This window comes from Mauremys mutica, chromosome 14, assembly GCF_020497125.1.
Source record: "Mauremys mutica isolate MM-2020 ecotype Southern chromosome 14, ASM2049712v1, whole genome shotgun sequence".
NCBI lineage: Eukaryota > Metazoa > Chordata > Testudines > Geoemydidae > Mauremys > Mauremys mutica.
Genome location: NC_059085.1, coordinates 4,099,030 through 4,171,118, shown reverse-complemented (window position 1 = coordinate 4,171,118; position 72,089 = coordinate 4,099,030). Strand labels below are relative to the sequence as shown.

The window sequence follows — 72,089 nt, the reverse complement described above, 5'->3', positions numbered from 1 at the left end:
TCTCCTCCATTCATTTCGTTCTTGAGCGAGGCAGCAAATTTCATCCCACTTCATTCCCATGCCTTTCATTTCCTCTTCAATGGTCCTTCACCACGTCCCCAATGGTCTACCTCTCCTCCTTCTTCCTTGTGGTGTCCATCGTAGGGCAATATGAGGGTGTCTATCAGCACCCATTCTCAACACATGCCCCAACCATCTCCATCTTCGTTGTTTGGCTTCATCCACTATGTTGTTAATGCCCGTTAATCGGCTCACTTCAACATTGGTGATACGCTGCGGCCAGTGTATGTTAAGAATTCGCCTAAGACACCTTCCTTCAAAACCCCGAAGCCGACTTTCTATCTTCTTGTTGGTCCTCCATGTTTCCGCCGCATAAAGCAACACAGAGCGGACATTCGACCTGTAGATCTCTACCTTGGTTTTCATTTGCAAGATGGCCGACCTCCAAATGTTCTGAAATGTCTGAGTTATTGAAGACTTCAAATTGTGGTTTGAAGACCTCAAGCTGCAGAGAATCCTCCAGCAAGTGACCCATGCCCCATGCTGCAGAGGAAGGCGAAAAACCTTCAGGGCCTCTGCCAATCTGCCCCGGAGGAAAATTCCTTCCCGACTCCAAATATGGCGATCAGTTAAACCCTGAGCACGTGGGCAAGACTCACCCGCCAGCACCCAGGAAAGAATTCTCTGCAGTAACTCAGATCCCATCCCATCTAACATCTCATCACAGACCAAAATTAATTGCCAAAATTAGGCTATCCCATCATACCATCCCTTCCATAAACTTATCAAGCTTAGTCTTAAAGCCAGATATGTCTTTTGCCCCCACTACTCCCCTTGGAAGGCTGTTCCAGAACTTCACTCCTCTAATGGTTAGAAACCTTCATCTAATTGCAAGTCTAAACTTCCTAGTGTCCAGTTTATACCCATTTGTTCTTGTGTCCACATTGGTACTAAGCTTAAATAATTCCTCTCCCTCCCTAATATTAATCCCTCTGATATATTTATAAAGAGCAAGCATATCCCCCCTCAACCTTCTTTTGGTTAGGCTAAACAAGCCAAGATCTTTCAGTCTCCTTTCATAAGACAGGTTTTCCATTCCTCGGATCATCCTAGTAGCCCGTCTCTGAACCTGTTCCAGTTTGAATTCATCCTCATGGGAGACCAGAACTGCACACAGTATTCCAGATGAGGTCTCACCAGTGCCTTATATAACTGTACTAACACCTCCTTATCTTTACTGGAAATACCTCGCCTGATGCATCTTAAAACTGCATTAGCTTTTTTAACGGCCATATCACATTGGCGGCTCATAGTCATCCTGTGATCAACCAATACTCCGAGGTCCTTCTCCTCCTCTGTTACTTCCAACTGATGTGTCCCCAATTTATAACTAAAATTCTTATTATTAATCCCTAAATGCATGACCTTGCACTTTTCACTATTGAATTTCATCCTGTTACTATTACTCCACTTTACAAGGTCATCCAGATCTTCCTGTATGATATCCCAGTCCTTCTCTGTGTTAGCAATACCTCCCAGCTTTGTGTCATCTGCAAACTTTATTAGCACATTCCCGCTTTTTGTGCCAAGGTCAGTAATAAAAAGGTTAAATAAGATTGGTCCCAAAACTGATCCCTGAGGAACTCCACTAGTAACCTCCTTCCAGCCTGACAGTTCACCCTTCAGTACGACTCGTTGTAGTCTCCCTTTTAAGCAGTTCCTTATCCACCTTTCAATTTTCATATTGATCCCCATCTTTTCCAATTTAACTAATAATTCCCCATGTGGAACCGTGTCAAATGCCTTACTGAAATCGAGGTAAATTAGATCTACTGCATTTCCTTTGTCTAAAAAATCTGTTACCTTCTCAAAGAAGGAGATCAGGTTGGTTTGGCACGATCTACCTTTTGTAAAACCATGTTGTAATTTGTCCCAATTATCGTTGACCTCAATGTCCTTAACTACTTTCTCCTTCAAAATTTTTTCCAAGACCTTACATACTACAGATGTCAAACTAACAGGCCTATAGTTACTCGGATCACTTTTTTTCCCTTTTTTAAAAATAGGAACTACGTTAGCAATTCTCCAGTCGTATGGTACAACCCCTGAGTTTACCGATTCATTAAAAATTCTTGCTAATGTGCTTGCAATTTCATGTGCCAGTTCCTTTAATATTCTTGGATAAAGATTATCTGGGCCCTCCGATTTTGTCCCATTAAGCTGTTCGAGTTTGGCTTCTACCTCGGATGTGGTAATATCTACCTCCATATCCTCACTCCCATTTGTCATTCGTCCATTATCCCTAAGCTCCTCATTAGCCTTATTAAAGACTGAGGCAAAGTATTTATTTAGATATTGGGCCATGCCTAGGCTATCCTTAACCTCCATTCCATCCTCAGTGTTTAGCGGTCCCACTTCTTCTTGCTTTGTTTTCTTCTTATTTATATGGCTATAGAACCTTTTAGTATTGGTTTTAATTCCCTTTGCAAGGTCCAACTCTACATGGCTTTTAGCCTTTCTCACTTCATCCCTACATGTTCTGACCTCAATAAGGTAGCTTTCCTTGCTAATCCCGCCCATCTTCCACTCCTTGTAGGCTTTCTGCTTTTTCTTAATCACCTCTCTGAGATGCTTGCTCATCCAGCTTGGTCTACAACTCCTGCCTATGGTTTTTTCCCCTTTCTTGGGATGCAGGCTTCTGATAGTTTCTGCAGCTTCGATTTAAAGTAATTCCAGGCCTCCTTCACCTTTAGATCCACAAGTTCTTCAGTCCAATCCACTTCCCTAACTAATTTCCTTAATTCTTTAAAGTTAGCCCTTTTGAAGCCAAAAACCCTAGTCCCAGATCTATTTTTGTTTATCCTTCCATCTAGTTTGAACTGAATTAGCTCATGATCACTCGAACCAAGGTTGTCCCCTACAACCATTTCTTCTATGAGGTCCTCACTACTCACCAAAACCAAATCTAAAATGGCATCCCCTCTTGTTGGTTCTTCAACTACTTGGTGAAGAAATCCATCAGCTGTCACATCCAGAAAAATCTGATTCCTATTATTGTTACTAGCACTTGTCCTCCAGTCCATATCTGGGAAGTTAAAGTCTCCCATGATCACACAATTCCCATTAGTGTTTACTTAATTAAAAACATTAAAGAGGTCTCTGTCCATACCCAAATCAGAACCCAGTAGTCTGTAGCACACCCCAAGCACTATCTCAGGGGAGGCTCTAGTAGCTTTCTTTCCCAATGTGATTTTTGCCCAGACAGACTCTGTCTTATCCATTCCATCACTTCTTATTTCTTTACAGTTAACGTCATCATTGATATACAATGCTACTCCACCACCTTTGCCTTTATTTCTGTCTTTCCTAAACAGCACATAGCCTTCAATACCTGTACTCCAGTCATGACTACTATTCCACCATGTTTCTGTTATCCGTATAATATCCGGTTTCACTTCCTGCACCAGTAGCTCTAGTTCCTCCATTTTGTTACCTAGGCTCCTCGCATTAGTGTACAGACATCTTAATTTTTGCCGTTTGGCTTCACTGACATTCTTTACCCGGTTAGGCACAGGCATTCTACCATCAGCATCACCTATTAGACTGGTATCTACACTACCCTTCCTCCTTATGTCAATTCTTCTGCCCACGGCTGTATCCTCTCTTACTTTGTTTTCTTCCCTCTCAAGGTTAAATTCCGGCGTGGAGATTACCTGGATATCTCCCAACCATCTCCCCCAAATTCCTAGTTTAAAGCTCTCTTAATCAGTTGGGCGAGCCTCCATCCTAGAAGTCTATTTTCCTCCTTACTCAGGTGAAGTCCATCCTGAGAGAACAGTCCTCTGTCCATGAATGCTTCCCAGTGGCCGTACATCCCAAAGCCCTCCTTATAGCACCACTGCCTGAGCCATCTGTTGATCGCCATAATCTTGCCACATCTTTGTTGCCCTTCTCTAGGAACCGGCAGAATCCCACTGAAGATCACCTGAGCCTCGATTTCCTTAAGCGTCTCCCTCAGTCTGGCATAGTCTCCCTTGATACGTTCCAGTGAGAATCTAGCCGTATCATTCATTCCTACATGAAGGACAATCAACGGATTCTTTCCCGCTCCAGTCAGGAAGCACTTAAGGAACAATGCATCTTGGAATGCTCCAATCCACATAAGAAGTCTTCCTGGAGACATTCAAGATACCAGGAAATTCCTTATTCACTTTCTCCACACCGGTCATGATTTTATATACCTACCATATTCCCACTAAGGCCTTGGCTACACTTGAGAGTTACAGCGCAAAAAAGCTGCCCACAGCGCTGTAACTCACTCCCCATCCACACTGGCAAGGCACATACAGTGCTGTAGCTCCATGGCTACAGCACTGCAGGTACTCCACCTCCCCGAGAGGAATAACAGCTGCTGCGGAGTGGCTGAGACGCTGGTGCTCCAATGTAAACGGGGAGTAACCTTATTACTCAGTGATTGACCTCCAGAAACTCCCCATAATCCTTTTAAGTGAAGGCTCCTCTCCTTGTTTTGTTGTGATGCCTCTCTTTGTTTTGTTGTGAACTCCGGGAGCCAGGACTGGCTGTAGGTTTTTTGCCAACCCAAGCAAAAAAAATTTTTGGCTGCCCCCGTCCCAGCCCTGGGCTCCGCCCCGCACTACCCTGCCGCCCCAGCACTGGGATTCCGCCTTTCCCCCCACCAGTGCCTTCCCCCCACCTCCCTGCCACCCCAGCCCTGGGCTCCCCCCTTCCCCACCACCAGTGCCCCCCCCACACACCTCTTGCAGCCCCAGCCCTGGGCTCCCCCCCACCTGCACCGTCCTTCCGCCGCAGCCCTGGGTCACTGGTAACTCACTCCCAGGCGGGTCATTCAGCAGGAATTTTGGACGTGCACAAAACAGACAGGATTGGTTCCCATATGGTTACAGAGCTGCAGTAAAGTGGAACAATTTTCAGCTTGTGTGATTGGAGGATATCTGGATGCATATTATAAGACTGTCCTCCATAAATGAGGAAAAGTTGAGGTGCCTTTATTATTCTTTTGTTCTACTCTTTGTTTCTATGGGGAATTTGCCAATGCGATACCACTGTCTTCCTTTTAAACAAACAAACAAAAAAAAAGGCAATGGCTGTTGAAAATACCAATTCCAGTCCTAATAACCACTGGAAAGCATTTCTTGCTCAATTTTATCCTACTTTTTCTACAGCAAGTTACAGTGGAGCAGTATATTTGATTTGGGAGAAATGAAGTAACAGCTGCCCAAACTGAGCTTGAGCACTCCTGAATTTTGAGGTGTTCAAATCTGGAAGGCAGGTGCTGGGTGTGTGTGTAGCGGGGCTGTGGGCTCCACGGGGGAGCATGGCAGCATGTATGCAGCAGTGTGTCTGGTGCTGCGCGGAGCCAGACACGCTGGTCTGAGTGGCACGGTAAGGGGACTGGGGGGTTGGAGAAGGGGTAGGGGGTTCCGGGGGCGGGGGGGCAGTCAAGGGACAGGGAGCAGGGGATGAATGAAAACCACACTGCAGGGGATTGGTCCCACTATTGTGGGGAACTTTCCTGGCTTATACACGACCCCGGTGGAATTGGCCAGCGAAAGGATCTAAATCCTTGCTTCCCCTCCCTTTACCCAGAGGCCTGCCTGATCTCGAGGGCTCCCCTTCCACTCTCCTGTGTGGCAGGATCCTCATAACCCCGACAAGGCTGGGCCCAGGATTCCTGGGGGCTCAACCCCCAACCTCATCATGGTCATTTAGGACAGGGGCTACAGTGTCCCCACTCAAGGGTACTTTCTCCACTCTGGATGTTTCCCTGTCCCACCGATCATTGCATGTAGTTCAGGCAAATACCATTTAATAAACAGCAATCAATTTTTAAAAAAATAAGGAAAAAATGGGAAAGGTTAAAGGAAAACACATAACCTCGCTCTGTGGCATGGGGACACCACAACCAGCAGTCTCTGGAATGTAAGGACAGTCCACAGTATTTTCCACTCCATGCATCTGATGAAGTAGGTTCTAGCCCGTGAAAGCTTATGCCCAAATACATTTGTTAGTCTCTAAGGTGCCACAAGACTCCTCGTTGTTTTTGCTAATACAGACTAACACAGCTACCACTCTGAAAAAAGTTTACAGTCTGTTCCTCACAAGTCCCAGGTCTCCTTCCCAGGCCCTGACTGTGCTTCAGGGGTGCTGCGAGTCAGACGCTTGCTCTTGTGGTGGCCACATGCCTCTTAGCTCTGGATATCAGGGCCCTTCTTCCAGGTGTCTGCCCCTCCCTGTAAGGGTTACAATCCCCTTCCAAGTCTGGCCTGCAAGACCTTTTGGCTGGTGGGGTCTCCCTGCACTGGGCCCTCTGCCCAAGGCCCCCCCCTCGCTTTTCCCAGTGGCTGGGCTCTGGACTGATCCAGCTTCATCTCCACTCTGCCTCAGCTCTGCCACTGCTCTGCCTCCTGTGCAGCTCTCTGGGCTGCTTCTCTGGACTCCCTGGTTCTGGTTGCTGCAGTTCTGCTCCCAGCATGGGTCTGCTCCCTGGGCTGCTTCTTTGGCCCCTCGGCCTGCTGCTGCTCTCTCCTTAGCTCAGCACCACTCTGGCCTAGGTAGCCCCAGCTCACACAGAGGATGGGACCCCACGGCCTCCTGACTCCCTCATTAGCCTGCCTGGCCTGTCAATCAGACTAACCTGGAGCATTGGCCTCTCCCCATTGCCCCTGGGGACTGCTAGTCTCAGGGCCCTGATTTCCTAGCAACCCTTCTCCTTCCTTTTGGTACTGGGTGCTGGCCAACCAAAAACTCCCACTAAGGGTCCCCTTACACCTGTTAACAGTGCGCTACTTGAACCTGTGAACCTGCTTTGGCAGACTCCAGCCTCTATCCCACCTACATGCAAATGGGCGGATAGAAAATATTATGTACCAGCAAAAAACGCTGAGTTTTTATTTTCACATCCTGCCACAAATTCTCTTGTGGTAAATGCAGTACAAGAGAAGGTCGTCAATACCAATCCCGATCCTCGCATCCTGACTGAGATTGGAAGCGATTGGATCTCTTGGGCAGAAAATCGTATTTGTCTGCTACCCTCCAGTTTCAAATTTCCAACTACGAGGTCCTCATGGCCAAATACAATTATATAAACTATCCTACGCTGGAGGAGCTTTGCCAGGACCTGCCAGAGGCAAAAGAGGAACATTTCCTGCCCCTGATAGCGAAAGATCACCTAAGAGCCCACACGGTCTTGCAGGCCTCCATGGCCGCACATGTCAGGATTCCCTAAGAAGATGCAAATTACAGTCGAGGATCTCCCATTCGAGGGACAAAATCTCTTCTCCGAGCACACTGACAACAATTTATTAAAGGACTCCTGAGCCACTCTGAAGTCCCTCAACATAGACATACCACAGCCAAAGAGGAGATCAGGGAAATATCAGCTTCCCACATGCTCTTGACCTCAACCATACTACCCACAATGGCAGTATGATAACCAGTGTCATTGACCCAGACCTCCCAACAGGCGTAGACAATCACCTGCACAAAGAGCACCATCCCAAACACCTTCCAATAAACATCAATTTTGAAAGTGTGGTCAAGGTCCCAAGAACCTCCCACCTGCTCCAGTCATCCCTACCATCTGTAACACCACCACAACATCAACAGTTTGGCAACTGACTAGCTCCATTTTTAACATCTTTGATGCTCATCACTTTGGACAAATGGGTCCTTGAAATAGTAAAGGAAGGATACTCCATCCCCTTCCTAGCTATACTATCCCACCACCCCTCTCCCCGTTCCTCTTCAGGGACCCCTCTCATGAGTTCATACTAGAGTGGGAGGTACAACATCTTCTACAACAGGGGTAGGCAACCTTTGGCACACGAGCTGATTTTCGGTGGCACTCACGCTGCCCAGATCCTGGCCACCGGTCTGGGGGGGCTCTACATTTTAATTTAATTTTAAATGAAGCTTCTTAAACATTTTTAAAACCTTATTTACTTTACATACAACAATGGTTTAGTTATATATTATAGACTTATAGAAAGAGACCATCTAAAAATGTTAAAATGTATTACTGGCACGCAAAACCTTAAATTAAAGTGAATAAATGAAAACTCGGCACACCACTTCTGAAAGGTTGCTGACCCTGTTCTACAACTAGAAGCCATAGAACGAGTCCCTTTACAACACAGAGGATGTGGTTTCTATCCCCCACACTTCCTGGTTCAGAAGAAGTCTGGCGGTTGGTGACTCATCCTGGATCTCCGCAATCTCAACAAGTTTGTCAAACTACAACAATTCAAGATGGTCACCATCTCCACCATCATCCCAGCACTGGAACAGGGGGATTGATTCTTGGCTTTTGACCTACAGGATGTATACTTCCATAACACCATACATAACACCACAGACGCTTCCTACAATTCATTGTCAGCTACGACCACTACCAATACAGGGTACTACCCTTCAGACTATCCACAGCTCCACGTTTTTTTTCAAGGTCTTCCCAGTGGTCGTTGCCTTCCTAAGAAAACAATGCATCATCATCTTTCTGTACCTGAATGATTGTCTTCTCAAAGCCCCATCCAAGGCTAAAGTGCTCCAAGTTGTCCATACAGCTGTGACCAGAATCCCAGGGGAACCAGCTGAGGTCACTCAATTAGGGTGAACTGCAAAGAATAGGGCAGGCAATCCCCAAAGCTGGTGGATTTTCCAATACTTAGATTTACCAAACCAGCACAAAACAGCTTCTGTTATACCTCACTGGTTACTCAGAAGTCAACAACACAGTTCTCTTAAAGTAACCCAGCCTCAACCCTCCACCTAGTCACCCAAGTCAGATTTGATGAGAATTAATGAATATCTTATTCATTCTGTTTCCAAAGGATCAAACAAATTACCTCCCCGGCTAATGAATATTCCAGATCTTACCCAAATACATGCTTATAGCCAATACTTATTAACTAAACTAAAATTTATTGGAAAAGAAAAGAGAAAGAGATTAAAAGAACAGTATACATACAGATATGAGTCAATCCTGAGATTCAGATTCATAGCAGATATGGTGAGCTTTGTAGATGCACAGAGTTCTTTCAGAAATAGTTCAAAGGTTATAGTCCAATGTTTATATTTCAGGGCAGTCCAGTCAGAACTGGGATCTCAGTCTTGTGGCTTAGGCTTCCCCTGCATAAAACCTCAAGCAGATCTGAGATGATGGGATCAGGACCCAAGGATCTCTTATACAATTCCAGGCCTTCTTTGACAGGTTGAAGTCTTTAGGTGAACAATAAATAATCAGGGCAACTTTGAAGTAGGTCCATCACTGGTAATTAGCTACATGAATTAACACAAGGCATCCGAGGGTGCTAAAGGAGTTGGTGGATGTGATTGCAGAGCCATTGGCCACTATCTTTGAAAACTCATGGAGAACGGGGGAGGTCCCGGATGACTGGAAAAAGGCTAATGTAGTGCCCATCTTTAAAAAAGGGAAGAAGAAGGATCCGGGGAACTACAGGCCGGTCAGCCTCACCTCAGTCCTTGGAAAAATCATGGAGCAGGTCCTCAAGGAATCAATTCTGAAGCACTTAGAGGAGAGGAAAGTGATCAGGAACAGTCAGCATGGATTCACCAAGGGCAAGTCATGCCTGACTAACCTAATTGCCTTCTATGAGGAGATAACAAGCTCTGTGGATGAGGGGAAAGCAGTGGATGTGTTATTCCTTGACTTTAGCAAAGCTTTTGATACGGTCTCCTATAGTATTCTTAAAGAAGTATGGGCTGGATGAATGGACTATAAAGTGGATAGAAATCTGGCTAGATCGTCTGGCTCAACAAGTAGTGATCAATGGCTCCATGTCTAGTTGGCAGCCGGTTTCAAGTGGAGTGCCCCAAGGGTTGGTCCTGGGGCCGGTTTTGTTCAATCTCTTCATTAATGATCTGGAGGATGGCGTGGAGTGCACTCTCAGCAAGTTTGCAGATGACGCTAAACTTGGAGGAGTGGTAGATACGCTGGAGGGTAGGAATAGGATACAGAGGGACCTAGACTAATTAGAGGATTGGGCCAAAAGAAACCTGATGAGGTTCAACAAGGACAAGTGCAGAGTCCTGCACTTAGGACGGAAGAATCCCATGCACTGTTACAGACTAGGGACCGAACAGCTAGGAAGCAGTTCTGCAGAAAAGGACCTAGGGGTTACAGTGGACGAGAAGCTGGATATGATGTCAACAGTGTGCCCTTGTTGCCAAGAAGGCTCACGGCATTTTGGGCTGTATAAGTAGGGGCATTGCCAGCAGATCGAGGGATGTGATCATTCCCCTCTATTTGGCACTGGTGAGGCCTCATCTGGAGTACTGTGTCCAGTTTTGGGCTCCACAGTACAAGAAGGATGTGGAAAAATTGGAAAGAGTACAGCGGAAGGCAACAAAAATGATTAGAGGTCTTGAGCACATTACTTTTGAGGAGAGGCTGAGGGAACTGGGATTGTTTAGTCTGCAGAAGAGAAGAATGAGGGGGGATTTGATAGCTGCTTTCAACTACCTGAAAGAGGGTTCCAAAAAGGATGGATCTCGACTGTTCTCAGTGGTACCAGATGACAGAACAAGGAGCAATGGTCTCAAGTTGCAGTGGGGGAGGTTTAGGCTGGATATTAGGAAAAACTTTTTCACTCAGAGAGTGGTGAAGCACTGGAATGGGTTACCTAGGGAGGTGGTGGAATCTCCTTCCTTAGAGGTTTTTAAGGTCAGGCTTGACAAAACCCTGGTTGGGATGATTTAGTTGGGGATTGGTCCTGCTTTGAGCAGGGGGTTGGACTAGATGACCTCCTGAGGTCCCTTCCAACTCTGATATTCTATGATTCTATGATTCTAAGGCAATTGCCTGATTTTCCACCATTTGCAAATGATTTGCTATACATTTCAAAAAGAGATGAATACAGTGATATCCTAGGTTTACAGTTCACTTAAATGCTAAGATGGTCTTTTGATCTCTGAATTCACACAATACAGCATAGACAGAAGTAGTATAAGGGCCCTACTGGAAATCAAACTGTAACCCCACCCCTTGACCCCTTAAGCCCCACCCCTTGACCACTTATTCCCTTCCACCTGTCACCGGAAGTCCTGCCCCATGGGGGTATTACTTCCGGGGTCAAGGCGGCCACATGACCGGAAGCAAGGTGTGTCATGTGCCCTCTCTAAGAACTCCTTCCCCACTCTCTACCAATCAGGATGTGTTTTGTCCTGAAAGGACCGCCCGAGAGGAGATTTTGACCAATCAGGGTGACTTCCAGGGCAAGTGTGACCCATCTGGAAGTGGGCCGTGTGACCCCTCTAAGAACTCCTCCCGCTGCCCTCTACCAATTAGAATGGGTTTTGCCCCAATAGCACCATCCCAATAGGAGATTTTGACCAATCATGGAGAGTTCCAGGGCGGAGTGACCTGTCCGGAAGTGGGTCGTGTGACCCCTCTAAGAACTCCTCCCAAGGCCCTCTGCCAATTAGAGTGCAGCACCATTACCCCATAAGTCCCAGCACCGGACAGAGGAAGCCATCTCTTACCAAGGACACATGTTTTAGAAATCATGAAAAGGCTGCTGAGAGGAAATATGGACTCTTTCACCACCCCCGTGAGAACTTCGGACTTTGTTTTAGCCCCGAGGGTCTTTGACCATCTGCGGAGAAAGCGCTACATCAGCGACAGTTCTGAGGAGGAGGAGGACTCTTTGACTCATCTGTTGATGGATACGTTGGAACCAGACCCCGAAACTCTTGTGATGCACTCCGATGAGTGTAACGGCCTCTCATTGTCCACCCTCTTAGAGGTGGAAGGAGATCACGGCTTGGGGGAGTCACCGGCGGACAAGGTAAACAGAAAAGACAGCACTCAGGTAAATGAATGATTAAGAAGCGATGGTCGAGGAGGGTAAGGTAATGGGGCTAGGAACCAGGGCTTGTGTAAATTAAAAACAAGCAGTGGGGTGCTTACACTTTTTCTTTTCCGAAAATCTCTCAACAGCTCAACGATGCCTTTCTAGAGGCCTTTGAGAACTTACACATCAGTAGACCTGTGGGAGTAAATATATTGTGCATCAGCTGTTTATACTCAAGTGTGAGACACAGATTTCAAGTCAAAAAGGACAAAATGGAAGAATGAACTAGCTCAGACTCCCTTATGGTAGGGGTCGTGGCGTCCATTTTTACAGGTGACTGTAAAAGGTCATGTTAAACCAGGCGATTAATAAAACGTATTTAAATGTAAATATGAATGTGTCCCCTTTCATACTCATGGTAGTAAAAGATGGTACCAGTAACAGTCATGTCTACACAGACGGCTTTGTTAAAGAAAATATATTACACCCCTGGGGAAGTTGGGAGCTTTGGCGGGATGAACCCTCTTTTTCAAATGGCCAGAAAGCATAGTAAAACTTTAAATAGAAGACAGGTAACAGCTTGGCTTTCAGACCAGGATGCTTACACTTTACACAAACCGGCTCGAATATGTTTTAAAAGAAACAAGACCATTGTTTCAGATGTGGATGCGCAATGGCAGGTATATTTGGTGGATATGCACTGGTTCTCCAAACTCAACAGCAGTTTTAAGTACATCTTAACAGTGATAGACATTCTATCCAAATATGCCTGGGGCTTAGGCCTAAAAGACAAGATGAGTGGTAAGGTATTCAAGGCCTTTAAAACTATTTTCAGCGAAGGTCGCGTGCCTCAAAAATTACAAACTGATCGGGGAAAAGAATTTTTAAACAAACCTTTAAGCAGATTGTTAAAGTGGCATGGAGTTCACCATTTTGTTACTAATAATGAAGTCAAAGCAGGGGTTGTGGAACAATTTAACAGAACTTTAAAAACTAGGATGTGGAGATATTTTACAGCCCACAACACCTTTTGCTACATTGACGTGTTACCTGATTTTATAAAGAGTTACAACCAAATCTTTCACAGAACTATACGTACCAGACCCACTGATGTTAACCCTTCAAATTCTCTGAAGGTATGGAAAACAGTTTACGGAGATGGTTTTAAAGTAAAACCAGTTGTTGCCCCTTTTAGAAAAGGTGACCATGTGAGACTATCTAAAACCAAAGGCACTTTTGAAAAAGGTTATGAACAGACATTTACCAGTGAGGTATTCATAGTGGATGAAGCCTTAACCAGAGGCCAGAGACCTGTATACCGATTAAAAGATTATGAGGGTGAGGCAGTTACTGGATCTTTTTACCCTGAAGAATTACAAAAAGTAAACCCCAAATGAGACAGGATTTACAGGATTGAAAAAGTTCCAGCGGAGAAAGGAAAAGGGAGAAAAAAGCAGCTACTGATGAAATGGTTGGGGTGGCCTGATAAGTTTAACAGCTGGGTGGAAGCTTCTCAACTCTGTAACATTTAGACACGAACCAAAAACCTCCTACAAAGACAGAGAGAGAGAGAGAGAAAAATGAGTTTTATATTACTTTGCCCAGCAATGCTAGCTCTGCAGTTTTTCCCAAAAACACCATCTCAAACTTTACAATATGGCTAATTAAGCCCTTGCATCTCCTGGGTGCCTGGGAGGTGGGGTTGGTGAAAATACAATACCCGAACAGCTGGAATACTATCAACGAAGACACCCCTTTCGAAATCACCTTTGGAGATATGATGTGGAATTTCATCCTACGACTAGGTTATTTCTTGAGCATACCCGAATTACTGGAGCATATGAACAGCACCATGGCTCGTCATCCCGACCGCCTGAGGTGGTCATGAACTACGACCCGGTGGGTAGAAAAGTTAGACTTAAATCTACCAATTTTATGTATATGTTTTTTACTGGCAGGGAGCTAGCTAACATTCTGGGTCTGGGCCTCAGACGCAACATCCAAAAATTCGCCTTCTTGGCATACATCACAGGGGGTTTTAATAACTTGTATCTGTACACGGATATTGTAGAACACCAGTTTTTGGGGGACTTTTCTGTTCCCCTGTTACGCTGCATCCCTGTCCAAGGAAGGAACAACGAGTTTGTTACCATCACCTACGATAAACCTCATTAGGTCCCTGTCAGTAAACACCACATCGACACCATCACCATTGAAATAAAGACAGATCAGAACAGACACGTCTCATTTCGCTTCAGCAAGGTGATCGTCAAGCTGCATCCACATCCGTGGAGAGAGCGAGGTGTCTAAAAAGCAAAACACTATTATGGCGATCCTAAAAAATTATGGCGCCCCCCACCATCTACAGGAACTATTACAAAGCCCAGGCTGGATACGCCCTTTCTGGATATCATGGGGCCCCTGTGATGTACGGGGCTGGTGTGGGTGGAATATTTCGTAGCCTCTTTCGAAAAGCCATCCCGCTTTTGAGGAGAGGGCTAGAGATTATTAAACCCCACTTAAAAACCGCCACTCAAAACATAGCTAAAGACATGATAGGTTATGTTTCCTGGGCTGTTCTGGAGAAGGTGGGGAATACAGCTTCACAGGAAGGATCGAGGCTGATGTACATTAAAAGGAGGAAGAGAAAGAGAAATACGTCATACTCACGACGCACAGGTCCCCCAAAACCCTTTAAAAGAAGGGCTTTGACATGCAGGGCCGTCCATAAGTGAAAGTCCAAGAGGAAGCCTGGGTGAAAGACGAGACGTGCTCTCTGCCTGGTAAAAGAGACATATTTTAATCAACATGGCTTTTGTTTACTGTGGTCTGAAGAGTGCACCAAATCCGAACTAGGCTTGTTCCAAATAGCCCCTATGCAGACTAGCATCGAGAAAAGCATCTACATTGAGGTGCCGCCTCTATCAACCGTTACGGAGTCTGCCCCCATTGACTTTTTTATAGCAGGGAATGGCATAGATTATATGGTTTTAAACAACACCCTGCTGTACCTGTGTTGCAAGATTGTAAAAGGAGACGGAACTGAACTCTCCATGGACACCGAGGTGGGTTTGGTGAATTACCCCGTGGCCTCTATTTTCAGTCAGTTGGATGTTACGCTGGGAGACCGCCTCATAAGCCAAAGCAACAACTGTTACCCTTACAGGGCTTTTATAGAATCGGTGCTCAATTACAGCGACGACACCCTCACCACACAATTTTCTGCCAGCCTGTTTTACAAAGACACTGCCGGACAACACAAAGAAACAGAAGTTGATGGAGGGAATCTAGGGTTTGTGAGGTGTGCAAAGCTGATAGCCCAGAGCAGAATGGTAGAGCTGCCGGGCCATCTACGCAGTGACCTGTTTTTTCAAGAAAAACTTTTGTTGAACGGAGTGGATGCGAAAATTAAACTGACACACAGTAAAGATGCTTTCTGTTTAATGGACAGTGCTGCTGAAGGCTTTAAACTGTGCATTGTATCAGTGTCCCTTTTTGTGAAAAAAGTACGGGTGGCCCTGAGTGTCCATCTGGGGCATGAGGAGGCCCTGCTTAGTGCTAATGCTAAATACCCCATGGACTGTGTGGGAATGAAAGTGTTTAGCATCCCTGCGGGCAGCAGGGTCAGTAACCAGGAGAACCTGTTCTTGGGATAGTTACCAATGCTTGTCCTAGGGTTTGTGGATAATGATGCCTTTAGCGGAAGTTACACTAAAAATCCCTTTCATTTTAAACATTACGATATTAATTTTGTGGCCTTGTATGTGGATGGTGAACAGATACCGACCAAGCCTCTGCAACTGGACTTCGAGGCAGGACGCTGCGTGAGATAATACATGAATTTGGTAAAGACGGCTGCTAAACACATGAAAGATCGTTCTCTGTTAATCGACTGTGCGGAGTCTGCACAGGGTTACATCTTGTTTGCCTTTGAGCTGTCTCCCGACCAGGAACTCGCTGATCACTATTCCCTGATTAAAACCGGGAACCTGAGAGCAGAAATACGTTTTGGGAAGGCTTTAACGGTCACTGTCAATACGATTGTGTATGGGTTTTTTTGACAATGTCACAGAGATAAATCAGAGGAGAAATGTTCTGTTTGACTATATGTGAACATGGACACCATGCAGCTTTCACGTGTCTTATCAACGGACACTTACACGAAAAAGAATTTCTTAGATGTGTTCCCTTGCAATTGGCTCCCTGGAGCAAAGCTGTCTCAGAGACCCCTAGGTCTGGTGGTGAACACACATCCACACAGGCGAACACTGGCTCGCCTTGTATATGGCGGAGTGTAACCATGGAGAGTTTTTTGACTCATAAGGGCACCCCCCTAAACAGTGTGTTGTTTCCTAAAAGCATTATGAAATTTTTAAACAAAAATGCCACAGACATTGTGTTTCACAATAGACAATTACAAGACCCCCACTCTGTCACCTGCGGCTATCACTGCATGGTTTTCTTACATCATCGTAGCAAGGGTTTATCTTTTGACCGGATTTTAAAATTGTATTCTAATGACTTAGTGAAAAATGACCGGATGGTAATGAAGTTTGTAAAAAATACATTTAAATTCTTGGGCATGCCTAACCTTGCTCAAAACATGTTTCAAAAATCCCAGATGTGTAGCTTGCAATGATTTTCATAGTCATGTTACCCAATAAAACACCCCAGGTGAGGGGTTTAAAGACACTTGATGTTTGGTGGGGTTTTTTGTTTTTTGTTTTTTTTTAAACATGTTTCTTTCATGCTTAAAGTTTCGGGGTGAGGATGTTTTCTAGAAACAATGACCCATAGCATTCAACCAACTCCTGGGCCATATTTAAACTGTCCAATAGCATTCCACGAACTCCTGGGTCCTTTAAACTGTCCAATCGTGCTCCACCAACTGCAGGGGTTATATTTAAACTGTCCAATAGTGCTCTACCAAACCCAGGGGTTATATTTAAACTGTCCAATAGCATTTGTGAATTCCTGAGATTTTATTTCATTTCATATTAATCTGAACACACCAGCCACCTCCCTTACTGTGGGTGCACTCCCATCAAATTTAACCCCACGGCAACAAGGGTAAGTAATCATAGTTACCTGGCTATCCAGTGAGGGTGTGTGTGGTTAAACTCATTCAGTTCAACAGGATAAGTCAACTCTATTGTACTCAAACACATGTCTGAACAAGCCCTGTTTGTTTTATTGTAAGCACATTTTTAGGATTATTTCCCTCCCACAACATACATTTCAGCTTTTTTGTTGTAAATGACTCTCTTTTACACACACACACACACACACACACACACACACACACACACACACACACACACACACACAACCCCACAAGAGATAGGTTCTCACAAGCAATTAATTTTTTTATTTAAAAGACATACAGCTCCTTGAAAACAAACCAAGATGCTTCATTAAAACTTTTAGCTCACTTAAGGGCCAAAGGCCTTCTAACAGAAACACAGAGTCACAAAGCCCTTTTCAATAGCCTTTTTTTTTTAATTTACAGCTACCAAGTTTTATATTGCATGTTTGTCCCCTCACCATTCTCTAACTTAATCCTTTTAGATTTCTTACAAATAGTCTTTTTCTTAAGCAGGATTCTGTAACTTTTTGTGTGGACTAGACGGTCAATATAACGCTGTAAGCAGGCATCTTCTGGTTTAGTTATTTTCTTTAAAACACGATCAGGGTCTGCACTAAATTGCACAGCATTTATCAATGTCACCCCTTGCGCTAAATGTTCTTGGGTTAGGCACAGACACTGCATAGCATAGCCTATTGCAATAACAGTGTTTAATCAGCTTTCCAAACACAGCTCAGCACACAGGCCCTGGAGCTTGCAGTTTGTATCCACTGAAGGCCAAGTCACATAGTCATGGGGCTGGCACATCTATGATACAGCCCTCACAATCTTCGAAAAGCTTTTCCCTAAGGCAGTGTTTAAGGACAGCATAAACAGCAACACATACAATAGTCCGCATGACTTTTTTACGCTCACGATGTGGCACTGGCTCAGTTAGTTCTATGCCAAGCCACCTCCTAAACTCCTCATAGCCCTCATCCTCAGAGTCCTCTTCAACAATTTGTATCGGCGTTGAGCAAAACCAAGATGGGCCCAGTTCATCTTCGCTGCTTTGATGCAACGCTGTCCAGGGCCTCTGGGTCCTCTAGAAAGGCACCGTCGTGCTGTTGAGAGATTTTCAGAAAAGAAACAGTGTAAGCACCCCACTGCTTGTTTTTAGATTTAGCCCCCCCTCCCCCTGCCCCCCGGTTCCTAACCCATTACATCCCCTCCTCGAGCGTCACTTCTTAAGAGATAAGAGAGAATGTTCTTTTTTCTTGGGTGGGTCCTGGGGGGGGGGGGGGGGGGAGGGGCTGAAAAAGAGGCTGCACACAGGGCTCCATTTACTCTAAATCCGCCACTGAACAACACACTTCTTTTCTAACCCTGGCTCCTCTGCCAAGCTGCATCCAGGGAGCAGCCTGCTTTCCTCAGAGGTAACCCCCATGCAGCTCTCCCAGGAACCAGCCTTAAGGAGTGATAGGCCTTTCCCCTGGGCTCCATCACCAGTGGCTGCTGGTTTCTAGAGAGCAGAGGGGCACCACCCCGCCAAATTAGACAAGCACACACAAGTGTGTCATTACAAATCTCAAACACAGCGGGTCTGTAGCAGCCTGTGATTAATTTGCTACGTTTGCAATTCATATTTAGCAGCAGGGCATCTTCAGCACCCTGGGCCCATGCACAGACTGCGCAGTCAAGATCTGGCAGGAGGTGAAACAGTGGAGGTTTCCTAAGCGTCTGGGGCACTGGCTCCAAACCTCAAGCCACAGGCTGTGGTAACTGTAGAGCACTCTCTAAAGTATTGCGTCTAACTGCCCCTTGTAGACCCTGCTGGCGAACTAGGGACCTTTTAGCACGTGCCAGCAGGGACTGCACGTGGCAGTTTGAGAACTAGGGACCTTTTAGAGCAGCGTTTCTCAAACTGGGGGTCACAAGACTATTCTGGGGAGGGGGTCACAAGAGTGCTGGCTGCTGGCCGGGTGCCCAGCTCTGAAGGCAGCACCACTACAAGTAGCAGCACAGAAATAAGGGTGGCCTGGTATGGAATGGGGTCATCACAACCAGAAATATTTTCAAAGGGGGGTCCCAGCAAAAAAAGTGTGAGAACCCCTGTTTTAGAGCTTGCAAGCAGGGTCTACATGCAGCAGTTTGAGACTAGAGACCTTTTAGAGAGTGCCAGCAGGCAGGGGCGGTTCTAGGAATTTCGCAGCCCCAAGCACGCCGGCAGGCTGCAGGGGGCGCTCTGGCGGTCGCCGGTACCGCGGCTCCAGTGGAGCATCCGCAGGCATGCCGGCGGGAGGTCCACCAGAGCCGCGGGACTACCAGAGCCGCCTGCCGCCCTCCCGGCAACAGGCAGAGCGCCCCCCGCGGCATGCTGCCCCAGGCACGCGCTTGGCACGCTGGGGTCTGGAGCCGGCCCTGCCAGCAGGGTCTGCGTGTGGCAGTTAGAGCACAGCACTTTAGAGGGCCCTGCAGCTTACATCTCTAATGACTGTCACAGACTCCAATACCTCGGTAGATCCAAGGGCCGAATGTGCAGGGCAGGGTCCTCCCTTGGCCCTAGTGGGAGTGGAAGAGGGAGAGGTCCTGGCTAGTCCCAGGCTACCTGGTGGGAGGAGAGGAGAGGGGAGGGGAGCTGGGACTCTTTACCTGTCGCACAGGAGATGCTGAGGCACTCAGCAGTGGGTCAGCATGGGGACGCTGCAGGCAGGCAGGAAAGCACAGGGGTTGAGGCCACTGGAAGCCCGGGACAGAGCCGGAGCAATGTCAGGACTCAAGTACAGTACAGACCCGTTTACGTGCGACCCGTTTACATGGGAATCCGCTTATCACGCAGTAGCTCCATGCCTCCCAGTGCTACCTATTTAACATGCGAGACTCGTTAACACATGGTACAGGAACTTGCTATGTAGTGCTACAGATTTGCTCACTAACTCACTGACATAGAATTCGACAGGAAGTGCGGAGCGGAAACGTGTTGTATGACTTTACCACCGACGGGGGTGGGGGAGTGGGCGGGGAGGGACAGCAGTGCTTTAAGGACGGTCCTTTGCTGCAGCACCGCTTTGAGGATACATACTTTAACATCGGGGCGGCTCCAGGCCCCAGCACGCCAAGCGCGTGGCTGGGGCGGCACGCCGCGGGGGGCGCTCTGCTGGTTGCCGGGAGGGCGGCAGGTGGCTCCAGTAGACCTTCTGCAGGACCTCCCGTGGGACTGGCGACTGGCAGAGCGCCCCCTGCTGCGTGCCGCCGTGCTTGGGGCGGTGAAATGGCTAGAGCCACCCCTGTTTAACATTGCTGCCCCTTCCCTCCCCCGCCCGCCCCTCATCAGTGGCCCTGCTGGTAGGGACCCTACCGATGGGGCCGCCGATGGGGGAGGCAAAAAGGGCAGGGACATTAAAGCGCTGCCACGGCAGCCCTTTACGGATGGCCTTTGCTCGGCCGCCGACGGGGAGGGGGGCACAACAACATTAAAGTGCTGCCGCGGCAAAGGACCCTGCCCCTTTTGCCCCCCTCGGCCGCTGATGAGTGGGGGGTCAAAGGGAGCAGCTGCCCCAGGGCCAGCTATTTAAAAGGGCCCGGGGCTCCGGACGTCGCTACTGTAGCAGTGGCATCCGGAACCCCGGGCCTTTTAAACTGCCACGGGAACCCTGGGCAACGTGGACCCAGCAGCCTAGAAGGGCTGGCTGTGGGATACTGACCCCAGCCCCGCCTCTTCTGCCCGAGGCCCCGCCCCGTACCGGCAAGCATCCTGAGTTACTTTCACCCCCGTGTAGTAATAATAATGTTTTTATTAGATTACACATTTGAATTTATATTATTGCAAAGAGCCATTAACAGGCCTGCAGTATTTGGGATGCTGTGAATACATATATCATCCTAGATAATTATACATGTATATATAGATATCTTAAGATATTTCAGCATGACCCTCTTAACCCACAGGCCGATGACACACGGTCTTGACGGCTTGACTCCTGACATCTGCGCGTAAACGGGTCTGTACTGGAGCAGGACAGCTAGACAAAAGAGCACCTCAGAGTGAGCGGGAGCTGGGCACAGGTAGGGGGAGGCAGGGCTGGGACAGGCTGTGCAGGGAGTCACCCCCTGCTCCCTTACTGCCCCATCTTCCTCCCAGCTCCTCCTCACTCCTCACCCCAATTTATCATCCACCACTGTCCATCCCCCTCTCTCCAGGCGCAGCTGCTCAGCTGGGGAAGGACAGAACCATGTTCCCAGGCTCAACGGGGTGATGGCATGATCAAGCCCATCTGAGCTGGAAATAGCGTCCCCCCAGCGGAGTGCCAGCCATGAGCCCCGTCCCAGGGCAATCCCAGGAGAGCCTGGCCAACCCCCACTCCCATTGCCATGAGCGCAGCAGTGTCCTCCTGTGCTGTGTTAGAGGAAAGGACAGAAAGGCAAAGGAATATACATGGGCCTAGGCTTCCTGTTTCCTTAGATTCAACCCTCCCTGTCCAGCCTCTGTCAAGTGGTAGGTTTGATTTTCCCATAAGGGGGTCCATCCCACCTTGAATAAAGAGGAGTCAGTTGGGATAAGGTGAAAAACAAATAAAGCATATTGAAGAATTGGTGTACAATGAATAGGGCAAAAAAACCCAGGAGGGAGTAAACAGTAAAATTATGCAATACAGTGATGCCCCCAAAATAAACCCTATAAACAGGCAAGTAAATCCCTCAATAGAAATCTTCTTCTATAGATTAAGTTTTGATTGTTGCCTGGGACCTCAGTCCTCTGGCTAGTTGAAAGCCATCGATGAGGAGCTCCAGGGAGTCCCATGATGTTCCTCTGGGTCTGAAGAAGAGTAGATGGTACTTCAGGAACAGCAGCTGAAGATGGATGATGGTGAGTGTGATGTGGCTGTCTGTCCTTCTCTTCTCCTTGCAGCTGATGGCAAATGCATGTCCAAATGGAAGCAGAGCTGTGAAAAGAAAACCCTAGCCCCCCTCTACCACTAGGATGCATAGGCAAGTGCAAGTCAGACCGCAACAGCCCTTTGCTGTCACTCGGATGGACAGCCCCTGAGCAGGGCTCAGGACAGACTTATCTAACCTTACCTGGGAAACTCCGTAGAAGGAGCAGAAAACCCGTTCTGGGAAACCCCATGGAAAAGGTAGTAACAAACAGTTCTATCCAGAAGTTGTTTACCACTTCTGAGGAGAAATAAAAGGCGGGAAAACTTTGATCAGCTGGGTCCCATTGGCACAAACTCCATTTTGGGAACCAGTTTGGGTTCCTGAAATTATACAAAACATACAAAATGAACAGAACCCAACAATCCCCTCCTAGGAGGAGTTATGGCGATAAGCACAACTACTACAAACATATAAAGCAGATTCTTAAACTAACAATCCCAAGGCATTAATATCAAATGGCAACGTTGGTGTCCTATTACCATTTCCTTTTTTATACATACAAAAGTCAATAGTTAACATCACCAGATCTATCAACATAAATATTGTAGTCAAACTCATGGTAAGTACAAATCAAGTTCAGCACCACATCATTATGATTAGGGGACTTTATATGGATATTCCTGGATTTTATCTGAGCATCTTGATGATGCATTATAACAGACAAAGACATTTCTCCAGGTAAAACCATGGGTGGGGATATGATATTTATTAAAGTACATCTAGTGAAGTCCCTAGACCAGTTAGAAACAGTGCTTGTGGGAACCTAAAATACACATTCTAGGAGAGATTTGCATATAGGGCCAAAAACTTGAGTTGAATTCTGCAGATGTTTGGTGACAGCTAGATAGCAAAATCCCTTTGATTTATGTGCAGATAATGTGGCCCATTGCCCTTCCTCATCTCTTATTTCTCTTCCAAATCGCATCCCTCTTCCACGTCTCCAGTCCCTTAGGGATATGGTAGTAGGAGAAGAATCTGTTGTTGTCTCCATAGTAGGCGATGGAGATGCCTTCTTCCGTGGTCTTTCCTGATTTTGGAGTCTTGCTTTATTGTAGTTGGTCTAACATATCCAATCTTCATTTTCCCTAATTGACATAGTACTGCTCTCTTGAAGGAGTATAGCAGGGATTCTTAAAAGAAATATTGGTTTCAGAGTAGCAGCCGTGTTAGTCTGTATCCGCAAAAAGAACAGGAGTACTTGTGGCACCTTAGAGACTAACAAATTTATTTCAGCATAAGCTTTCATGGGCTACAGCTCACTTCTTCGAATGCATAGAATGGAACACACAGACAGAAGATATTTATACATACAGAGAACATGAAAAGGTGGAAGTACGCATACCAGCGGGAAGAGTCCAATCAATTGAGATGAGCTATCATCAGCAGGAGAAAAAAAACTTTTGAAGTGATAATTGAGATGACCCATAGAAGGTGTGAGGAGAACTTAACATAGGGAAATACATTCAATTAGTGTAATGACCCAACCATTCCTAGTCTCTGTTTAAACCTAAGTTAATTGTATCTAATTTGCATATTAATTCGAGTTCAGCAGTCTCTCTTTGGAGTCTGTTTTTGAAGTTTTTTGTTGCAAAATTGCCACCTTCAAGTCTGTCACTGAGTGGTTAGAGAGGTTGAAGTGTTCTCCCACTGGTTTTTGAATGTTATGATTCCTGATGTCAGATTTGTGTCCATTTATTCTTTTGCGTACAGACTGTCCGGTTTGACCAATGTACAATGTATAAAAGAACTATATACATGGTTATGGTTGAGAGGGTCATTCTTCTTTATAACCTTAGCCTGAAAGAAGAAGAGAAAAGATATATTCATAGAATATCGGAGTTGGAAGGGACCTGAGGAGGACATCTAGTCCAACCCCCTGCTCAGAGTAGGACCAGTCCCCAATTAAATCATCCCAGCTAGGGCTTTGTCAAGCCGGGCCTTAAAAACCTCTAAGGAAGGAGATTCCACCACCTCTTAACCCATTCCAGTGCTTCACCACCCTCCTAGTGAAAAAGTTTTTCCTAATATCCAACCTAAACCTCCCCCACTGCAACTTGAGACCATTGCTCCTTGTTCTGTCATCTACTACCACTGAGAACAGTCTAGATGTACCCTCTTTGGAACCCCACTTCAGGTAGTTGAAGGCTGCTATCATATCCCTCCTCACTCTTCTCTTTCTCTTCTGCAGACTAAACAAGCCCTTGCCTCATAAGTCATGTGCCCCAGCCCCCAATCATTCTTGTTGCCCTCCGCTGAACTCTCTCAAATTTGTCTGCATCCTTTCTGTAGTGGGGGGCCCAAAACTGGATGCAATATACTCCAGATGTGGCCTCACCAGTGCCAAATAGAGGGAAATAATCACTTCCCTCCATCTGCTGGCAATGCTCCTACTAATGCAGCCCAATATGCTGTTAGCCTTCTTGGCAACAAGTGCACACTGCTGACTCATATCCAGCTTCTCATCCACTGTAATCTTTTCTGCAGAACTGCTGCTTAGCTAGTTGGTCCCCAGCCTGTAGTGGTGCATGGGATTCTTCCGTCCTACGTGCAGGATTCTGCACTTGTCTTCATTGAAACTCATCAGATTTCTTTTGGCCCAATCCTCGAATTTGTCTAGGTCACTCTGAACCCTATCCCTACCCTCCAGCATATCTACCTCTCCCCACAGCTTAGTGTCATCCGCGAACTTGCTGAGGGTGCAATCCATCCCATCATCCAGCTCATTAATAAAGATGTTGAACAAAACCGGCTCCAGGACCAACTCCTGGGGTACTCCACTTGCCAGCCGCCAACCGCCAACTAGACATCAAGCTGTTCATCATTTCCTGTTGAGCCTGACAATCTAGCCAGCTTTCTATCCACTTTATAGTCTATCCATCCAATCAATACTTTTTTAAGGCCTGGTCTACACTAGGACTTTAATTCGAATTTAGCAGCGTTAATTCGAATTAACCGTGCACCCGTCCACACCAGGAAGCCATTTAATTCGACATAGAGGGCTCTTTCGTTCGAATTCTGTACTCCTCCCCGACGAGGGGAGTAGCGCTAAATTCGACATTGCTATGTCGAATTAGCCTATGTGTGGACGGAAATCGAACTTAGTAGCTCGGGGAGCTATCCCACAGTGCACCACTCTGTTGACGCTCTGGACAGCAGGCCGAGCTTGGATGCTCTGACCAGCCACACAGGAAATGCCCCGGGAAAATTTGAATTCCTTTTCCTGTCTGGCCACTTTGAATCTCATGTACTGGTTGGACATCGGGGCGAGCTCAGCAGCACCGGCAAAGATGCAGAGCTCTCCAGCAGAGGAGTCCAGGCAATCTCAGAATAGAAAGAGGGCCCCAGCATGGACTGACCAGGAAGTCTTGGATCTGATTGCTGTGTGGGGCGAGGAGTCTGTGCTTTCGGAGCTGCGCTCCAACAAACGGAATGCAAAGACCTACGAGAAGGTCTCCAAAGCCATGACACTCAGAGGATACAGCCGGGATGCAATGCAGTGCCGCGTGAAAGTCAAGGAGCTGAGACAAGGCTACCAAAAAATCAAAGCGGCAAACGGACGCTCCGGAGCCCAGCCCCAGACATGCCGCTTCTACGAGGCACTGCATGCCATTCTCGATGGGTCTGCCACAACCGCCCCACCAGTGTCCGTGGACTCTGACGATGGGATAGTGTCGACGGCCAGTTCCTTGGTGATGTTCGCGGACGGGGAAGATGAGGAAGAGTTTGAGGAGGACGAGGCAGGCGACAGCGCTTACAACGCTGATTTCCCCGACAGCCAGGATCTCTTCATCACCCTCACTGAGATCCCCTACCAACCCTCCCCAGCCGTTACCACGGACCCTGAATCAGGAGAAGGATCAGTCGGTAAGTGCTTTAAACAAGTTAACATTTATTTCTTAACTGAACAGGAAAATACACTAGGCGAACAGAAGGTCTATATACAGGGGGATGGAACAGGCATCTTCCTCTGAGATCTCCAGGAAGCTTTCCTGGAGGTAATCGGAAACCCTATGCAGGAGGTTCCTGGGCAGAGCTGGCTTATTGGGTGCCCCGAGGTAGCACACTTTTCCGCGCCACGCTATCAGCTGGTACTTGGGGACCAGTGCCTTGACGAGCATGGCAGCATAGGCCCCTGGCTTGTAGTGGCTTTCCTCCAGTATGCGCTCTCTCTCTGTCCGTGAGACTCTCCTCAGGGTGATCTCGCGCGCGGACTCCTGCATGTAATTAGAGTAATTTGTGTACTATTAGTAATGGTAGTGTTTCACTATTCCTTTGCATAACAAGAAGCGTCACTTTACAGCCACGTGGTGGAGGCTACAGAGTGGCAGCATACAGGGATCTTTCCCAGGGAACAGCCGCGAGGGGGTGCAACAGGGGCAGAGTTTATGCTTTCAGGATTGCCTGCAGCAAGAGGACAGAGCTGTACTTCACTTTTAAGCAGCCAAAAGTGTTTGGCTTACCATGCCTGGCTGCTCCACGGATTCTTCTTTCCTGCCCCGCTTCTCTGATCTGCAGTGCAGTACCCCAGGCAATGAAAGCGAATTCAGAAAAATCGAACTTTCCCTGAGTGAGTGCGCATGAGAGAGGTGCTGTGCATGCTCTTGTTCACAGACACTGAGTAGACTATGTTTCTTTGTTGAAAAAATGTATCTTTGTAAGGAATTCACTCTCTTTTTCACATCACACAGGTGCAACTGTATCCCGACCTGCTCCACCATGCCCCTCACAGAGGCTGGCGCAGATTAGGCGGCGTAAGAAAAGGACAAGGGACGAGATGTTTGCTGAACTTATGGGCTGCTCCAGAGCCGAGGTGGACCACCAGAGCCAGTGGAGGGAGAACCTCACTCAGCAGCAGCGCTCACACAGCGAACGGGAGGACAGATGGCGTCAGGAGGACTAGCAGGCGACTCAAACGCTGCTTGGACTAATGAGGGAGCAGACGGACATGCTCAGGCGCCTTCTGGATGTTCTGCAGGACCGCAGGCAGGAGGACAGAGCCCCCCTGCACTGTATCTGCAACCGCCCTCCCCCGCCACAAACTCCAATACCCCCCTCACCCAAAATAACAAGAAGGAGGGGCACCAGGGGCCGTGAAAACTGTCACTGCACCACAGCAGAGTGCTAAATTACCCAAAAGCTCTCAGTCCCTACATTTTGAAAAGTCCTTCCCTTACTGTGTTGTTGAGTATTAAAAGTAGTTTGCTGTTAATTACTGTTTCCGTCATGTTTCTTTGCACCAGACTTTGTGTGAAGTGGGGGAGGGGTTTGGTAATTGCATAGGACAGTCACCATTACCAGGATACAGACATGGGGGCAGGATCAACAGCAGGTCACACACAGAGTGCAGTCACTAGGCACCCTGGTCAGTCTGTGAGATGTTTTTGATGTTCTGTTCATAGGTGGCAGGTGCCCTGCTCCAGGTATATTTGGAGGTGGGTCTCTCCTCCGGCCCTGCCTGGATCGGGCTCTGGCCCACGCGGGTCTCCCCCCGTCCCGCCAATTCCCTGCCCCCACCTGCCACCCCTCCCCCGGCCTTTTGCCCCTCCCCCCCCCGCCGCGCTGCGTCCCTGCCTGCCAGTAGAGCGGCTACCCGCAGAAATGCTGTCCGCTGCCCCAGGGTCCTAGCGCCTGCCATCCACAAATGGCAAGGCAGGCTGCGCTCACCCTGCCCTTCTACCGTAGCCCTGAGCCTCTACAATGCCACAAACCCTCAGCCCCAGCCAGAGACCTCATCCCCCTATACCTCCTCCCCCTTCCCACACACCCCTCACCCCTTCCTACGCCCCCACCCCCAGCCCAGAGCCTGCACCCAAACTCCGTCCCAAAGCCTACACCCCTCACCCCTTCCTGCACACCCACCTGTAACCGTCCTCCCCCCAGAGACCGCTGTAGGAGCAGTAACCTATCATTCCTAGAGTCTAGAAGCGGTCTCTGCATCCCTGCACACCCTACCCACCACAGTCTGCGTCCCTGTGTCAACCCTTTAATGCGAAGTCATTAGTAAAGAAAAGGTTGTTACTTAACAATGCTCAATTAACTTTATTTTTACACGTGTGTTGGAAGGGGGAAAACGGGATATGCAAATGCAGAGGAGAGTCAACAGTAACTGGGTAAAGAAACGGGCAGGTTCAGCTTCTCTGTAAAGAAACAGAACAGTCACAGGTTACCCTGCTCACTGAGGAACCTAGCTTTCAAAGCCTCCCGGATGCACAGCGCTTCCCGCTGGGCTCTTCTAATTGCACGGGTGTCTGGCTGAGCGTAATCAGCAGCCAGGCGATTTGCCTCAACCGCCCATCCCGCCATAAAGGTCTCCCCCTTGCTCTCACACAGATCGTGGAGCACACAGCAAGCTGCAATAACAATGGGATATTGGTTTCGCTGAGATCCGAGCGAGTCAGTAAGCTACGCCATCTCCCCTTAAGACGTCCGAAAGCACACTCCACCACCATTCTGCACTTGCTCAGCCGGTAGTTGAAGAGTTCCTTGTCAGTGTCCAAGGCGCCTGTATAGGGCTTCATGAGCCAGGGCATTAGCGGGTAGGCTGGGTCCCCGAGGATCACTGTAGGCATCTGCACATCCCCAACATTTATTTTGTGGTCCGGGAAGAAAGTACCTTCCTGCAGGTGTCTAAACAGACCAGAGTTCCTGAACACACGCGCGTCATGAACCTTGCCCAGCCATCCGACGTTGATGTTGGTAAAGTGTCCCCTATGGTCCACCAGTGCTTGCAGCACTATTGAAAAGTATCCCTTGCGGTTAATATACTGGCTGGCCTGGTGGGCCGGTCCCAGGATAGGGATGTGAGTCCCATCTATAGCCCCACCGCAGTTTGGGAATCCCATCGCGGCGAAGCCAGCTATGACGACCTGGACGTTTCCCAGGGTCACTACCTTTGAGAGCAGGAGCTCCACGATTGCATGGGCTACTTGCATCACAGCAACCCCCACGGTAGATTTGCCCACGCCAAAGTGGTTCGCTACTGACCGGTAGCTGTCTGGCGTTGCAAGTTTCCAGAGGGCTATGGCCACTCGCTTCTGCACAGTGAGGGCTGCTCGCATCCGGGTGTCCTTGTGCTTCAGGGCAAGGGTCAGCAAGCCACACAGTTCAAGGAAAGTGCCCTTACGCATGCGGACGTTTCGCAGCCACTGTGATTCATCCCAGACCTGCAGCACTATGCGGTCCCACCAGTCCGTGCTTGTTTCCCGGGCCCAGAATCGCCGTTCCACAGTATGAACATGACCCATTGCCACCATGATCTCCACGGCGCGGCGTACCGTGCTTTGTGACAGGTCTGTGCCACTCTGTGACTTCCTGTCCTCACCGCGCTGCCGTTGCCTCCTCGCCCGATTTCTCAGCATCTGACTGTGGAAGAGGTGGACGATCAGGTGTGAGGAGTTGACAACGGCCATAAGTGCAGCGATAATCGCTGCGGGCTCCATGGTCGCAGTGCAGTGCTGTGGCATCCGCGCTGTCACTGACAGGAAAACTGCGCGAACTGATTTCCCGCCGGCGGGAGGGACGGTTGAATTCTGACAGTTTCCCAAGACCACCCTCGACACAGTTTTTCCCCCAGCATGCATTGGGGGGAAATCCCAGAATTCCAATGGTCAGCGGGGAGTGCGGGAACTGTGGGATAGCTTCCCACAGTGCACTGCTTCCAATTTCGACGCTTACCCTGTTACTGTGGACTCACAAAGTTGAATTAGTGTCCTTAGTGTGGACACACAAATTCGACTTTGTAAGGTCGATTCCAAAAATTCGAATTAACTTAAAACGAACTAATCTGGTAGTGTAGACATACCCTAACTTGCTGGCAAGAATACTGCGGGAGACCAAAAGCTTTGCTAAAGTCAAGATATATCACATCCACTGTTTTCCCCATATCCACAGAGCCAGTTATGTCATCATAGAAGGTAATCAGTTTGGTCAGGCATGACTTGCCCTTGGGGAATCCATGTTGACTGTTCCTGATCACTTTCCTCTCCTCCAAGTGCTTCAAAATGGTTTCCTTGAGGACCTTCTCCACGATTTTTCCAGGGACTGAGGTGAGGCTGACCAGTGTGTAGTTCTCTGGGTTCCCCTTCTTCCCTTTTTTAAAGATAGGCACTATATTTGCCTTTTTCCAATTATCCAGGACCTCCCCCGATCGCCACGAGTTTTCAAAGATAATGGCCAATGGCTCTGTAATCACATCAGCCAATTCCCTCAGCATCCTCGGATGCACTAGACCTGGACCCATGGACTTGTGCATGTCCAGTTTTTCTAAATAGTCTTTAACCTGTTCTTTCACCACTGAGGGCTGCTCACCTCCTCCCCATACTGTGTTGCCCGGGACAGCAGTGCGGGAGCTGACGTTGTCTGTGAAGACCGAGGCAAAAAAAGCATTGAGTACTTCAGCTTTTTCCACACCATCTGTCACTAGGTTGCCTCCCCCATTCATTAAGAGTCTCACACTTTCCCTGACCTTTGTCTTGTTGCTAACATACCTGTAGAACCTTCTTGTTACCCTTCACATCCCTTGCTAATTGCAAGTCCAGTTGTGTTTTGGCCTTCCTCGTTACACCCCTGCATGCTCGAGCAATATTTTTATACTCCTCTCTAGTCATCTGTCCAAATTTCCACTTCTTGTAAGCTTCCTTTTTGTGTTTAAGCTCACCAAAGATTTCACTGTTAAGGCAAGCTGGTTGCCTGCCATATTTGCTATTCTTTCTGCACTTCGGGATGCTTTGTTCCTGCACCCTCAATAAGGCTTCTTTAAAATACAGCTAGGTTTCCTGGACTCCTTTCCCCCTCATATTAGCTTCCCAAGAGATCCTGCCCATCAGTTACCTAAGTCCCATTTACTCCCTGTCCCCAACTGCCCCAGAACCTTCTGGAACCTTCTCCCGGTCCCGGAGTTCCTGCTGTTCCCAACTGTCACAGAACATTCCCTCAGCCCCATCGGTGTTCCTGCAACTGCCACAGAACCTTCTGGAACCTTCCCCCAGCCCTGGGGACACCCCTTCCCCCAATTGCCATAGGACTTTCCAGAACCCACAACGATGCCCCTTTCTGCAACAGGCACAGAGCCTTCCCCCAGGCCTGGTGATACCTCTGCCCACAACAGGCATGGAACCTTCCCCTAAGTCTGGCAATGCCGCATCCCCAACTATCAAAGAGCCTTCCAGAACCTTCCCCCACCCCAAAGCTGTTCCTGTCCCCAACTGCCACAGAACCATCCCCAACCCAGTGCTGACCTTGTCCCCAACTACCACAGAACATTCCAGAACATTCCCTCAGCCCAGTTGATGCCCCTCCCCCAACTGTCACAAAACTGTCCAGAACCTTCCCCCAGCCCTGGGGACACCCCTAGACCCAACTGCCACAGGACTTTCCAGTGCCTGCCCCAGTGATGCCCCTGCTTCAACTGCCATGGCACCTTCTTCCAGCCCCAGGTACATCACCTACCCTCAACTGCCACAGAATCTTCCAGAACCTTCCCTCAGCCCCAGTGATGTCTCTACCCCCAACTGCCACAAACCTTCCAGCACCTTCCCCAGACCAGGGGTTCTCAAACTTCATTGCACCGTGATGCCCTTTTGACATAAAAAATTACTACACGACCCCAGGAGGGGGGGACCGAAGTCTGAGACCACCTGATGTCCACTGTCCTGGGTGGGAGAGCCAAAGCCTGAGCCCCACTGCCCTGGGCAGGGAAGGGTCAAAGTCGAAGCCCAAAGGCTTCAGCCCCAGCCAGGGGGGCCTATAACCTGAGCCCTGCTGCCCAGGGCTGTATCCTTCAGGCTTCAGATTTGGCCCTGAGCTGCACGCAGCAAGTCTAAGATAGCCCTGTAACAGACAGATACCACTTTGGGGTCCTGACCCGCAGTTTGAGAACTGCTGCCCTAGACGTTAGGTCCATGGGCTGTGGTGGGGCTGCTGATGGTAGGATTAGTGATTATCCCCACGGCGGAGCAACAGGCAGAGACCCAGAGGCCAGCCTAGCAATGATGCCAGTGTGACCCAGAGCCCAGTGGCTGGGGGCCATGCTGTTAAGAGGCAGAATGTAGCTAAGTCCCCAGGGGATTCTTGTGAGGGCATGACACCATGGTGGGCAGGGCCGTTCTTACCCATACGCAAAGTACGCAGCTGCGTAGGGCACCAGGACATTTGGAATCTGTAGGAATTGTGATCTAACATGACAAAAAAACACAAGCTAGGGAACCCCCTTATCCCCTCCCTGCAAATCCCCACAGAGTGGGACAGCACACAAATGAACACATGCACGCAGCCACGCAGTGCCGTAACAAGGGCGAGGCGAGTGAGGCACTTGACTCAGGCGCAAAAAGTTGAGGGGCACAAAAAATGGTGGAGGAAAAAAAAGCCACTGGCACAGAGATATTTATAACCCAAGTGATCCTCCCCTCCCCGGCCCCACCTGCCGCATCCTCGCGCCTCCCCTGAGTGGCCCCCAACCACAACTTGCTTCCCCCAGCCCCTTCCCAGACCGGAGCGGAGCAGCTCCATGTTGCCACCCAGCAGCAGCAGTTGCTGCAGGGTCCTAGCGCCCCCCAGCTCACTACCAGGGCAGACTGACTGGGCCTGCCCTTCCCCCTCAGACCCTTCCCTTTTCCAATGGGACCTTCCGGCAGCACAGGGGGTCCCCCTGCCCGCAGTCAGCGCTCCTGCCCCACGCTGGGCAAGGAGGCAGCCCCATCCCTCACCCCCAGTGAGGCTACAGTCAGGGGCAACAGCAGGGGAGGAGGCGCACGCAGCACCCCCAGCACCCACCACGGGGGAGCCAGGGGAGATTCCTGGACCTGAGAGGGACCCTAGAGAGCACATGCAGTGACAGTGGTGGGAGTGAGTGTGCTGCTGGAGGGGCAGGAAAGGGGGGCTCCTCCCCCGGAGCTCGCTGCTGTCGGCAGGGAAAGGGCTGGGGGGAGTCCTCGTCTCTGGCCCCTGTCCCGGAGCAGCCTGCCTGCACCCCAAACTCATCCCCAGCCCTGCCCCACCCCCGAGCCCACACCCCCAGTCAGAGCTTTCACCCCCCACCGCACCCTCAACCCTCTGCCCGAGCCCTGAGCCCCTCCAGTACCCCAAATGCCTCATCTGCAGTCCCAGCCAGAGCCCTCACCCCCACACCCTGACCCTCTGCCCCAAGCCCTGAGCCCCTCCCACACCCAAAACACCTTATCCCCAGCCCCAACCAGAGCCCTCATCCCCCCCCACACCCCAACCCTCTGCCCCAGCCCTAAGCACCTCCAGCACCCCAAACACTATATCCTCAGTCCCAGCCAGAGCCCTCACCCCCACACCCTGACCCTCTGCCCCGAGCCCTGAGCCCCTCCCACACCCAAAACCTCCCATTCCCAGCCCCAGACAGAGCCCTCACCCCTACTCTTGCCCTGAGCCCCTCCCATACCCCAAACACCTTATCCCCAGTCCCAGCCAGAGCCCTCATCTCTCCACACTCCAGCCCTCTGCCTTAGCCATGAGCCCTGCCAGCACCTCAAACCCCTCATCTCCAGCCCCAACCAGAGCCCTCATCCCCTCCCACACCCCAACCCTCTGCCCCAGCCCTAAGCACCTCCAGCACCCCAAACACCATATCCTCAGTCCCAGCCAGAGCCCTCACCCGCCCATACCCTGACCCTCTGCCTGAGCCCTGAGCCCTCCCAGACTCCAAACCCCTCATCTGCAGCCACAACCCACAGCCCTCCCCACAGTACCCATCCCTCTGCACCCCTCCCATCCCCAAACTCCCTCCTAGAGCCTGCACCCCAATCCCCTGCCCCAGCCTAGGGCCTGCACCCCAGACCTCCTTCCTCACCCAAATTCATAGAGCCTTGGGGAGGGGGAGTTTGGGCAGGCGCAGGTTCTGGGCACCACCAACATTTCTACAAACCTGCCACCCCGATCCTGCCCTGCAAACCTGAACTCCCAGCATTCTCAGGACACATGCTGATCCCTAGTGGCCGCTGCTGATATCCAGCACCTCCCTCTTCTCTCAGTCTGTGAGTCCCTCTCTGGATTGGAACTGGACTGAAACCAAAGACCATCTTGGAAGCAACATCACCAGCCCAAGCAGTCAAAAATCATGAGTTGACCCCTCAAAATCACAGGCTCTAAAACCGCCCCTTCACTCATTCTTCGGCAGCAATTTAGTAGCAGGCCCTTCCCTCTGAGAGGAACTGAGGGACCCACCGCTGAATTGCTGCCGAAGAGCCGGCCCTGGGGGACAGTGCAATTTTATATTCTTGCCTCGGGCGCAAAAATACCTAGTTACGGCTCTGCAGCCACACATTTAACCACAGTGAGTAATCCTGTAATCAAGGACTGTAATGTATTTGTTTTAGGAGGCAGAATTAAAGCTATGTGCTGCTCCCTTCCTTCTGGTATTTTAGACCTTGGTGTGGTTCATGCTGCAGTCTTTAAATGTGGCTTTTATTTGGAATGTGTTAGTCATAAGACAGTGTGGCAGAATGCAGGGAGTAAGTAGAGGCTGCACTCACTCTAATCATTTAAAAGCAGCAAAGAGTCCTGTGGCACCTTACAGACTAACAGACGATTTGGAGCATGAACTTTCTGGGTGAATACCCACTTCGTCGGATGCATCACGAAAAACCTGCCACGAAAGCTCATGCTCCAAAACGTCTGTTAGTCTATAAGGTGCCACAGGACTCTTTGCTGCTTTTACAGATCCAGACTAACACAGCTACCCCTCTGATACTCTAATCATTTAGAGGCTAATGATTGGGGTAATGATCTAATCAGGCTTGTGGGGTAAGAACTCAATTGTCCCCATCAGCCCACAGCTGATAAAAGAGGCACAGGAAGGCCATGCAAGGAGATGGAGCGAAACAAACAAACAATCAAGCAAACAAAACAGGGCTAGCTGAGCCTAGCCATATGAGGCTCAGAGTAGGAAGATCTCTGTTCCTCCCAGGTCCTGCTGCAAAGGCCTAAAGCTTGGCAAGGATTGTAAATAGGTGGGAGCATGGGGGACTGTGGTGATATTGGCGAAGGGAAATAGAAATGAAGTGTCACTAAGCGCACACCTAGTGGAGTCTGTGTCATTTCTGCAAGGAAGAGGCTGGGCGTGGAGGAAGGCCCCTGTTACAGACAGATGCCATGAACCAGCAGCATGGTTGACTCAGAGCTCTTGTCTTCCATGTGGAAAGTTTCTCCTCCCAAACACCAAGAGTACAGACAGGGACGGGGCTGGACCGGGAGCCAGGGGCTAAGGCCAGGGCCATAGCTGGGGGTGGGCCAGCCTGGGCTGGAAGCGGGGCTGGGAGTGGAGCCAGAGCAGAGCTGGGGCAGAGTGAGGCTGGGTAGTGCTCCCTCACTGCCCCCCCGGGGAGGCTGGCCTGGCCTCACCATGCCCCCCCAAAAGTTCATCCGCACCCTTGCCAGTGGGGCGTGCCCCACATTTTGGGGACCACTGCTATAAGGCCTATCCCTGCTTGAGGGCCTATGTCAAGGGATTCCCAGATTGAGGCAGATCAGGCATGGATTATTCTATCCAGATCCCATGCGAGCCCTGCTAGCATTGTGGGCTGGTGTGGAGAGGGGGAGCCTCAGGTTGCACAGATGGAGTAGTCCCTGAACAGGGGGACTGGGATGAAGAGTGGACCTTAGCCAGGCCTCGCAATGTGGGAGGCAAAGGCTGCTCCTCTGTAGAGATGGGTTTTGCTGGCCTCTCAGATGCTCCCTTCCTGCCTAAGTCATCGCTACCGGAATTAAAAGCCAGTTTACTCCTGCAGCCAACGCGGTGAGGATCAGTGAGTGCACTCACCTTGCCGGGTTAATTTACACCTTATTCTGGGAAATGACCAGAGAAATTCTAGCAGTTCTAGGAGTTGGAGCATCCTCAGCAACAGCTTTCAGCTATTATTCAAATCTCTGTTCTAGGATAAAAGTGTTCCATGTAAACTTTTGTAATCAAGATGCAAAAGAACTAATCAGAGCACACCCTGAGACCGGCTGCTATCAGCCACCAAAAGAGAATGCTGTGGCAATTTTTAAATGGGCAAAGGAACAAGAGGCAAACATACCTGTTCCATTCAGTGTCCCCCTGAGAATCAATCGTGGTCTATCCTGAGCCCAGTGCACACTGGGGCAGGACTTTCAGGGCATTGTTAGTGCTGAGGATGTTGGTGTGAGGATGTGGTCCATATCTTGCTGCTGAGTTTCAGTCTATTAGATGCTGTTTGATTAGGTTTTGCCCAGCAGGAGCGTTTATCCCAACCTGAACTCAGAGTTGAGTGGGGGGCAGCAGGATGGCTGAAGTGGGAGTCCGCTCACCATTGGCACCAGGTTTGTATAATGTTGGGTGGTGCACAGAACAGGTCCAAGCAGAGCCATCCCATCCATAGGATGAACTGAGGCAACTGACCTGGCGTGCTTTGGGGGACCCCATGATTCAGGGGTGTTCAGAGTCCCAGTTGGCCTGCGCGGTTAGCAGGGGGCATGGCACCAGCATCAGTGAGGGACCCGGCTCTGGTGTCGCTCGGGGAAGGGGGCAGAAGCCAGAAAGAGGCAGAGCGGGAACTTGGAGAAATGGGGGTGGAATGGGGGTGGGAATGGAGCAGGACTGGGAACAGGCAGGAGCAGAAAGATGTGGGGCCGGGTCTTGGGGTGGAGCAGGGACAAGAAGAGGTGGGACAGAGCGGGGCAGGCTGGGGCTGGGTCACTGCCTGCTGCCAGCTCCAGGACACCCGCTAATCCCCCAGACTTCCCTGCACCCCGCATCCCCCTGAAGCGTGGGCCCCCCAAAGTAAGGGGCCCGGGGCAGTTGCCCCAGTCTGTCTTACGGACAGGATGGCTCTGAAAATATAAGCCTAAACGTTGGTGGAGCCAGGCCCACATTCCTGAATATTGGAGGAGCTCAGGCACCACGGGCCCATATAACTTGCCACCTATGCCTCTTACCACATGCCCAAATGGCCATAGAAGAAACCTGACCATGAGCTTGCACACATTTCCTACTCGAGCCAGCAAAGAAAAGTGAGTGGCTAGAACTCCTAGATCCTTGCTAGAAGAGCAACCCATGCAGCTCTCCATGGTTTGCAGTGAGTCATCCCAGCACTAATGCAGTGGGACTGGGATCTTTGGTTTCTCAGCAAAATACAGACTTGACAAACATTCTCTCTGTCTAATTGTTTGTGACATGTCCAAGGTTCATTGTGCAGAGCCGGGACATCACACAGAAACACTCACATGGTCTGGCACGCATGTGTCATCCACAATGACGGGCCTGCAATTCATGTTTTCCACCTCTGGGCCCAAGGTTAGGAGTGGCCCTAGCTGTTTTGCCAGCCAGGGCAGAAAATGTTTCCAAAGTTTTTGGCCCCACCTACTCCCGAGAAACCAAGTGTGCATGTAAGCGCACACACACACACACACACACACACACACACACACACACACACACACACACACACACACACACAAAGCCAGCCAGTTTGAGGGGAGCCAAAAAAAAAAGTTTTGTGCCCCCTGGAAGTTAGTACCGAGGGCAACTGCCCTTCTTGCCCACCTCTAGAACCAGCTGTGCCCACTGAGGTACCTGAATGTTCAGTCTCTAGATGGCTCAGTAACAGCATAGCAGTGTTGAATGGATCTCCCACCTGCATCAGGGAGCAGCAGAGGAGAAAGGCTCCAGAAATGGGTTGTAATTCAGCTCAGGTTGTTTATTGGGGTGTCAGGTACAGGTAACACTGCAGGCACCTCTATGATCTAATCACACCTGGCAAGCTCATGTCTCACCAGGGATAGATTTGTCCGTCCCAACCCAGGAAGGAACCATTCTCCTTCTCAGAGAGCGTGGAAAGCATCTTCAGGATTGCTTGAGTGGTTTGCTCCACGGTCTGTGGGGCCTGTAGGGTTAAAGTGATGCTGTTAGATAGGGCAAAACTGCATCTTTCAGGCCATTGTTACTGTGACACCCTGGCACCCCAATATTCACCACTGTCATGTAATCAGGATATGTTTTGTACTAAGGATGCTTTGTGATTCTTATTGTTCTAAGTCTTGATCTGCTAGATGTTAATATCTCGTTGGAGTGTATGTGCTATCGTCGTATGTGAAGTTACAAAGTTTGGCTGTGTACATGTTGCTGAAACATGTTGTGAGGTTGAAAACACCCACAAGCAGCGTTTCAGCTGCAATAGTAAAAAGGCCAAACAATGTTAATGGCTTACTGAGGAAATGCACACAAGCACAAGGATTACCCCAGGAACTGTGAACAAAAGAAACCTCTCAGAGATAGCACGACACAATGGGAACTGTTTGACCCAGATCACAGCAAAAGAGCTTTCCAGCAAGTGGGAAGCAGATATAAAAGGGGGAAAGTGAGATCATGATGGGACCTCACTCTCCCGACAACACACTGAGAACACCTGAGGAACAAAACTGAACAGGTTGGAAATGATGATCCCAGGCTTGAGGGATTTCTAGCCTGTGTATGAAAACTTGGGAAACCCAAGCTGCAAAGCCAAGGCAGCTTGTGCTTTAGGAATCTGCCAACCTGTTTATCACGCAGGGTGAGAATTTGCTAATTCATATCCTACCTTTCTAGTACTGTACATTAAGCTCAGTTTGCGATTTTGTTTATTTACTAGGTAATGTGCTTTGAGCTGTTTGCTATCACTTATAATCACTTAAAGTCTACCGTTTTGTAGTTAATAAACTTGTTTTATGTTTAATCCAAACCAGTGTGCATTTGACTAAGGTGTCTGGGGAAAATCTCAGCTTGGTTTCCACCAGTGTGCATGGTCCTCTTGACATTGAGAGAGAGGCGGATGGGGTGTTAAACCCATATAGTGGCCAGATTTGACCAGGGCAGGATGTACTGCTCTGGGGCCTAGGCTGGGAAGCTGGTGGTTAGAGACCCTGCCTGTGACTGCAGCTGGGTGTGTCCCTACCTGTGTGAATGCTGGTGAAAGTGCAGGCTGGAGGGCTTTGCAACTTGTCACAGCAGCACAGTGTGAGAGGGAGCCCAGGCTGGTGGGTCAGAGGCTCAGTGGTACCCCAGTTCCAGGTAGCACCCCGGGGGGAACTCATTACAGTTACTATGTTCCTAGCAGTGGGTGTATTCAGGACCAAGTCTCCTCCCTCAACTTATCATCCTCTTAGCTTCAGTAGGGTCTTCAGGGTAAGTTGTCTTTGCGGATATTTGTACAACGCCTACCACAATGGGACTGTGGGCTCTGTGCTACCAAAATACATGAATAAATAATAATGTACTAAAATGAGAGTTGATGTTCCTCACACTTGTGCATTTATAGAGTCTTATCAAAACCCCATAGCTGTCAATGGGAGTCTTTCCATTGGCCTCAGTGGGGTTTGGATCAGTCCCATAGAATCATCCCAAAGCATTAAAGGCCTTTGCAGTAAAGCAGTATGACTAATTTTCTATACGCTATTTATGGATCACTTCTGGCGTGGCACATGGCAATGCTTAACTGCGTCCAGTAAGAATACTCGGTCACACCTAGGCAAAGAGGGGTACAATGTTAGCGTTCTGATGTGGTAGTTATCAATGCCCACTTTGCACTGGTACAAATGTGCAAGGTGCAGGGCAGTGGCAAATCAGGCCCACTCTATCCAGATTAAACTGCAGGGGGAGTTTAGCTCAGCTGAATGTACTTCCCCCGCACATTGGACTTTGGCCAGGACATTGCAGCTTTAGAAATCAGTGGGAGTTAGGTGCCCAAATACCTCTGAGGATCTGGGCCCTTGTGGCCAACCCCCTGGCTCTTGCACACTGTGCTGTGGGTTGTTTAGAGGAGAGAGGAGGAGACTGGGCTTTGCAGGGGAACGCAGGGGTCAGGAGCTAGGGGAAACAGGCCAGTATGCTTTGTCTGCTTTGTGCTGCTCCCAAGTGGGGTAAAGCAGGCAGAGTGTACTGGTGAATCTGGCCATCAGAGGTAAAATGACGAGAAGATTTCAGGTGGATACATATCTTCAAATCATAGAAATCTCATCACAGGGTGACTTTCTCTGGGTTTATGTTTATATATGAAAATTCTAGTAATTTAACAAACCAAACAGAATTCCCAAACAAAAGCCACGTTAAACTGGAGATACGGTTATGGTTATAGTAACTTTAAGTTTAACCATAATTTTTATTTCCTGGGTTCGTAATGTTTGTTTTGGGGATAATTACAACATCCCTGGAATGGTTTACCCTTATAGTATTGATACGTATTCCAGTCTTCCCTCCAGTTTAACGTAGTTGCGATCTGGGTGTACAGATGAATCTGTGGCAGAACCAAGACTGTAAGGCCTCCCTGATGTGCTGTGGATGGAAGTGGCCAGTCACCCTAACCAAGGGATTATAAACGTGTTATGACCCCTACCTTTTCTGTTCCCATTCTGGTTTTCACCCAGCCAGGTGGATAGAAGTGCAGAGAATCCCATAGTCTTTGTACTCCAAGGACTGGCACTTGCTGACCATGTTCAGAGCAGCCTGTGGGTGGGACACTCCATGAGCAGAGATAAGAGCACAGGACAGAGGGGCATCTTCCCTACAGGACATGATCCCCTCAACCCCACAGTACTGATATGCAAGGGTGGAGGGGAGTCATCTGGGCTGACAGGAGAGGAGATAAATAGCACTGGGCGGAATGTACAGAGCTTCACACCTAAGCAGTACTGCTGAACTAAAGGGCAGCTCCCACTTCACTCAACGGACAAACCCAGCTCAGCTGCTCGGGGCGACAGATAAGGTTACAACTCTGACTGAAGCTATTCCGGGAGATTTTTTTTCCCAACATTACATGATGTCATTTTCTTAAAATATCCCATTCAAATCTCCTGGATTGCTTTCAATAGTCACTGGAAGATCAATGCTGATTCTGGGAGACTCCAGGCCCATCCTGGAGGGCTGACAACTCTAGCAACAGATCAAAAGCAAACTGCCCACCTCACAATAAATCTTCAATCTTTCTTGCCCCTGAGTAAAGGGTACAAGGCTGTGAGATACCAAATCCCAGAAATCTCTGGTTTTATCCTTTTATAGCCTGGAATGCTCAGCCAAGCGGAAACCAGGAGACCCAATCCTGATAAAACGAAAGGAGGAAAATCCTTGGCCAAGCCCAGTTGTTGGCACTGGCTGTATCTGCACCTTGAGATCCTACACAGCTGAGACTCATCAAGGGATTCAGTACACAAGGAACATGGCACCAGCAGCTGGTTCCAAACCCAGCTGAATTCCTGTTACCCTTGTAGCAATAACATTCCCGGCAGTCTCAGAGTGGTGAGAGGATCCCACTGAACCTAACCTTCCTCACTGCCCAATGGCGACCAAAGCTGGATGAGCTTGGAAGCTGGTAATATGTCCAGATCTCTGATTTGTTGTTAAAGAGTAATTCTGGCTAAAGGTTGACTATGAAGGGGGAGATGCAGGGACACATGCACTGTATCTTTAAATCTGTAGCACGAAGCCAGGCAGGAGGGGGCTAGGGAGGTTCTGGGGCAGGAGCTCTGCAGTGAAGCAGGGCAGGAGACTGAGGAGTATAGAAGGAGCAGCAGCGCTGATACAGAGTGGGAGCTAGTTACACTTGAAAGAAGTGAGAGGGGTCCCGTATTGTACCTTGCTGCAGCGGTAGCTGGGTTCTTGCAGAAATTCCAATGATGTAACAAGTGCTATGGAACCAGCCATGCTGGACATGTTGAGAATGGTGCCCTTGCTGCAGCTCAGCCCTGTCTGGGTGCTCTGCTGGGCAGCCTTCTTCAGCAATGGCAGGAACTCCTGAGGGAGATACCAATGACTGTGTTACGACAGGGGTGACACTGCTGTACCAGGGAAGGAGCCCATCAGTGATGTTAAGGGTCAGGGAGAGGGAGGCTCTGAAGATGGAGTCTGTGATTCAGGCAGGTTGGTGCATCCCATAGTTCTTGGGAATATGATGACTGGGAAACTCTCCTATGGGTCAGAGTGTGCTCTCCCTGAAGGGAGCCTGCTCTGCTCCTTCACGGGAGGTGATCCCTGCTGCAGGCACTAGCCCTGCACAATCCTTGTGCTCCTAGAGCACATGGTCTGGGCCTGTGCCCAGCCTCTGGGTAGGAGCATCATGGGGAAGGGGCTCCTTGGCAGGGCACAATCTGGCTGTCACCCTTATGGCTGCATGGCCCTCTGGTACATCCTTTGAACCAGAAGAGAACATGTGATTATACTGACTGAGGCACTAGGGGATAACAACCTACTACTGCGACCAGCTAGTGGAGTTATTTCATTAGCCCAAGTGGTAGAACACTGCGCTTTGGTGCTCAAGGTTCAAATCCTGATGGTGGCCAGTGTTAGGGGATGTTAGAGAGTCTCTCTTGAGTCTGAAACTGCAGACCACCTTGTTTTTAAACAATGAATCAAAAATTTGCCCTAGCCAAGCGTCTCAGCTCATTCCAGGGCAGTCTTGGCTCAGTGTCAAAGGAGTTTCCTGGCTGTCAGGTGTGTTCTTACCTGGCTCACCAGCAGGGGCCCAACTGTGTTAGTTAGGTATACAATTGCCATGGTCTCAACGTTCTCGTTCTCCATGGTGGTTACCCGTGTGATGCCAGCGTTGTATATCAGGAGATTCAGTCCATGTCCTTGCACATGATCCTCCACTCTCTGTGCAGCTGCCTTTATGCTGTTTGGATCTGTGACATCTACAGACAGCACAGGGGATTCAGAAACATCCTTCCTATAGCAGCTCTGCCCTTTCTATCAGCTCTACCAGACCATTGAGCTGTTGACCCTGTCTTCAGTTGGCGAATGAAAGCAGCCTCGCTCACTTGCATTTCCCTCAAGCCCCTCTGGGAACTCTCCCACGCTGCCTCTGATTCCAGGGGCAGGGGGAAATCCCTTGAAATTTGTAAGTAATTATGCTTATCCTCTTTGCACTGCCTCCTAAAAACCTACCTGTGCTGTGATGCCTGCAAATCACATCCAGGCAGGTGCATGGTGAGCTGAGATTTCATTTCTGTTTCTTAACCAAATTGTGTCCCATTTGCCTGCTTTGCTGCATCTGGCACTGGGATCTATCTGGGGTAGGGACTGTCTTCTTTATTACTAGTCTGTGCAGCACCTAACACAACAGGAGTCCAATCCCGGGTTGGAAGTCCCAGCTGCTTTCATTATACAAATTATGTTATACATCATTATGTTTTTTCTGGATCCAAATAGAAACCCACAACTTTCAATCTAATGTGGCTTTTATTTTAGATCCTGGAAACTCATAAGAAAGAATTAAAGTTCCCACGAGAGGTTACAGTTCTCTCTCTCCTCGGTAACAAGCTGCTCAACCTCTGAGAACAAAATGGCTGCTGGTTCTGCATGCAGAGAGAGGTTATTGGAATTTGAGGGCTAGGAATCTGCAAACAATGTGCAGCAGTTACACAGGGACACATGCCACGGGTGCCATGGGGGCACTGCAAGATTTGGTAGGAGAGGAAATATCAGTCACTTGGGCACACATAATGGAGACTTAGTGGAGAAGGCATAGGACCCACACTGGGTTTGTACCTTCAGCACTAAAATCATGGGTCTCTTCCACTTGAATTAAGTGCAACTCTATTAGCGGTCAGCCATTACAGGGGGACAGAGTGTGTGTGACATGCTCCACTATGAACTGTTAGTGCTTCACAACCAAACACAAGTGTGGCACCACATTGTGCCAGCCATGGAGAATTGGGCTCCTTGTCTTCCTCCCAAGGCCTCTCGTGTCTGAATGAGTAGTGTAACAGGGTCAGGCCAGATGGCTACAGGAGGGTGTTAGAAGGCAGATATATTAGTCCCAGATTAAGTAGATCCCTTTTCCCTGGGTAAGGTAACAGGGGCAGTTCCAGAACAAGCAGGAACTTGCTGGAGCCAATTAAGGCAGGCAGGCTAATTAGGACACCTGGACCAATTAAGAAGAAACTGCTAGAATCAATTAGGACAGGCTGGCTAATCAGGGCACCTGAGTTTAAAAAGGACCTCACTTCAGTTTGTGGTGTGCATGCGAGGAGCTTGGAGCAAGAGGCACTAGGAGCTGAGAGTGAGAAGGCATATTGTTGGAGGACTGAGGAGTACAAGCATTATCAGACACCAGGAGAAAGGTCCTGTGGTGAGGATAAAGAAGGTGTTGGGAGGAGGCCATGGGGAAGTAGCCCAGGGAGTTGTAGCTGTCACGCAGCTGTTCCAGGAGGCACTCTAGACAGCTGCAGTCCACAGGGCCCTAGGCTGGAACCCGGAGTAGAGGGCAGGCCCAGGTTCCCCCCAAACCTCCCAACTCCTGATCAGACACAGGAGGAGGTGACCTGGACTGTGGGCCCCACTAGAGGGGAAGGTCTCTGGGTTGTTTCCCCGACCCACATGGTGAATCTGTGAGGCGAGCAAATCCACCAGTAAGTACAGGACCCACCAAGGTAAAGGAGGAACTTAATCAGAACTGGTGTTAAAAGTGGGACTTGGTGTGCACAGTGCAGCAGAAGAAGGAGAGTGCTAAAAAAAAATAATAAAGGAGCAGGTTTACTTTTTTTTCCCCTCCACAATGGAAGATGTAGTGTGGGCACTGATACAAGCCACAGCTGCCCAGCAGGAGGCTTTCCCTGTCCAGGCAGCTGCCCAACAGAAGGCAGTGAGGCTGCAGCAGGAGACCAATCATTTGTTGATGGACCAGGCTGCTCAAGACCATACTATGTTGCGGGAACTGGTAAATCAAGTGAAGGCCCTTATGGAAATGAACGACAGCCATGATGTGACACGGAACATACGGGCCAGCAATTGCCTGCAGAAAATGACGGGGGAGGATGATATAGAGGCATATCTCCTGGCCTTTGAGAGGACAGCCCTATGGGAAGCCTGGCCTCGAGATTAGTGGTCTGGCATCCTCACCCCATTCCTGTGTGGGGAGGCCCAGAAGGCCTACCATGATCTGCCTGAAGAGGCTGCAGCAGACTACCCCCAGCTGAAAGCAGAGATCCTGGCCAGATCTGGGGTAACGACCGCAGTGCGGGCCCAGCGGTATCACGAGTGGAGGTACCAGGAAGACAAAACCCTGTGGTCCCAATTGTATGACCTCATCCATCTCGCAAGAAAGTGGTTGCGAACTGAGTCCCGGAGTCCAGAAGAGACACTAGAGGTTCTGGCCATCGACCAATTCATGAGGGGACTACCGCCAGACCTTCATGCCTGGGTAAGCCAGAACGAACCCTCCACCTATGATGAGGTTGTCACCCTGGTAGAGAGGTGAAGGACAGCGAGGGAGCTGACTTGACCAGTTAAGGAAGAGGCACCCCAGGTTAAACTGGCAGCACTAAGCCCTAAAGCTCTGGTGACTGGGCCACCAGGAGGGCCTAGATGGGAAAAAGAGAGGGGCTGAAGGCCCACCAGAGGCCACAAAGAGTCGGAGCACTGAGAGGGAAGAAGATCATAACGTTAGACTGCCCAAACCAAGAGACTGGGGAATGCCTAGGGCTCCATACAGATGTTATGCCTGCGGAGAATGGGGACATATAGCTGCACAGTGTCCCAATGCTGAGGAGCCGATGCAGTGTAACCTGGGGAACTGGGCAGACACATACTCCCTAATCCACCTTGTGGAGGTCTCACTAACCCCACATACGTACACCAGACCAATAAAGCTAAATGGGGTAGAGACCACAGCACTGGTTGATTCGGAGAGTGCTACCACGCTTATCTCAGGGAAGTTTGTGAAGTGTAGTCAGTTGCCGCAGGCTAAACCTACGGGGATAACATGTGTCCATGGGACAGTTAGTCACTATCCGACCATCCCAGTAAAAATCGAGATCCAAGGGAACACTACTGAGGTAGCAGCAGGTATAGTCCCTAAACTCCCATACCCAGTGCTCATAGGGAGGGACTTCCCAGGGTTTGGAGACTTACCCCCAGTAGGAGGATTGGAGAAAGAAGGGAACCCTGAAATTAGTGAGGCATCCACAGTGGACTGTCAACCCCCAATCTTCTCTGAAATATCCCCAAATTTATTCTCCACTCCCAGACAGGATAGAAAGATGAAAAGAGAAAGAAGAGCAGCTAAGGCCTTGGGAACCCAAATACTGACCCAAAGCCAGAGGGTCTCTCTCATAGGTAGACGGACCCGAGCAGCTGAACAGGAGGCCACCCAGGAGAGAGAAGCACCCGAGTCTCACTTCCACCCTAACGCTTCTGAACCAGTAGAGGCAACAGAAATTAGCCCTGGGAGAGGAAATTTTGGACGGGACCAGGCTGAAGACAACATTAGGAAAGAGGTGACCAAAATAGATGGGGTTCTTAAACCCAGGGACCAGGACCTTACTTCATAATGAAGAAGGATCTCTTATACCAGGTTGCACCAGTACAGGGGCAGAAGGTACAGCAGATCCTAGTACCTCAAAAACACCAGAACGCTGTATTAAGTCTTGCTCATAGTCATCTTTTTAGGGGGCATTTGGGGGTAGAGAAGACCCTGTCACGGGTCCTATGACAGTTCTTCTGGCCTGGAGTACACGAAGAAGTGTGAAGGTACTGTGCGTCCTGCCCAGAGTGTCAGCTGCACAGTCCCCATCCCCACTTGAACACACCTTTAGTACCCCTTCCCATCACAGAGGTCCCCTTTGAGCGAATAGCCATGGATCTAGTGGGACCCCTGGAGAAGACGGCTGAGGGCCACCAATATATACTTGTTGTTTTGGACTATGCTACTCGCTACCCAGAAGCTGTCCCCCTGTGGAACATGGCCTCTAAAACGATAGCCAAAGAGCTGGTGGGGATCTTAGCCCGAGTGGGGCTACCAAAGGAGATATTAACAGACCAAGGAACCCCATTTATGTCGAAGCTAATGAAGGACCTCTGTACGCTGCTCCATATACATAGACTGAAGTTCTCAGGGTATCATCCGCAGACCGATGGATTGGTAGAAAGGTTTAACCAAACCCTCAAGGCTATGATAAGGAAGGTGGTAAGTTGGGACGGGAAGGACTGGGACACCCTACTACCTTACCTTATGTTCACCATCCAGGAGGTACCTCAGGTCTCAACTGGGTTTTTCCCCTTTGAGTTATTACACGGACGCCACCCCCGTGGCATACTAGATATCGCCAAAGAGATCTGGGAAGAGGAACCCAATGAGGGGAGAAACATAATTGAACATGTACTGCACAAGCGAGACCGGATAGCCCGGGTCACCCCTATAGTACGGGAACATTTGGAAAAGGTGCAGGAGGCCCAGTGAACCCATTACAACCACCAGGCAAAAGTCCGACAATTCCAACCAGGTGATCGGGTGATGGTGTTGATACCTCAGCAGAAAGAAAGCTTTTGGGCCAATGGCAGGGGCCCTATGAGGTGGTTGAACCCGTGGGTGAAGTAACCTACAAGGTGCGGCAGCCAGGACGCCGAAAACAAGAACAGATTTATCACATTAACCTCTTAAAGCCTTGGCACCAGCGAGAAGCATGTGTAGTGGCACAAGAGATCCCGATCCAGGGAAATAACCTGCAGGAGTAGATCAGAATATCCACTGATCTGACACTGAACCAGAAGAAGGAGGTAACAGATGATCAACCGATACCAGGACGTGTTTTCAGCCAAACCAGGCTGGACCACCGAAGCATATTACCACACTATCACAGACCCTGGGGCAAAGGTAACTTTAAGGCCCTACCAGGTCCCAGCGGCAAAAAGGGAGGAGACCAAGACAGAGGTAAAAAGGATGTTGGAGCTGGGAGTCATTGAAGAGTCCCACAGTCAATGGTCGAGCCCAATTGTGTTGGTGCACAAACCCGATGGCACCACTAGATTTTGTGATGACTTTCGCCGGCTGAACAAGATATCCAAATTTGATGCATACCCTATATCCCACATTGATGAGTTAGTTGACCACCTGGGCAATGCCTGATTTTTGACAACCCTTGATTTAACAAAGGGATACTGGCAGATTCCTCTTGGCAAAGATGCAAAAGAAAAGACGGCATTCTCTACACCAGAGGATCTGTTTTGGACTGCATGGGGCACTTGCCACCTTCCAGCGTCTCATGGACAAGCTGCATACCTGGATGACATAAAATATCCATATCCCTGACTAGGAGATGCACTTGGAAAAGGTGGAAGCAGTTCTGGACACGCTAAGGGGGGAGGGATAGCTCAGTAGTTTGAGCATTGGTCTGCTAAACCCAGGGTTGTGAGTTCAATCCTTGAGGGGGGGATCTGGGGCAAAAATTGGTCCTGCTAGTGAAGGCAGGGGGCTGAACTCAATGACCTTTCAAGGTCCCTTCCAGTTCTAGGAGATTGGTATATCTCCAATTATTAAAAAAGACGGGCTGGCCTCACAGCCAACCCAGCCAAGTGTGCTTTAGGGCTAGCTAAGGCTAAATACCTTGGCTACATTGTAGGAAGGGGCATGGTCAAGCCCCAACTAAACAAACTAGAAGCTATCCAAAATTGACCCTGGCCAAATCAGAAAAAGCAAGTCTGGGCATTCCTGGGTGTGGTGGGCTACTACCGGCGATTTATACCCCATTTCGCTACCAGAGCGAGTCCCCTGACAGACCTGATAAAAGCCCGGGGTCCGGACATGGTGAAATGGACTGATGCTGCAGAGAACGCATTCACGGACCTACAGACAGCCCTCTGCAGTAACCCCGTGCTTATAGCCCCAGACTTCAACAAAGAATTCATTTTACAAAGAGATAAATCTGAAGTAGGATTGGGAGCTGTCCTATCGTAGATGGTCAGAGACGAAGAACACCCAATGCTCTGCCTCAACAGGAAACTCCTCCTAAGAGAGCAGAAGTATGCCGTGATTTTGAGAGAGTGCCTTGCTGTGAAATGGGCCATGGAAACACTATGTTATTACCTTCTGGGACGACGGTTTACCCTTGTGACTGACCATGCACCCCTCCAATAGATGCAGCGAAATAAAGAGAAGAACGCAAGGGTGACCAGATGGTTCCCGTCCCTACAGCCTTTTCAATTCACCATACAACACCAGGCTGGAAGCCACCATGGCAGTGCAGATGGCTTGTCACGGGTACACTGCCTGACGGCCCAAGTTGCCCAACCCTGTGGTGTTGAGCCGAGGGAGGGGATAATTGACAGGGTCAGGCCAGATGGCTACAGGAGAGTGTTCCTTTTGAGTTCTGTGCGCTGAAAGCCCCTCCTCCAGCCAGAGGTGAAAGTAAGGCAGTACGTCCCGGTATGCCGGAGTACCAGTTAAAAAAAGGTGCAGTAGTGTACTGGCAAATAAGTGGAGCATTCAGTACTGGTTTATTTTCACCTCTTTTGGCTGCATAACAAAAAGTTCAAACTCAAAGCTAATAAAAGCTTGGAAAGGGAAAACTCACTGTCACATTTGTTTGTTTCTCTCCCTCTCCTCCTCCAGCCAGGCTGCCCAACGGCTAGGCTCTGCGTTCCCATGACCCTCCACTCAGCAGGGGCTGCAGGGGCTCCCCTCTAGCTTGTAGCAGGGGGACTGGCTGAGCCCCAGGTAGCCTGCTGCCTGCATAAGAACAGTTTAAATTTAGCTGTTCACCCTCCAGTCTGAACCAGGGGATTAGGGGCTATTTCTGGCATCCTTGTTAATTTCACTCAGGATTGTTGCTGGGAGAGGGGGAGAGGGGTGTGTGAGACCAAGGCAGGGGCAGAATACAATAGGCATTTGACTGCACAGTTTAAATCCAGAGCTAATAAAAGCCAGTGGAAGGGGAAAACTCACTGTCACATCAGTTTCTCTCCTCCCTCCTCCTCCAGCCAGGCTGCCAACGGGGCTCCCTGTTCTCCTGACCCTCCCCTCACTCAGCAGGGGCTGCAGGGGCTCCCCTCTAGCTTGCAGCAGGGAGCAGGGGGACTGGCTGAGGGAGAAGCCTCTCCAGGTAGCCTGCTTCCTGCATAGGAACAGTTTAAACATAGCTGTTCATTCCAGGGGTCTGAATTGGGATTAGGGGCTGTTTCTGGCATCCTTGTTAATTTCACCCTTGGTTGGGGCAGTTCATTTATATTCAATTTATATTATTGAAGATCGCCTCATCCAGGGGGCAGAAAAGAACTGCCCTGGCTTTGGTCACCCCCCCCCCCACACACACACGAAATAAACAAGGATGCCAGAAATAGCCCCGAATTGGAGTGAACAGCTAAGTTTAAACTGTTCTTATGCAGGCAGCAGGCTACCTGGGGAGGCTTCTCCCTCAGCCAGTCCCCCTGCTACAAGCTAGAGGGGAGCCGCTGCAGTCCCTGCTGAGTGCGGGGGTTGGGAGAACGGGGAGCCTAGCCCTGTCGGCAGCCGGGCTGGAGGAGGACGGAGAAGAGAAATGGAGGTGACAACGAGTTTTCCCCTTCCACTGGCTTTTATTAGCTCTGGATTTAAGCTCTGCGGCCAAATGGCTATTGTATTCTGCCCCGCCTTGGTCTTACTGTCCCCGTCCCCACAACAACCGTGAGTGAAATTAACAAGGATGCCAGAATTAGCCCCTAATCACACGGTTCAGATAGCGGAGTGAACAGCTACGTTTAAACTGTTCCTATGCAGCAGCAGGCTACCTGGGGAGGCTTCTCCCTCAGCCAGTCCCCCTGCTACAAGCTAGAGGGGAGCCCCTGCTGAGTGTGGGGGTTGGGGGAACAGGGAGCCTAGCCCCGTCGGGCAGCCTGGCTGGAGGAGGAGGAGGGAGGACAAGGAGGAAAATGTGACAGTGAGTTTTCAGTTTTTCCGGCTTATTCCAATAGTAAAGTTTTAGTACAGACAGTACTGGTAGTAGAAAATAGCTTTATTTTCTATATCTAAATCATGCAATGGGAGGGATCCATGAAGTATGTAAGAGAGGTGGGTTGCTTGTGTTTGGACTGTACTGGTAAGAAATGTAATTTACTTCCATCCCTGGCCCCGCCCCTTCCGGGGGGCGTGGGGGGAGTGGGACCCGTACTGGTAAGAGCTGTATTTTACTTTCACCCATGCCTCCAGCCTAGGGAGGGGCTACTAAACCCAGAACCCCACTGAGTTCGAGGAACAACAAAGGCAACAACAGGAACAGTGGGGGTCAAAGGGCCAAAACTAAGGAACCAGAAGGGGACACCGAGCAGAGAACCCCGGACAGCACCCACTGCTCCTCGAAGACATCGAGAGAGCCGGCGGACGCTGCCCAGAGGAACTCTGCGCAGATACGTGAATGGATGAAAGAATGAAAAATGGCCCCACAGTCGCAGACCCTCCCCTCTGCCAACCTCTCCTCCCTGGTGTTACGAATGGCCACCTTGGCCATGGCTAGGAGGAGATTGACAAGGTGGTCCCGCGACTTTGTGAGGCCTCAGATCGGGTGTGCATAGAGAAATAAGTGCAGGGAAAAGTGCAGCCAGAACCTCAATAAGAGGATCTGGAGGAGCCAGAAAAGGGGCTGCAGCCTGGCACACTGAAGGTACGCATGCACCAGGGTCTCCCTCATGCCACAGAAGGGACAGGCTTCAGGGACAGGGGTAAAGTGCGCCAAGTACACACCCATGCTCACAGCTCCATGCGGGAGCCACCAGCTGATATCCCCGGCAGGCCACGGGACTAAGGTGGAATAGAAACTGGTCCACCGGGGTTCCGCACCTGCCGCTGCTGGTAAAAGGTCCCGCCACTTGGCGTCTGGGCGGAACACGAGGGTGGGGTAGTGAAGCGTGTGCAGCACAAGCACGTATAGATGGTCTCTTGGTGCGGTTTGGAAATGAACCGGCTGCATGACATGCAGCCGGCTGGAGGTACGGGGGAAGAGGAGGCCGGGAAGACTCATGGGGTAGAGGGCCGATGAAAAGATCCGGAGGGTCTGGAGTGAAGGGCGGGTGGCGCGCACCCTCTTGCAGGACCTGCTCGAGGAAAGACCAAGCCACGGGAGACAGGGCTGCCTCCACCTCCTGGAGTATGCGCCGTGGGGTCGTAAGGGTGAAGAGCCCCATGCACTGACCGAGCGCCTGGGGATCCACCTAATCCCCTAGGTCGTAATCCAGGAGGTCTCCAATCTTGGTGACTCCCGCCAGGACCAACCTCCGGCACGCCGAGGAGGACTCCGTCACCTGCACACGAAGACGGGGATTGTGGAACAGGGGCTCCGCGAGGAGATCCACCCCCCCGGTGGCTGCAAAGGACCTGGTTGCTGAAACCAGACTTCAGGTCCGGAGGAGGTCCTGGTAGAAGACCAGCAGCTTGGAGAGGTCTCAGGGAAGACCTCCTGGATGGAGAAAAAAGAGCTGCCGGTCGTATCGAAGCCCTCGCAGGTGGCAGAGGAAGGCGTGTGCCAATATGCTCCACGCCAAGCCACCTGCACTATATAGGAGTCTCTGCAGAGCCTGGAGGTGAAAGACATGGACCTGAATGCGCATATATGTCAGGCCCTGTCCTCCCTCCTCCAGGGGCAGGTGGAGGACCCCTGCAGAGACCCAGTGCAGTCCCGGCCAAAAAAACTCCAGAACCAACCTCTGGAGATTGGCCAGGAACACCGGGGAAGAGCACGGGATGTTGAGTCGGTGCCAGAGCATGGACAGGACCAGTTGGTTAAGCACCAGTGCTCTCCTCTGGAGAGAGAGGCACCGGAGCAGTCTTGTCCAGCTTCGCAACCGCCCAGTCACCCTGCCCTCTAAACCATGCCAGTTCTCCGGCAGAGACGGATGTGTGGCAGAAAGATAAACGCCAAGATAGAGCAGCGGACCCATGCTCCACCGGATGGCTTGAAGTGCGTGGAGGGGAGGGGGGTCGCCTGCCACCCGGCCCTGACCACCAGGCCAGAGCTCTTCACCCAGTTGACCCAGGCAGAGGAGGCCGCTGAATAAGCAGCTTGACATGCCTCCACCTGCACCAGGTCATCAGGGTCCTGGACCACGAGGAGCACATCGTCGGTGTACGCTGCCAGGACCAGCTGCACTTCCGGCTCACGTAGCACCAACCCCATCAACCTCTTGCGAAGGAGATTAAGGAAGGGCTCAATGGCCAGAGTGTACAGTTGACCCGACAGCGGGCAGCCTTGACGCACCCCTTGCTCAAAGCTGACAGGTGCGGTCAGTGTCCAGTTGAGCCTGACCAAGCACTCTGGAGGCGTACAGCACCTGGAGAAACCCCACAAACCGGGGTCCGTGCTGACCATTGGGAGTCCATCCCAAAGCACTCCGCAGGCATTGGCGTCGGTTGGATCGGGGGAGAAAAGGCCAGCATAGAAGGCCCTGGCCCTCCCGCACATCTCCACCGGATCCGTGAGGGGGAGCTCCGTCCTCTGCCAAAAGGCAGAGGATGTGCTCTTTCGCCCCCCTCTTCTTCTCCAGGGCATAGAAGAAGCGGGATCATAGAAGGCACCCCGCGCCCGAAGATTGTCAAGGGCCCGGAGCTCCTCCCGCTTCTCTCGGTACGCTTCACAGAGGGGTGGCTCTCTGGGGCTGGTGGCCAGATGCTCCTCCACTCCAATACCTCCCGCTCCAGCTGCTCTATCACCACCTCCCTCCGCCAGCTGGTGCCCTGGGTGTGGCTACAGCAGAAGAGCCGGGCGTGCACCTTCCCCCCATCCCACCACCACCATGCTGAGGGAAAGGCACGCCTCTGTTCCTGTCAGGCCAGCCAAAACTCCCGGAAGGATGTCACAAATCCCACATCCTCCAGCAGCAGGCTGTTATTGAAATGCCAATAGGCCGGCCCCAGCCTCTCTGAAGAAAGAGAGGCCATCACGGCTACCAAGCGGTGGTCGAAGAATGGGGCCGGCCAAACGCTGGAGGAGTGGCACTGCGAGAGATGACATCGAGAGAAATAGATGCGATCCAACCGGCAGTGGCTCGACTGTTGATCCTCCACCCGCACAAAAGTGAATGTAGAATCATCGTCTGGGTGGTGGTCATGCCAGACATCCACCAGGGAGTGATGGACTACGATCTCCCTCAGGACGTCTGCAGCAGCTGGGCTCGGCTCGATCCCTGTGCGGTCCCGCTCCTTGAGGGTGTAATTGAAGTCTCCGCCCAAGACCAGGCACTCGTGAGGATCCAAAGTATTGAGGAAGGTGGATGCCTGCTGAAAGAAGCATGCTCTCACCGGGCCGGATGCCGGGGCATAGACATTGACAAGATGCAATGTCAGCCCCTCCACCTGAACCCAGAGGTGCAGCAGGCGACCCAGCACGACCTCAGTAATCCCCAGCACCTCGGGCTGTAGGTGCGGGGAGAACAGGGTCGCCACCCCGCCCTGATGGGCCGAAAGGTAGCTAAAGTAGACCCTGTCCCCCCACTCCAGCCGCCAGCTCGCTTCGGTGGCTGGGTCCGTGTGGGTCTCCTGCAGGAAAATAACTGAGTACCCCCCCTCCTGAAAGAAGGAGAGCACCTGTGGAGACGCAACCTACAGCCGTGGGTGTTCAAAGTGGCAAAGATGGACGGCGACATGAGGAGGGCTGGGGATAATCCTTGTGGTCTGGGGCGCCAGCGGCACCCATTGGACCCTGCAGTAAACTGTGACCAACCCCGAAAGCCAGCAGGGCATCACGGAAGCCGCGGGCCCACTGGTAAGCCGCAGCATCCCGCTTCCCGGTCCCTTTGCTCTCCCCCATAATGGCCCTCACGGTCTGGAGAACAAGATGGAACTCGCCCCAGTGCTGAAGAGCGAGATGCACTCTATCCGTGGAGCCACGAGTGTCCTCCAAGAAAGAGCGCATCTCGCTCCTCTGCGTGGCAGGGACCGGGGTCACGGACCCTGGGGGCGTCTCCCGATTGGACCCCTCTGCCAGCCCTGTGGCCCATCGAGACGGGCACACAGGGATCACAGCCCTGCCGCAGCATCCGTCCCTCCAGTGCCGCGCCACCCAACTCAACACTCAGTGTTGGCCGTCACCGCAATGGCGTCAGCTGGATTACCATTCGCAGCCAGGCAGGTGGTCAGGGCCCGGGGCATTGCAGAGGCCAAAACGGGGGCAACCACTGAGGCGGAGGGAAGTGGGGTGGGCGCCAGATTACAATTGCCCGTACTGAGGCCCTCTAAAAGGGGGGCATCCACCCCCTTGGTGGTTGGGGTCAAGGCCAGGGACTCGATCTCAGCAAAAATAGAAGCAAAGTCCCCACCTGCCTCTACAGGTTCCCCCTCGACAGCAGCTGGGGCAGTAGCCATTGCGGCACCCACAGGGGGAACCGATGGCAACGGGACAGCGGGGGCACCGTCTGTAACCCCCTCAGGGATGGACTCCATAGCAGAGATGGTACTACCTGCTCCCGTGGCTGCAGCAACCTCGGCAGACTCCAAACGATGAACGGCAGCAGGGGAGTCAACGGAAGGCCCAGCACCAGCAACCCCCTTCATAGTTTTACAGGGGGTCCCTTCCCCCCTCGCCAACGGGGGGTGGGGTGCTGGGCCCGTGCTTCCCACTTGCGGTGTCTCCTCCGCACAAGTTCCCAGCTCCCCGAAGAGGGGGGCTGGCCAGCTGGGTCAGGGCCTGGGAGCGAGGGAGATGACGGGAGGGTAAGGGAAGACAAGAGCAGGACAACAGGGAAAGGGACAGATTTCCCCTGAGGCAAGCTCCGCTCGAGTCCTGCTACCAGCCCTGCCACCTGCTCTTCCGGGGGCCCCGGTCTACTACTCATCTCTGCGGCGGGGCCCGCTCACTCATCTGGGGACGTTGAGGGGGCCTCCCCCGAGACCTGAGCGAAGTTGACAATGGTCACAGATGGAGGAGGGGTGACCCCAGGGACTGGGCAATCAGGGCCGCCGGCGATGATAGAGCCGACGCCCTCCCGGGTATCGGGGGTCTCAGATGCCCCTCCAAGCCGGGCCAGGGGGCAGGTTCTCTGGACGTGCCCCGCCACCTGGCAGAGAAAGCACTGGGCCTCCCCCTTGATGGAGCACCAGAAAGGACCTCTCCAAAACCGCCCCGTCATGTGCCGCTGGCTGCACTTGAACCTGCACCTGCCGGCGGAACGACAAAACGTGGCGGAGGGTGGGATCCTTACAGCCCAATGGAAAGGGGCTGAGGACGGACAGGGGCCTCCCCAGCGTGGAGAGGAACGGCAAAAGGGCGGCATTGGGGAGGAAGGGAGGAACACAGGAGAACACCACCCTTAGCCCAGGTCCTCCAAAGGCTCGAGGGGGACATGCAGGGCTGGTGCAAGGATATTTTGTGCTCTAGGCGAAGCTTCCACCTTCTGCCCCCTCACCTCTCCCCTCCCCCTGGAGCATCGCTTATTATAAACTTTCAAAAATGAATACTGCATAATATGGCCTTGTACATTAGAATTAATACACGTTTGGCTTGAAAATTTATTCATTTCATTATTTAGTCTACATATTTAATACAAATAAATGAATAACCTGACAGTGTTGATACTGTTATTGTTTTCACTTTGCACAACATAGCATGGATCTTAAATCACATACATTATACGCAATACACTGTCACTTCCTTCCTTCATTCTTTCATATCAAAATCTACTACATTTTATTCTACCTTTATAATATCCAATTCTTGTTATTAATAAAATTAGAGCCTTGCATGGTGTCAAGTATCGGGGGTAGTCGTGTTAGTCTGTATCCACAAAAACAACAAGGAGTCTGCCAGCAACTACACACCACACCACAGAAACACTAACCCAGGAACCAATCCCTGTAGCAAACCTCGTTGCCTTCTCTGTCCCCAGATCTACTCTGGTGACACCACCAGAGGATCCAACCACATCAGCCACACCATTAAGGGCTCATTCATCTGCACGTCTACTAATGTGATATATGCCATCATGTGCCAGCAATGCCCCCTGCCATGTACATTGGCCAAACCGGACAGTCCCTATGTAAAAGAATAAATGGACACAAATCGGACATCAGGAATTGTAACGTACAAAAGCCAGTGGGAGAACACTTCAGTCTCCCTGGACAGTCAATAACAGATTTAAAAGACACTATTCTTGAAGAAAAAAAACTTCAGAAACAGATTTCAAAGAGAAAGAGCAGAACTAACATTCATTTGCAAACACCATTAATTTGGGCTTGAATAGGGACTGGGAGTGGCTGGTTCATTACACAAGCAGCTTTGCCTCTCCTGGAATTGACACCTTCTCATCTATTATTGGGAGTGGACCACATCCACCCTGATTAAATTGGCCCTGTCAACACTGGTTCTCCACTTGTGAGGTAACTCCCTTCTCCTCATGTATCACTATATAATGCCTGCAGCTGTAACTTTCACTCCAGGAATCTGAAGAAGTGGGTTTTTTACCCAGGAAAGCTTATGCCTAAATAAATCTGTTAGTCTTTAAGGTGCCACAGGACTTCTTGTTGTTTTTATAAAATTAGAAAGGCGAGATACTCTGTCATACTGGGGGACTGGGTTTGGTGGGGAAGGGAAGCAGACTGGGTTCAGTCAATGGAGGTTCAGGTTTGGCAGGAGAGTGCAAGGGGAGCAGAACAGGTTCAGTCACTGGGAGAATCGGGTTTGGCTGCGGAGGGGAAGGGGAGCAGACCGGGTTCAGTCAGTGACAGTGATGGTTCAAGTTAGGCCGGGAATCGGGTTTGAAAGGGAAGGGAAGCAGACCAGATTCGGTCAGTGGGGTATCGGGTTAGGTGGGGGAGGGGAGCAGACCGGGTTCGGTCAGTGGGGTATCGGGTTAGGTGGGGAGGGGAGCAGACCTGGTTTGGTCAGTGGGGTATCGGGTTAGGTGGGGGAGGGGAGCAGACCGGGTTCGGTCAGTGGGGTATCGGGTTAGGTGGGGGAGGGGAGCAGACCGGGTTCGATCAGTGGGGTATCGGGTTAGGTGGGGAAGGGAAGCAGACCAGATTCGGTCAGTGGGGTATCGGGTTAGGTGGGGAGGGGAGCAGACCGGGTTCGATCAGTGGGGTATCGGGTTAGGTGGGGGAGGGAAGCAGACCAGATTCGGTCAGTGGGGTATCGGGTTAGGTGGGGAGGGGAGCAGACCGGGTTCCGTCAGTGGGGTATCGGGTTAGGTGGGGAGGGGAGCAGACCGGGTTCGATCAGTGGGGTATCGGGTTAGGTGGGGAAGAGGAGCAGACCGGGTTCGGTCAGTGGGGTATCGGGTTAGGTGGGGAAGGGAAGCAGACCGGGTTCGGTCAGTGGGGTATCGGGTTAGGTGGGGGAGGGGAGCAGACCGGGTTCAGTCAGTGGGGTATCGGGTTGGGGGGGGAGGGGAGCAGACCGGGTTCCGTCAGTGGGGTATCGGGTTGGGGGGGGACGGGACCAGACCGGGTTACGTCAGTGGGGTATCGGGTTAGGTGGGGGAGGGGAGCAGACCGGGTTCGGTCAGTGGGGTATCGGGTTAGGTGGGGAAGGGAAGCAGACCGGGTTCGGTCAGTGGAGTATCAGGTTAGGTGGGGGAGCGGAGCAGACCGGGTTCAGTCAATGGGGTATCGGGTTAGGTGGGGAAGGGAAGCAGACTGGGTTCGGTCAGTGGGGTATCGGGTTAGGTGGAGAAGGGAAGCAGACCGGGTTTGGTCAGTGGGGTATCGGGTTAGGTGGGGGAGCGGAGCAGACTGGGTTCGGTCAGTGGGTATCGGTTAGAAGCAGACTGGGTTCGGTTAGTGGGGTATCGGGTTAGGTGGGGGAGGGGAGCAGACCGGGTTCGGTCAGTGGGGTATCGGGTTAGGTGGGGGAGGGGAGCAGACCGGGTTCTGTCAGTGGGGTATCGGGTGGGGGGGGAGGGGAGCAGACCGGGTTCCGTCAGTGGGGTATCGGGTTAGGTGGGGGAGGGAAGGAGACCGGGTTCGGTCAGTGGGGTATCTGGTTAGGTGGGGAGGGAAGCAGACCGGGTTCGGTCAGTGGGGTATTGGGTTAGGTGGGGGAGGGGAGCAGACCGGGTTCGGTCAATGGGGTATCGGGTTAGGTGAAGAAGGGAAGCAGACTGGGTTTGGTCAGTGAGCTATCGGGTTAGGGGGGAAGGGAAGCAGACTGGGTTCGGTCAATGAGGGAATTGGGTTTGACAGAGAAGGGAAGCAGACTGGGTTGGTTTGGTCAGTCGGGGTTCAGGTTTGGCAGGGGAGTGCAAGTGGAGCAAACCGTGGTCGGTCACTGGGAGGATCGGGTTAGGTGGGGGAGGGGAGCAGACTGGGTTTGGTCAGTGGGGGTTCGCATTTGTCCAGGTAGCGGAAGGGAAGCAGACTGGGTTCGGTCAGTGGGGTATCGGGGTAGGTGGGGAAGGGAAGCAGACCGGGTTCGGTCAGTGAGGTATCGGGTTAGGGGGGAAGGGAAGCAGACCGGGTTCAGTCAGTGAGGGAATTGGGTTTGAAGAAAACCAAGAAGGAAGAAGTGGGACCGCTTAAAACTTTAAACGGAGTGGAGATTAGGGATAATCTTGGCATGGCACACTATCTGAACGAATATTTTGCCTCGGTCTTTAATGTGGCTAATGAAGGGCTAAGGAATAGTGATAGAGGGACTGATGGGAATGAAGATATGGGGGTAGACATTATGGTATCTGAGGTGGAAGCCAAACTTGAACAGCTTAACGGAAGTAAATCGGGGGGCCTGGATAATCTTCATCCTAGAATATTAAGGGAATTGGCGAGTGAAATTGCAAGCCCGTTAGCGATGATTTTTAATAAATCTCTAAACTCGGGGGTTGTACCGTTTGACTGGAGATTAGCTAATATAGTTCCTATATTCAAGAAGGAGAAAAAAAGTGACCCGGGTAACTACAGGCCTGTTAGTTTAACATCTGTAGTATGCAAAGTCATGGAAAAAATTTTAAAGGAGAGAGTGGTTACGGAGCTTGAGGCCGATGGCAACTGGGACAAATTACAGAATGGTTTTGCGAAAGGTAGATCGTGCCAAACCAACCTGATCTCCTTCTTTGAGAAAGTAACAGATTTTTTAGACAAGGGAAATGTGGTGGATCTAATATATCTTGATTTCAGTAAGGCGTTTGATACGGTACCGCATGAGGAATTACTGGTTAAATTGGAAAAGATGGGGATCGAAATGAAAATCCAGAGGTGGATAAGGAGCTGGTTAAAGGGGAGACTGCAGAGGGTCGTATTGAAGGGTGATCTGTCGGGTTGGAGGGGGGTTACCAGTGGAGTTCCTCAAGGTTCGGTTTTGGGTCCGATTTTATTCAATCTATTTATCGCTGACCTCGGAACCAAAAGTAGGAGTGGGCTGATAAAGTTTGCGGATGACACAAAGTTGGGAGGTATTGCCAATTCGGAAAAGGATCGGGATATCCTCCAGGGAGATTTGGATGACCTTGTAAACTGGAGTATTAGTAACAGGATGAAATACAATAGTGAAAAGTGTAAGGTTATGCATTTAGGGATGACTAACAAGAATTTTAGTTATAAGCTGGGGACGCACCAGTTGAAAGTAACGGAGGAGGAGAAGGACCTAGGAGTCCTGGTTGATCGTAGGATGACTATGAGTAGGCAATGTGATGTGGCCGCTAAAAAAGCTAATGCGGCCTTGGGATGCATTAGGCGAGGTATTTCTAGTAGAGATAAGGAGGTGCTAGTCCCGTTATATAAGGCGTTGGTGAGACCTCATTTGGAGTATTGTGTGCAGTTTTGGTCTCCCATGTTTAAGAAGGATGAATTCAAACTGGAACGGGTACAAAGAAGGGCCACTAGAATGATCCGAGGAATGGAAAGCCTGTCGTATGAAAGGAGACTTGAGGAGCTCGGTTTGTTTTCCTTAACCAAAAGAAGGATAAGAGGAGATATGATTGCACTCTTTAAATATATCAGAGGGATAAATACCAGGGAAGGAGAGGAATTATTTCAGCTCAGTGCTAATGTGGACACGAGGACAAACTGATATAAATTGTCAGTCAGGAAATTTAGGCTTGAAATTAGACGAAGGTTTCTAACCATCAGAGGAGTGCAATTCTGGAACAGCCTACCGAGGGAAACAGTGGGGGCGAAGGACCTCCATGACTTTAAGATTAAGCTAGATAAGTTTATGGAGGAGATGGTATGATAGGATAACGGGTTTAGTCAATAGGTCAATAACATGGCACAATGGTAATTAGTACAAAGGGTCAATGATAGGATATTGTTAGCCTTTTTCCAGAGGGTCTGGCTGGAGAGTCTTGCCCGCATGCTCGGGGTTCAGCTGATCACCATATTTGGGGTCGGGAAGGAATTTTCCTCCAGGGTAGATTGGCAGTGGCCCTGGAGGTTTTTCGCCTTCCTCCGAAGCATGGGGCAGGGGTCGCTTGCTGGTGGATTATCTGATACTAGAAGTCTTTAAATCATGATTTGGAGCATTCAACAGCAGAGTCAAGGGAGAGAATTATTTCAGGAGTGGGTGGATCGGCTTATGTGGCCTGCATCTTGCAGGAGGTCAGACTAGATGATCATAATGGTCCCTTCTGATCTTGAATTCTATGATTCTATGATAGAGAAGGGAAGCAGACTGGGTTGGTTTGGTCAGTCGGGGTTCAGGTTTGGCCAGGGAGTGCAAGGGGAGCAGACCGGGGTCGGTCACTGGGAGGATCGGGTTTGGCTGGGGAGGGGAAGGGAAGCAGACCGGGTTTGGGTGTGGAGGAGGGAAAGGGCGCAAGCTGGGTTTGGCCAGGGTAGGATTCAAAGAGCCGCAAGGTGAAATGGGCACTCTCCTCTCCAGTCCCTGGCATGCAGCAGCAGCGGGTAAAGTGCAATTGCAACAGGGCATAGGGAGCGTGTTGCCTGCTTTGCCTTCATGAGTCCGTCCTGTGCCCGGGCTGGGGAGTTGAATTCTGGGCTCTCGCTCCGGCAAGGGAGTGTGGGGCAGGCCGGTCGAATGCAGCAGGGGAGGGACGACAAAGCCAAGGGAAGGAATGGACATGAGCACCCATGGGCGTCTGAAAAACAAATACCTGCTTGCTGCCATTACATTCTCTGGACGGTTAGAAGGGCAGAGCAAACTGCTAGGCCGGGGAGCAGAGAACAGAGCCAGAAGGCAGGTGGAAAGGTGGAGGGGGCAGTGGTGGTGGCAGTAGAGGAGCAGATGGACCGGGGGGGGAGGGGAGGGCTCCAGGCCACTCCCCCAGCTCCCCACAGCAAAGGCACCTACCACCACAGAAGCGAGGATGTTACAAACCCCCACCACAAAACAGCCCCCCCCCCAGCTCCCTCCTCAGCTTCAGCAGCAGGAACAGCTCCCCAGCAGCAGCAAGGGCAGCAGCAACCCAGCCGAGGGAGGCCCCAAAAATGTTGGAAAAAGTGGGGCCTTGCACTCCACTCTGAGGGTCTCACCACCAGGGTCCTCCCCACAGCAGCAGCTGGAGGGGAGGGGGGAGAAACCAGCCAGCAGAACAGCCTCAAAAGAGGGGAAGGTGGGTATTTCAGCCCTCAGAACAAACAGGTCCCTTGTTCCCTGGGTAAGGTAACAGGAGCAGTTCCAGAACAAGCAGGAACTCGCTGGAACCAATTAAAGCAGGCAGGCTAATTAGGACACCTGGAGCCAATTAAGAAGAAACTGCTAGAATCAATTAGGACAGGCTGGCTAATCAGGGCACCTGAGTTTAAAAAGGACCTCACTTCAGTTTGTGGTGTGCATGCAAGGAGCTGGGAGCAGGAGGCACTAGGAGCTGAGAGTGAGGAGTACAAGTGTTATCAGACACCAGGAGGAAGGTTCTGTGGTGAGAATAAAGAAGGTGATGGGAGGAGGCCATGGGGAAGTAGCCCAGGGAGTTGTAGCTGTCATGCAGCTGTTACAGGAGGCACTCTAGACAGCTGCAGTCCACAGGCCCCTGGGCTGGAACCTGGAGTAGAGGGTGGGCCCAGGTACGCCCCAAACCTCCCAACTCCTGATCAAACACAGGAGGAATTGACCTGGACTGTGGGTTCCACCAGAGGGGAAGGTCTCTGGGCTGTTTCCCTGACCCACTTGGTGAATCTGAGGTGAGCAAATCCACTTATAAGTGCAGGGCCCACCAAGATAGAGGAGGAACTTTGTCACAGTAGATGCAGAGATAGCTACATACCCATCTGCAGCACCACCAGGTTTGGATGCTTCAATGCCAGCTCGATTACCTCCTGGGAAAAGAAACATTTTCACTTGGTTAGAAAAATCCTGGAAGATAATCAGGGTCTAGGACGGCTCTGACCTCAGCTGCAGGTCTGGGATCTGCAATAGGGAATGCTGTGCAGTGCCTGGGGTTGGATGAACCCCTCAAGGAAGGTGCTGGTGACTGAGCTGGGAAAAGCCAATTCCCAGAACCCTGCTGTCCCACAACAAGTGGCATGTGGATGAGTGAACCAGGTGCCTCAGAGAGGCTTCTCTGCAGCTTTCTGCAATGAGGCTGGGATGTCTCAAAAGCCCTGGTGGTTACAATTCCACCACATAAGAATGGCCCTACTGGGTCAGACCAAAGGTCCATCTAGCCCAGTATCCTGTCTTCCGACAGTGGCCAGTGCCATGTGCCCCAGAGGGAATGAGCAGAACAGGGAATCATCAAGTGGTCCATCCCCTGGTGCTCATTCCCAGCCTCTGGCAAACAAATGTAGAAATGTAGGGGGCCAGGGTGATTTCTCTGTCCTGTCTCTGACAGAGTCAGCCCTCTCTGGATACATCTAGAGCATGGGGTTTATCACAGGCCACAGTGGAACATTTTATAACAAGCCCCTTGTTAAAATATAGGTAGCATCTTGCCTCTCTATTGCTGAGACACACTAGCATTTGAGTTTTACTGTGAGCTCTGAGTTTCCCATTTGAGCCTCTCAAATGCTTTTAAAGGGAACCCGCTCCTTATCTGATCCTGTCTTTGCAGCCTGCACTGCAGGGAAACCCAATTCTCAGGCTGTTTCTGCTGCCCAAACCTTCCTGTAAAGGCTAGATTTCATCCTCACCTTGCTCTGGGATTCATCCAGCTCCCTTGTGGTGGCAAAGATCCATTCTGGTGGATTTGGTAGCTCTAGAAATTGCTTCACGAGTCTCAGGCCGATTCCTCGATTGGATCCAGTCACCAGAACGCTCATGACATTGAACTCTTTCGTCGTCACTGAGCTGCAGCTTCCAGCCACCTGCTCCCCATCTGCAGCTCAGCCTAAATAATGATGCTTGGGCTCCTCCTAACACTAGTGTTGCATCTAGAGTTAAGCCTCTAGATTAAAAGTTATGTAGTGTGGGCAGGGATTTGAACAACTCCACTCTTACTCAGACACTTTGATTACAACAGCGAGACCTATTAAACACTAATATGTATGCAGCGTTATTGTAGCTATGTTGGTACCAGGATATTAGGGAAGGTGGGTGAGGTGATACCTTTAATTGGACAAACTTCTGTTGGTAAGAGACACATGCTTTTGAGCTTACACAGAGCTCTTCTTCCAGTCTGGGAAATGTACTGAGAGGATATGTTTATACTGGAAGAAAAGGCCCCTGGGTCAACTGACCTGGGCTTTTGGGGCTCAGGCTATGGGGCTAAAAATTTCTGTGTAGATGTTCAGGCTCAGGCTGGAGCCTGGGCTCTGGAACGCTCCTTCCTTGTGGGGGCCCAGAGCTTGGGCTCCAGCCACAGAGGCGGATTAAGGGTTTGTGGGGCCTTGGGTCAGAGAATGTTGGGGGCACCTCCCTAGCCCTTCCACCTGCAGTCTCATCTCCCTTCTGCCCCTTCCCTCCACAGCACTGCCACATTCCACCCACTGTCTACCCCATTCGACCCCATGACTGAGGTCCCGCAACCCGGTTGCTCCTTTCTACCTTCCCCTGCGGCCCAAAGACTGGAGAAGCTCTGTTCTCTCCCCCGACCCCTCCACCATGGCCCTGGGGCCACAACCGGGAGTAAGAGCTCCCGCAGCCCAGAGGCCGTGGCAGGAAGCTAGAGCTCCTCATGTTCCAGGGCTTCAGCCAGAGTCTGGGTGCTAAGGTTTACCCCACCCCCACCCCCACTTTTGCTATGGAGCGGGGTTGGGGCACAGTGGTTTGCCATGCCCACCCGCCCAGTGCTCCTGCTAGGGAGTGGGGTTAGGGCACCAGGGCTTCCCCCACCCTGCCCACCTGGCAATCCTGCTGGGGAGCAGGGTTTGGGAGCAGGGGCACACATTTTTCTGGGGCCCCCAATTGGCTGGGGCCCTTGAGCACGGGCCCCATCGGTCCAGTGACTAATCTGCCACTGCTCCAACTCAACCCTGTATGTCTACATAGGAATTTTACAGCCCCACAGGCAGAGGCCCGTAAGCCCAAGACAGCTGGCCTGGGCCAGCTGTGGGTTTTTAGCTGCTGTGTAGACATACCCAGGGTATGTCTACACTATGGGATTATTCCGATTTTACATAAACTGATTTTGTAAAACAGATTGTATAAAGATTGTATAAAGTCGAGTGCACGCAGCCACACTAAGCACATTCGGTGGTGTGCGTCCATGTACCGAGGCTAGCGTCGACTTCCAGAGCGTTGCACTGTGGGTAGCTAGCCCGTTGCTATCTCATAGTTCCCGCAGTCTCCCCCACCCATTGGAATTCTGGGTTGAGATCCCAATGCAAAAACAGTATCGAGGGTGATACTGGGTAAATGTCGTTACTCAATCCTTCCTCCATGAAAGCAATGGCAGACAATCATTTCGCGCCCTTTTTCCCTTGATTGCCCTGGCAGACGCCATAGCATGGCAACCATGGAGCCCGTTTTGCCTTGTCACTGTCACCGTATGTGTACTGGATGCTGCTGACAGGCAGTACTGCAGTGCTACACAGCAGCATTAATTTGCCTTTGCAAGGTAGTGCAATAGGGATGGTAACCATCTCTGCTATCTGCCATTGTAATTGGCAATGAGATGATGGTTATCAGTCATTTTGCACCATTTGCAATTGGAAATTGGCGATGACGGTTATCAATCGTTTTGTACCGTCTGCTGCTGTCATGGGTGCTCCTGGCTGGCCTCGCTGAGGTCAGTTGGGGGCGCATGGACAAAAATGGGAATGACTCACTGGGTCATTCCCTTTCTGTTTTATTTAAAAATAGAGTCAGTGCTGCCTAGAATATGAGGCACGTGTACTAGAGAACCAGAGAGCACAGCTGCTCCATGTCAGAGCCCCAGAGATCCCGCAGAAATGAGCTGCATGCCATTCTAGGGGGTGCCCCTGCAACAACCCCACCCGTTGCTTCCCTCCTCCCCCAACCCTGATGGGCTACCGTGGCAGTGTCCCCCCCATTTGTGTGATGAAGTAATAAACAATGCAGGAATAAGAAACACTGACTTTTTAGTGAGATAAAATGAGGGGGAGGAAGCCTCCCGCTGCTATGATAGTCCAGGCAGTACAGAATCTTTTCTTTAGACATGAAAGGGAGGGGGGGGCTGATGGAGCTCAGCCTCCAGTTGCTATGATGAGAACGGTTACCAACCATTTTGTACCATCTGCCAGGAATGACCGGGAGTCATTCCCATTTTTACCCAGGCGCCCCCGGCCGACCTCACCGAGGCCAGCCAGGAGCACTCATGGGTTGATGATGAAGACCGATATCAGTCATATTGCACCATCTGCCACTGGGAAGGGGATGCTGGTGTTCAGCGCTGCAGCACCCCATCTACCAGCAGCATGCAGTAGACATAGGGTGACATTGAAAAAAGGCGAGAAACTATTTTTTCCCTTTTCTTTCGGGGTGTGGGGGGGAAGGATGTAAATTGACAACATACACCCTGAAACACCTGGGAAAATGTTTTTGACCCTTCAGCCATTGGGAGCTCAGTCAAGAATGCAAATGCTTTTCAGAGACTGTGGGGACTGTGTGATAGGTGGAGTCCTCAGTACCCCGTCCCTCCCTCCATGAGCGTCCATTTGATTCTTTGGCTTTCCATTATGCTTCTCATGCAGCACTGTGCTGAGTCCCTGCTGTAGCCTCTGTCTATCATAGCCTGGAGATTTTTTTCAAATGCTTTGTCATTTCGTCTTCTGTAACAGAGCTCTGATAGAACAGATTTGTCTCCCCATACAGCGATCAGATCCAGTATCTCCTGTACGGTCCATGCTGGAGCTCTTTTTGCATTTGGGACTGCATCGCCACCCGTGCTGATCAGAGCTCCATGCTGGGAAAACAGGAAATGAAATTCAAAAGTTTGTGGGGCTTTTCCTGTCTACCTGGCCAGTGCATCTGAGTTCAGATTGCTTTCCAGAGCGGTCACAGTGGTGCACTGTGGGATACCGCCCGGAGGCCAATACTGTCGAATTGCGGCCACACTAACCCTAATCCGACATGGCACTACTGATTTCAGCGCTACTCCCCTCATCAGGGAGGAGTACAGAAACCAGTTTAAAGAACCCTTTATATCGATATAAAGGGCTTTGTTGTGTGGATGGGTGCAGGGTTAATTCGGTTTAACGCTGCTAAATTTGGTTTAAACACGTAGTGTACACCAGGCCCCAGAGTTTCACAGCTAAATACAAGGTGGAGCAGATTGTTTAGCATAAGTATTTATCACAGATTTCAAGGGACCATTCAAGATGACGGGGCCCATAAACACTTGGCCAGTCATGGGTGGTGAGGGTAGGTTAATGGCTTATAGATTGATGTAATAAACCATAAATCTAGTGACTCCACTCAATGTGCAGCGGCAGTCAAAAAAGTGAACAGAATGTTGGGAATCATTATGAAAGTGATAGATAATAAAACAGAAAATATCCTATTGCCTCCATATAAATCCATGGTACACCCACATGTTGAATACTGCGTGCAGATGTGGTCACCCCATCTTAAAATAGATATATTGGAATTGGAAAAGGTTCAGAAAAGGGCAACAAAATGATGAGGGGTCTGGAATGGCTTCCATATGAGGAGACAGGAATAAGATTGGAACTTTTCAGCTTGGAAAAGAGACAACTAAGGGAGGATATGATAGAGGTCTATACAATCATGACTGGTGTGGAGAAGGTAAATAAGGAAGTGTTATTTACTCCTTCTCATAACACATGAGCTAGGGATTACCAAATAAAATTAATAGGCAGCAGGTTTAAAACAAACAAAAAGGAAGGATTTTTTCCACACAATGCACAGTCAACATGTGGGACTCTGAAGAGGATATTGCGAAGGCCAAGACTTCTCATTTAGCTGGGGATTAGGTCCTGCTTTGAGCAGGGGGTTGGACTAGATGACCTCCAGAGGTCCCTTCCAACCCTGATAGTCTATGATTCTATAACAGGGTTCAAAAAAGAACTAGATAAGTAAATGGAGGTTAATTCCATTACTAATTAGCCAGGATGGGTAGGAATGGTGTCCCTAGCCTTGGTTTTACCAGAAGCTGGGAATGGGTGACGGGATGGATCACTTGATGATTCCCTGTTCTGTTCATTCCCTGTGGGGCACCTGGCATTGGCCTTTGTTGGAAGACATTGCGCTAGATGGACATTTGGTCTGACCCAGTTTGGCTGTTCTTATGTCCTTTTGTCTGTATTCAGTCCATGATTTTTATTGTCTAGCTAAGTTATTAATTTAAGCTCCAAGGCTTGTCTTTTGAAGGTGCTGTGCAGCTTTCCTTTGGTTATGAGGACGGAGAGGTCAGTTATAGAGTGATTGCTTTGTGAAAAGTGTTCATGATAATGACACATGGTCTGATTTTCATGGATTTCTGGCTGTATGTCACACTGTATGTGCATCTTTGTGTGCACTGACAACAACTATGCATTTGAATAACTTAGCTATGTGTGCAAATGGGCAGGTAGATACTTAATTGTCCAGTTAACCAATTTCCACTCTGAGTCATGGTAATTGCAGGCACAAACAGTAATGGAGTTTAGCCCATATGCAATCACAGGAATTGCAGGCACAAATAATGATGCAATGGAGTCCAGGAGCTGTGGGTTTCGTTCTTTGGAAAATCAGGCCAGCCACGTTTGCACTGAGAAGCCACATGATCATAAGAGAGAACAGTATCAAGGTCAGCACTCCCCTTACTATGCGTTTCTCTCTGCTATGCCGAGGCTTGTGGGGGTAGCTAGACCATTCATTTCATTCCTCTTTTCTCTGCTTGTTCTTCCTTGTGTGCACTCATCCCAATAGTGGGGGAAGGAAGGGATTTTTGTTGTGGCGAGGGAATTGCATGAGACTTGGGGCATTCTTATATTGTGCGGAGGCTGAATCAGAGCTGGTGCTTGCAATTTGTCCTGAAAGAGCTTTGAATTGCAGCCATCCTTAGATTCTGTGGCAGGGAGTTCTCCAGTCATTGGAGGGCTGCTGGATTGGCTCCATGTCCCACCCACACTAGTTTCATCCTGCCCACTGGGAGTTTCCACCATCCCTTGGGAAGTCGTGACTGTGGTGGGATGAGCAGTTTCCGAGACGGTGTTCCCTGCCCAGGGAGAGCTTTGAATCTGAAGACCTGGATGTGGTAATCACCTGCCATTTGACAGGCAGCCAGTGCTTCGGTTGCAGTGCTGGTGCAGTGTGATCCTATCAACTTGTGTAATCAGCAAGAGAATTGCTGCATTTGCACCAGTAAGTGTTTTGGTAGACTCTGGGGTCTTGCAATAATAGCACCTGAGCTCATGAGACAATGGATTGCTATGGCTAAGTCGATATGTGCAAGGACACAATGTAGTCCACTCAGCCAGAATAGAATGCTGCTCCTTTGAGTAGTAGCCCTATGGATTCTCCACTTCAGGTGAACATGCACCTCTCAAGCCCTTGATTGGAGACTTTTAGCTAGCAGTATCTGTTCAGCCCATGCATTCTCCCTGTGCTTACTTGTGGCAGACACTGAGCCTATTCAGGGATATGCAGTTGAACTATCCTCAGTTCCTTCTCTACTGCCTTGTCCAGAGATGGAACACAAGTATGTCCAACTAGAGTAATGGTTCTCAAAGCGGTTCCTTATTGACTACACAGTGGGTCTGCAAAATGTGAAAAAAAAATTCTCACTGCACATCTGTATTGGCTAATGATTAAAACTGACAAATTTACTATTTCTGTTTACACAACATTCTGTGGTTCATGAATGATGCAGCAATACACATATTGCATAAGCATCAACAGAAATCTCAGTGCTTTGCAACAGCAAATCAAAAGTGATGTCTGTCAGATGACTGAGATGTCTTTGGATGGAAGTGGAATATATTTTTACAGTGAGAGAACAAATTACATTGAAGATGGATACGTTCTTCTTTGAATGTTTGCTCATGTCCATTCTAGGCTAGGTGTGTGCGGGCCACATGCAGATTTGTCAGAGAGATTTCCCTCAGTGGTATCTGTAGGACCAGCTTTAGAGCCAGATATAAGGGGTGCTGCTGGCCCCTCATCCTCTCAGTTCCTTCTTATCACCTGGGATGGTTGCCTGGAATGATCCTTCTTCTCCGAGTGATTGCTCATATCAATTCCAATTAGGTGTGCGTGCGCCATGTACGTGGCAGTCAGAAGGTTTCCCCCCTAGCCAGGTTTTTCCCCGCCAGGTTAGTCCGGGTGCCCCCTTGGGTCACGCCTTAATGGCGCTGAATATAGGGCCCTACAGACCCACCGCCACTTCAGGTCCTCCTTACTGCCTGTGACGGTTAGCCAGAACACTCATATCTCTTGCTGCTTCTTCAAGTGCTTGCACATGTCCATTCCGTATTAGGTGTGTGTGCTCGCCACATGCACTGGTGCTGGATGTTTTTCCTTCAGCAGTATTCGTAGGGGACTGGCTCTGGTGCCCTCTGGAGTGGCGCGCACATGCCGCAGTATAAGGGATGCTGCCAGCTCTCCCCACCCTCAGTTCCTTCTTGCCGCCAGTGACTGTGCTGGAACGTCTGCTCCTTCGGCTAGCATTGTTTTGTTCTCTGTTCTTGCACACTTCACAAAACCTGTAATAGAGTTGTACATAGTTAGTATTCATATTTGTAAATCCTTGAAACCCAGGATGAAAAAGGAGCAGGACAACTGCTTTAAAGTGCTCCTGATAGAGTCAGCACTCACTCCAGCACCGAAGCAATGGTCAGACTCAGTATCGAGCACCGCAGCGTTGGTGCACAGTGCTCCACTGGTGCCGACCATGAGCTGGCACTGATCCCCCTTCACAGTTCCGGGGAAGAAGCTGAAGAAGACAGTGAGGGGAAGATCTCCTACTTTCTGCAAGAGAAAGGAGTGAGCTGGGGGCAAGCCAAGACCCGTGCCGGGCAGCTCAACACCCCCTTCGGGAACTCGGGTCCCAGGTCAAGTCGAGCAGTGCAGCACATCCCGTACCTTGCCTGCGACTCCGGATAGTGGTGCAGACTTCTGTCAGCTTCAGATGCCGTCAACGCCCGGAGCCCTACAGGCAGCTCAGAAGATCTGCATTCTGCTGCTCTCCTTTCTTTCTTTCTTTCTTTCTTTCTTGTGTCAGGATCCTGAACTCAGCCAGCTCATGGTCATTGTCTCCCGGATTCCCATCCACTTTTGTTTCCCCTACTAATTCTTCCCAGTTTGTAAGAAGCAGGTCAAGAAGACCTCTGCCCCTAGTTGGTTCCTCCAGCACTTGCACCAGGAAATTGTCCCCTATACTTTCCAAAAACTTCCTGGATTGTCTGTGCACCGCTGTATTGCTCTCCCAGCAATAGGTGATTGAAGTCCCCCCAGGAGAACCAGGGCCTGTGATATAGTAACTTTAGTTAGTTGCCGGAAGAAAGCCTCATCCACCTCATCCCCCTGGTCTGGTGGTCTACAGCAGACTCCCACCACAACATCACTCTTGTTGCTCACACTTCTAAACTTAATCCAGAGACTCTCAGGTTTTTCTGCAGTTTCATACTGGAGCTCTGAGTAGTCATACTGCTCTCTTACATACAATGCAACTCCCCCACCTTTTCTGCCCTGCTTGTCCTTCCTGAACAGTTTATATCCAGCCAAGACAGTGCTCCAGTCATGTGAGTTATCCCACCAAGTCTCTGTTATTCCAATCACATCATAGTTCCTTGACTGTGCCAGGACTTCCAGTTCTACCTGCTTGTTTCCCAGGTTTCTTGCATTTGTGTATAAGCACTTAAGATAACACGCTGATTGTCCTGCTTTCTCAGTATGAGGCAGGAGTCCTCCCCTCTTTCGCTCTCCTGCTCATGCTTCCTCCTGGTATAGTTTGGTTAGTACACTAAATGTTGGCTACTACAATTCCTACAAAAGTAATATTTTGTGTTTCAATTCTAAGATTAGCAGGTTCTTTAGAATGGAAACATACCTTGCCTTCTCCCACATAGTAAGTGTCTGTCTGCACCTGATACAAAGACCAATTCACAGTCTCCTTATTGGTTGTTTACATTTGGGTTGGCAAGTGTTCCATTCCCCTTTCTGGCAAATCCATCCATTTTGAAGATGGAGATGCCCATCAACCTACATAATGGAAAAATAAATCCATTTAACGGCCCAAATGCCATTCCTTAATAGGATAGCATAATCTGGAACTCCATTCCCAATTTATGTTAACAACTGGATATACCTGAACTAATGCACCC

At 50.3% G+C, this 72,089-nt stretch overlaps 1 pseudogene; it reads right to left on the bottom strand.

The window, feature by feature from the left end:
* Window positions 1-37,457: 37,457 nt before the first annotated feature.
* On the bottom strand, window positions 37,458-70,029 carry LOC123349504 (annotated as a pseudogene).
* Between the last annotated feature and the right edge of the window lie 2,060 nt (window positions 70,030-72,089).